This window comes from Haliotis rubra, unplaced genomic scaffold (genome assembly GCF_003918875.1).
Source record: "Haliotis rubra isolate DU_JTF1 unplaced genomic scaffold, ASM391887v1 Scf223, whole genome shotgun sequence".
Taxonomy (NCBI): Eukaryota; Metazoa; Mollusca; class Gastropoda; order Lepetellida; family Haliotidae; genus Haliotis; species Haliotis rubra.
Genome location: NW_025766259.1, coordinates 1,133,763 through 1,198,334, shown reverse-complemented (window position 1 = coordinate 1,198,334; position 64,572 = coordinate 1,133,763). Strand labels below are relative to the sequence as shown.

Sequence of the window (64,572 nt, the reverse complement as noted above, 5' to 3'; positions counted from 1 at the left end):
TCCCTGTAGAGAAGAAGTATTCGATCTGTAAGTAATCGAGTCTGGACAAGACACTCCAGTGATCAACAGCATGAGCATCGATCTGCACAATTTGGAACCGATGACATGTGTCAACCAAGTCTGCGAGCCTGACCACCCGATCCCGTTAATCGCCTGTTAACAAGCATGGGTTACTGAAGGTCAATTCTAACCCGGACCTTCACAATCCACTTACATGAACATATCAGCAGTGTAGGACTGTAATCATCATAAGAATATCCGACTCGACATAAGCAAATTCCCAGACAATGTGTCATTTGTTAAATGTGTATTCAGCTTTTTTACCTATGTCTGTAGGTACATCTAATTAGATACAATCACATTTTTTTCTTAAAGAAAATAAATTATTCATCAACCAAATAACCAAGTAAAATAACTAATTAAGGATCTCTAATATTTTAGGAATGTTCTTTTGGAAGGTACGACTAAAGAGATAATTTCATAAAATTATCCGAAAGAGGTTCTAACCCTTGTTCAGTATGTTAACCCTGGTATGTTGATTTCACAGGACATAAGATGTTCATGCCTTTATCATGAACTGTATTTTATCCCGGTCTCTCTGAATCGTCTGGAAAAAGCGCATTCAATCAGCCAACGCTTCATTGTCTAAATACACCCTTGTGCTCTTATATATAACTTCTCGTTTTGTAACTGATAAAGAATATGAATTTGATGTATTTGCACCATGAGCTGCGTTAGATGTTTACATAACAAAATGACACACTGTTAATTTCCTAGGGTATAAAGAGGCGGTGGGGTAGCCTAGTGGTTAAAGCGTTCGCTCGTCACACCAAAGACCCGGGTTCGATTCCCCGCATAGGTGCAATGTGTGAATCACATTTCTAGTGTCCCCCGCTGTGATATTGCTGGAATAGTGCTAGAAGCGACGTAAAACTTTATTCATTCATACTGTCTCACGCAGGGTATTATGCAAGGGTTGTTGGTTTTGCTCTCCTTCAAGGTTCTTTCAATTGTCGTTCACTTCAGATTTGATGTGGAGTATCATATTTCATCGATGATGATGATGATGAAGATGATGATGATGATGATAGGGCATGGAATACACAACAATGGAGGCACCGCATATTAAACTGCATGACAACTTATGTTTGTAAATTCAGTGGGAGAAATGTTGATGGATTTATAAATGGAAGGGCAGCAGAGGGAACTGATAAAAGGCATACCTTCATCGTATCATACTGACACCGTAGGCGACTTGCATCTGCTGTATGAAGTTGCTGGGTATAATAATATGACCTGAAATAAACCGGACTTTCCAGCTAAGGTAGCGAACAATTTGATACACAGTGTTTGAGGGAACTGCGCATTATTTCTGAAAGCTGCAAACAAATTCAATGTATCCTGCTGTGCAGCGGTTTTCTTAACATTAGGTCTTATAGTTCTGCATATGCGTTTTTAATAAATTCCTGACCCTTTAGCACCTCCTAGCACACCCATAATTGCGTGGTGTGCTATCTGATTATCTGATATGTATCTGACAATGGCATCCAATGCAAATGATTATATGTATTTACAGCAAACATTCGCATACTTTCGTCAGTGAAGCAAACTGTGACTGGTTTGACGTCTACGCACTTGTTGCGCTTTTTGAATACACATGCATGGAGAAAGGCATTGTAACAGCATGCTTACCATATAACACCACACTGTGCATTTAAAACTAAACTGTGGGTGTGTTTTGTATTCATGATGATGACATGAATTCGTTGAATGCAGATTATTACTGACATTTTCAAGGTTGTGCTGATAAAACCGGGTTATTTTCGGTCTTATAGATCCAACCTGGTCCTTCCAGCTCATGCTGATTACGCCTGTGCCTTCTCGGTCTCTCTGAACACATCCAGCCCTTCTCGATCCTACAACATAATCCTGTTACTACACTTTCCTACGCGGCCCTCTCAATCAAACATGGTCCTATTCGATCCTATCGCTCAAAAATGGGGCTATTTGACCCTCTCGGTAAAACATAGTCTTCTTAAGCCCTCTCGATCAAATGATGCTCTTCGGCCTTTTCGATCAAACAGGTTCCTATTCGGCCCTTTCGATCAAACATGGTCCTGTTTATAACTCTCTCGATCAAATATAGTCTTTTTCGGCCCTCTCGATCAAACATGGTCCTATTTGATCCTCTCGATCAACATAGTTTTCTCGATCAAACCGGTTCCTATTCGGCCCTTTGGATCAAACAGGTTCCTATTCGAACCTTTCTATCAAACATGGTCATCTTAACTCTGTCAGACAAATAATGTCTGGTTCATGTTCATTATATATTTGATTATGTATAGAGTTATAGTTGACTATTCAGTAATTTCTGAATGTCACTAATACTGCTGCTGCCATTGCTCCTCCTGAAGCCAAGAAGATCCGAGTTCGTATTGGTCTTCTGGAAACCATGCTGTCGTAAGAGGTGACTAACAGGATCGGGTGGTCAGGCTCGCTGAGTTGGGTGACACATGTCATCGTATCTTAATAACGTGGTTCGACGCTCACTATGTAACTCATTGGGTTGCCTGGTCCAGACGCGATGATGTACTTTTCGCTGTCAAACAGGTGTAAAATTACTCATCGCAGCGTAAAACAAACAGCAGCAGAAGCAGTAATATCTACACCCCCTCAGTAACAGTAGTAGCAGCAGCAACAGTAGTAATAGAAGCAGAAATAGTAGTGGCAGCAGCAATAACAGCAGCAATAACTGTAGCAGTAGTAGTAGTAGTAGTAGTAGTAATAGTAGTAGTAGTAGTAGTAGTAGCATCAGTAATATCAACACCAACAGCAGTAACAGTAGCAGTAGCTGTAGTAGTAGTAGTAGTAATAGTAGTAGTAGTAATAGTAGTAGTAGTAGTAGCAGTAGTAATAGTAGTAGTAGTAGTAGTAGTAGTAGTAGTAGTAGTAGTAGTAGTAGTAGTAGTAATAGTAGTAGTAATAGTAGCAGTAGTAGTGGTAGTAGTAGTAGTAGTAGTAGTAGTAGTAGTAGTAGTAGTAGTAGTAGTAGTAGTAGTAGTAGTAGTAGTAGTAGTAGTAGTAGTAGTAGTAGTAGTAGTAGTAATAGTAGTAGTAGTAGTAGTAGTAGTAGTAGTAGTAGTAGTAGTAGTAGTAGTAGTAGTAGTAGTAGTAGTAGTAGTAGTAGACACAGTCGCCAGGTAAAACCACATGCCTCAGCACCACATCCCCAACAAGGATGTGAGACACTAACGGTCGACATTTCCATCATCAATCTCGTGTGAAAAAAGGAGGAAAATATCCCATCCCATATAAACATATCACTGATGCAACCCGAAGCTTAAAATGACATTTTAGTGGCTGTTATGGGCTTCAGAGGCACGATCCCAGTCATAAACCTGCCTGATAACGGCTAGAGAAAGATAACATCACACACTATTTGTGCAGAAGCATTCTGTTTTCATTTTTTTAAAAAGAACCAAGATAATGATTGTGCAGCAGCTCTCATTAGTTTGGCTGGAAAGACATACAATGTAATCGTCGACAATTAGCTTCCATGGCCACGCAGATGAGGATGTTGAAGATACCGATTTTATTTATAGGCAAATCTGGCAGTTAAGACACCTGTGATTTTAGGGCGTTGTTGTCATTCAGAGCCCGCATGTGCATTTTATGGACCTTTACCTTTACTGTCAAAATATAGTATCTGGGTAGGTTACACTTTAGCAACACGTTCCCCTTACATGGGTCATTTACTCTGAAGAACGTGAACTTGGAACAAATTATCTGCCTGTTCAAGCAAAAAACAATGGCCAATAAAATATGATCGTAACATGAGTCCATTGCCTCTGAGAAAGAAATTCGTTCGGTTGTCTTCTGTCAACAATTATTTTCCTGAATGTCGAAATCAAATCCTACTTGGTGTTACAGTTTCAAGATGACTGAGTTCCACCCCACGGGCGCGTTACGGGTGTACACCATGACATGCGGGTATCAGTAACCTACATTGAAATCCACCCTACTGTTTATCCTACTGTTATCCCAGAGAAGGTGAATACTGAGACTTGCAACAGTTTTCCTTCTGTGTACAACAGTGTAGGAACGCCCTGTGTCTACAATGAATTAAGTCGCAACCTTTGACAAGACAAAGACGTCAAGATAGTTAAACAATAATTCCTATGAAAAATAACTGTTGAAAATACATTTTTATGGATTATCTCTTCGTGTACCCTTTCTACATACACTAAACGGTTATTGATGCGGTATCTGGAAGTATTTGAAATGTTTCTCCAATGACAGTAACGGGTTTTCTGTATCTTTCATCACTCTCTACACACACACCCAGACCGGCTTCTGTTCAATATTGAATGCTCAATATCTCTTTGCCTTTAGTTAACATAACGCTAACATGAATGTTGATGATTCAAAAATAACACACGTCCCTTTCAGTTGGGTCTATAGGATTTATATTTGGCCGCCTTTTGAAATGTTGTAGTAACTTTCCCGTGAATGCTGGGGCAAAATGCCCAGCGTTATCGAGGCTTCTATTATTACAGTCCGAAACCCCTCTTCTTCCCTTGGAGTTGTATAAAAGAGGGCGTGCAACAATTCACAAAAGATGTGAACATGTTCTGTCACTTTCTCTGATGCAGAACCTACACTGGTTATTCACAAAAGAAAAACGGGACCTTTTGAGGAAAGTTTTGTTACTGCGAGAGTACCGAGCCATGGAAGATGACTAAAGGGAAGTTGTCTCTTGTCCTTTCATTGGCTGCAATGAAGCGGCAAGCTCGGGCGAGGCGTATGTTGAAGCAACAGGGTCGCGCTTAGACTAATGCTTAGTCTCTGAATATACATAATTTTTATAGTAACCAAAAAGCCCTTTTATATTGAAAAGGAGCCCCAGGGAGACCAGAGATTGAACCTGAGGAAATCTAGACTTGCTTTATTTAGGGCTTTAGCACTGCAGAGAGGGCTTGGCAGTAGGGAAAATAATGTGGTTCAGGGACTGTGAGACAGACTAGGTCGCGCTCATTATTTGTCGTAAATCTACCTTGCCTCTAATAGCTTCCTTGTCGTCGAGTCGGGTGTTTAGATAAGGCTTATTGACAGACTTTCAAATTTTATCTCGTTTTGACATATTTGTATGTTTGTGAAGGATTATCTGCATTTTGAATGTTATCTTTGATTGCTTTTTCAACAGAAATAGTTAATGGCGTATTGAAATAACTGTAGATTTGGTTTGCGTAAGGTTTGTGGTGACAGCTCGGTTAGAACATGAGTAAACAAGATATTGATATTTCCCATGTTATGTAAATATGTTTTTAAGTATGTCCGCTGCTTTTGGTAAAGAGGAAGGGTTCATATTTTTCACAAGTTGCTATTGTGCATCCCCAAATATTAAGTCAAAAGGACTATTAATAATTTATCATTTTACAGATTAAAATAGATAATTGCAGCATTGGGGGTTCTGGTGATGCTGGCTGGTCAGACTCTACATCCGCACAGAGCCCCATCCGTGAAGATCCAGGTTTGAATTGATCTTCAGTAACCCATGCTTGTCATATGACGCATGTCATCGGTTCCCAATTGCGTAGATCGATGCTCATGTTGTTGATCATTGGATTCCAGACTTGATTATATACAGACCGCCGCCATATAGCTGAAATATTACTGAGAGCGGCGTTAAACGAAAAAAACAACAACCCCAAACAAACAAACCAGGGTACCAGGAACAGTAGGGAGTACAAATTCTCTACTGGAGACATTCCGAAAGCGTGGTCCGCATATTTGTTTTGGATCCATTAGTGCCAAAAGGACAGCAAATCTTAATGTGTGCATTACACTTTTCAATAACGACAAGGTCATGTTTGTTGGCCTGATGCGTCTGTGGCTCTATACGGGCCTATTCCAAAGCTGTGTATGTTAATATTATCATTTTCATATTTATCATGAATATTGATGTCGCTAACAGATAGTAAATTCATAAAACGACTGGTACAATATTAAGCAAACTTAGATCGTTTACACTGAAGATCAATATTGTCCTGTGATAGTTTGTTATCTCTCAGATAAAAACATTAAGAATAGCTACATCACATCAACGTTGGGAGTCATGTTAATTTTTTACACACCTGCTCTAAAATTGCAATTTGATGTACGTCTCAAAAGAGACGCCGACATAATAACACTATGCTGAATCACAGTGATGCCATGAATAAACTGGCATTCATTCACCGAGTAAAATGTTTTCTTATGTTATACTTCATGATTCATACAGAAAGATGCTGTCGCGAAGATAATATATTACGAGGTTGAATAGATTCTAAATGTTGACACTCTTTCTATGCAACAATTTTAATGCAAATTTTCGAAGGATTGGAATCTTAAATTTGTCACATTGTTATGTTGATGCACAGTTTAAAAGGTTAAGTGAACGTGCATGCGCTCTATGTATGCGGGTATATATATGCACATCACGCCCCCGTATTGAATGGAAGCTCGTATTATGCAATATGTTATACGGTGTATTAATTGAACTATTAAATACGGTTATTTAAATTTGTCAAAAATATTCAAGATATTTATGACTGGTTTACATGAATTCACTGCGCATGATTCACTGGACCCATCGCTTCAGGGATCTTGGCTTGAGCTTGGCCCCCAGCAAACTGTGCGTGTCGTAAAGAGCGACTGAACTAGGTTTGAAGGCTCGTTGATTTGACCAATTGCTTATCATCGTACACCGCGATAACGCTTGGGGTTCTCATACTATCAACCACTGGTTCAGGCACGGTTAATGCACATAGTGGTTCGAACACCAATGAAACCTTAAAGACCAGCATCATTCAAGACTTTTCCCCAAACTAAGCTGAGACGATAACGTCATTTCTGAAACAAAAGCTATGTTGGTTTGAAGGTCCAATGTATTTTATCCTAACAGTGAGTGAGTGAGTGAGTTTAGTTTTACGCCGGTTTCAGCAATATTCCAGCGATATCACGGCGGGGGACACCAGAAATGGGGTTCATACTGTTATCCTAACAAACTACACAGAATAATCGAGGATGTAAGGTTAAAAACAACCCACTGAAATCAGTATCACCATGTTTCTGCAATTAAAGCTGCATCTCGAAATATATTTTTATTCAATGCCTGAAGTGTTTCGCAGATAACACAAAAACTGTACACACTTCGCACCTCACGCCGAAGACCCGGGTTCGATTCCCCACATGGGTACAATGTATGAAGCCCATTTCTGGTGTCACCCGCCGCCATGTTGCTGAAATATTGCTAAAAGCGGCGTAAAACTAAACTCAGTCAGTCAGTTAACATTTTCGCACAAGTGAAATGTGGTTTAAAATATTAAGACATCCACATGCGCGCGCGTGCGTTCATGCGTGCGTGTGTCTGTGTGTTTGTGTGTGCGTGTGCGCGCGCACTTCGGCTAACACAGACTAATTCCGACAGTAATAGATCCAACCCATGGAGATGCCATGATCCAGTTTTACATGTTCTTTTTATTTCAAGCTGAGCAGTGCTTTTTTTATTCCCCTAATGCTGAGCGGCATGCGGGTAAATAGCAAGTACCAAGAATTACCATCATTCAACGTATTTTGTATGACGGGGCTCTCCATTCAGACGCTCTTTATCCTAGACTGACTGAATTTGGTTTTTCGCTGCTTTTAGCAATATTCCAGCAACATCATGGCGGGGGACACCAGAAATGGGCTTCACAAATTGTACCCATGTGGGGATTCGAACCCGGGTCTTCGGCGTGACGGGCCAACGCTTTAACCACTGGGCTACCCCACCGCCCCCTTTATCCTAGAACACTGAAGTGGTCTTCTCTTCATCAAAGATGTTAACACCGCCACTGACAAGATGATTATGTAATCCATATTGATCTAACCCACTGAGGTACAATATGTTTAAACCTTTGGAAGTACAGTTTCCTCCGAGCAAACCGGTTCTTGTTTTCTTCCCGAAATGCCGGTCACCAGGCTGGGTAACAACAAGTGCCAACTTTCTAATGTCATTTGGTATGACATTGTCAGGGGATCGAACCACCCACATTTTATCCCCGAACAGACGCTTTATCCTCTGGACCAGACCCGTGAAGATCCGGGGTAAAATAGGTCTTCACCAACCCATGCTTGCCACAAAGACGACTATGCTTGTCGAAAGAGGCGACTAACGGGATCGGGTGGCCAGGCTCGCTGACTTGGTTGACGCATGTCATCGGGTCCCAATTGCGTAGAACGATGCTCATGATGTTGATCACTGGATTGTCTGGTCCAGACTCTATTATTTACAGACCGCCGCTATATAACTGGAATATTGCTGAGTGCGGCGTAAAACTAAACTCACCCACTCACTTTCAACATATAAAGAAATGCTACTGACATTTGATCGTCCTTTTCACCCCCAGAAACGTTATCAACACGAACAGTGAACTGGTCCAGAATCACCGAACCCTGAAAAGGTATAAATCCTTTCTAGGCGAGGTAATTGGAGTCCCAGGTAAAGTGTATGGCTCTATTATGTCAGATGAAATAAATGTGAGGTAGCTCTTGGCCTGCTTGTACTTAAACGACAATGTACAAGATATGTGAATACAAACTAATAGGTAATCAGCAGACAAGCCTATACGGGGCAATCACTCTGCCTTTATGGTAACATAAGCACTTGATGTGGCCATGCCTGTCACCTGGATCGTCTTTACCCATCCCTCTTCCAACACTATCTACAGGCAGCTTCAGTGTTTTGTATCCTCTCAGAGTTAGTGATCCGTGGTGAAGTGAGTTCCCTCCCTACTTCCCAAACTACGGTGCCTGCCTGACAGATACTACCTTTATCTGTCAACATCGCAATGATATGTTTATACAAAAGCAGACAATTTGTCTACCCTCTTCGTGATGAGGACATGATTAATGTTATGTCCCTGAGTGTTCTTTCTGTGTAACGTGGTCACTGTAACACACCATTGAGCTGCTGTAAAGGGCACCTCCCTTTGGGATTCATAATGCTTCATTTATCACGGTATTCAATTGCCGCCATCTTTAAATACCAAGCACCTGTTCGGGGTTTGGGTATAGTTGTAAAAAGTTATTGGATCATGAATTTTGTGTGTTAATGAAATATAGTAGGATTATATGTCAGAGTTTGTGTCCACTCGATCACGCCACGTTAATTTTGTTGTGATGCAGTATGGCATCGGAAAATGTACATTAGGGTATACGATGTCAGATAGACGTTAGGTATAAAGCAATGTCAACCTTGTCATAATCAAAACATATCATTTTGACATTTCTCAAGGCAACCGTCCTCCATACAGAACACATTTGCATTCCCCGATGAGTATGGTGTCATGTTGAAAAAAAAGGGTATTCTGTTTGAGATTTATCACATACTAAAAAACAATTAGCTGTACAGGTCATGTGCCCTGAAAAATATATAAAATGTCCATATGGACAAACTGTATGGATGACAACTTCTTTATGTCGTAAGTGCGACGTTTCGATACAGATTCTTGTACTGCTTAACAACGGTACACGATCTAGAATCTGCATCGAAACGTCGCACTCACGATATACAGAAATTATCCATACAGTTTTTTCCATATTGACGTTTTATATAGTTTTTGAGGGCATAAGTTGTTATCCATAAAATTTGTCCATAATGTACTTCACAACTTCTAAATTGCCTAGGTAATTGTTAGGAAAGGGTCGTGTTTCCTTGTTAGGTAAAGGCAAATATAATTTGTGATTGAATTAAAATGCAATGCTTTAACAATTTACAGTGGTCCTGGCCAGATGTGATATGTCTTAAAAGTAGCTAAAATCATCCTACATCAGAGGCATAGACAGGAAAACCTCGCTGTACCAAGCAATAACCCCATGACGTAAATCTGATATTTTAGAGGAGGAAGCTGGATTGCTCACTTGCACAAAAATTATTTTTTTAAATGGTAATTGGATATGCTGGACGTCCTGGGTAATTAAAGCGATTCTTTGGCTACTGTTTTCAAAGCAAAATCCTGTATGTCCAGGTCTTAAATTTAAGCTATATAACTCAAATTATTAAAGATGTAAAAAAATATACGACATATGCTTACAGTTTATTATATGAACATTCAATCATATGAAAATTGGTTACAGCAAAGAAACATTTCACATGAAAATCCGTGATAGTATAGAAGCATATCACATGAAAATCCACGATTGTATAGAAGCATTTCACATGAAAATCCACGATTGTATAGAAGCATTTCACATTAATATCCACGATTGTATAGAAGCATTTCACATGAAAATGCACGATTGTATAGAAGCATTTCACACGAAAATCCGTGATAGTATAGAAGCATTTCATATGACATTCGGCTACAATAGGTCACATTATAGAAACATTTCACATGAAAATCCATGATAGTATTGAAGCATTTCATATGGCATTCAGTAACAATAGGTCACATTATAAAAACATTTCACATGAAGATACATGATAGTATTGAAGCATTTCATATGGCATTCAGCATTAATAGGTCACATTATAGAAACATTTCACATGAAGATACATGATAGTATTGAAGCATTTCATATGGCATTCAGTAACATTAGGTCACATTATAGAAACATTTCACATGAAGATACATGACAGTTTTAAGCATTTTACATGAAAATCCATGACAGTTTTAAGCATTTCACACGACATTCGGTTACAAAAGCTTACATTATAGATATTGTACATGAAAATCCATGACAGTATAGAAGCATTTCACATGACATTTGACTACAAAAGGTCACATTAGAGGAACGTTCACATGAAAAGCCATTTAAGTATAGAAGCATTTCACATGAACGTCCAATACAGAATAGAAACGTTCACATGTAAATCCATGACAGTATAGGAGCACTTCACATGAACATTCAATACAGAATAGAAACGTTCACATGTAAATCCATGACAGTATAGGAGCATTTCACATGTAAATCCATGACAGGATAGGAGCACTTCACATGTAAATCCATGACAGGATAGGAGCACTTCACATGTAAATCCATCACAATAAACAAAGACACACGAGTATATACATTCAGTACATAAGATTAGTCTCAGTATAGATACATTATATATGCTCAACCAGAGTATAATCAGCTGCAGTATATACGATTATCAGTTACAGTGGGGATGCGGTGACCCATCAGTATATATGATCAATCTCAGTATAAATACAGTATATATGATCAATTACAATGTAATCAGCTACAGTGTTAATAGATAAGTTACAGCAAGGATACGATATGCATTCAGTATATAAGATTAGTCTCAGTACAGATACATCATGTATTATCAACTACAGTATATTCAACTACAGTATACATGAATATAGAAGATCCGTTACAGTGAGAATACATTGTATATGATAATTTGCAACAAAGATAATATAATATGCCTACAAATACATCATAGATATGCAATATATATGATAACCTGTATTACGGATACATCAAATTAAACAGGTATAGTACAGATACATAAATATCCCATCGGCTAGGTAAACATACATTTCCCACAATTTGCTGCAACATAAACACTTCATGTACGACAATGTCCCAAGCTCCATTACAGGAAAGGGTTACATTGAAATACAATATCACCAATGTCGCGTCCACCATAGAGTCGTAAATATGATGCATTACAAATTTATGACAGGACCGTTATCAGCCATACTTGTATGAGTCAAGCCGATATTTATTCACAACCTGCGTGGAACATAACTCGGGACAAAACAGTTGTGGAGATATTCGACTTCCTTGTCTCACGCACTATTCAGCTTCTATTGACAACAATTTTAGACACGGTTATACTCTCTGATTCTCGACAGAGAGCGCCCAGTGAATTGAAACACATGTGTATGCCCATGTTCATCTATTGTACCCGTACACTATGCATAGCAGTAAAAATTCGAACTGGAGTGCTGTGAAAAGTATGCTCCTATTTACGAGGTAGTTAAGAATTCCAACCGCGCCATGGTATTTTACGCGTGTACACCCTGCGCTATTTAATCTCAACTAGGGTCCGCCCATTTAATATTCTAGAGACGCTGAAGGCTGGAATGAGGTGGAGAGAGGAAGGGCGTGGACAACAATAGTGTTTCACTTCAATGCCTCAAGACAAGATAAACTTACTCTCACAGAAATTAAACTTTTTCTTTCACATTTAAGCTGCCAATGCAACAAGTATGTATTTTTAAACATGGGGCCAAATATACTTTTACAGAATTTGTCAGCGTTTTCTGCAGGGCCTTATGTCCGACAGCTTTCCATCCTCAATAAGTAAGAGTATTATTTCCATATTAAAATATAGGGCCTACACATTCTGATCAGGACCCACAACCTTTATGGTTTTGGTCCTTAGGGCCTGCAGCTTTCCAGGGTTAAAGGAGAATACGAGTGAATTGCAATAATTTGCTGGGTAAAATATAAAATCATCAGAAACATATTCCAAAATTTTCAATTAAAAAATATGTATAATTATGTTTTAATCGCGAAAACAGGTTCTGTAAATCTCAGCTTCGGCCATTATGCATATTTCGCTGGAACCCACGTGACCTTTCCGCTCGTGACGTCAAATGTGCCTGGAGTCCGCCATATTGCCAAAGACCAAGCGCTACATAGTAGTACAAATCGTGTCGTTTCTGAATTTTTTGTAAATGGTACGATGGTGTATTCTGTTGCCTGGGGATGCACGGAATCATCGAACAATGGAAAGCCACCATTTCTTCCGTTTTCCAAGTAAAGAGACAGACTTAGGCAGGGGAAATGGTCGGATCATTCCGAGTCGGAGGCATATGAAAGAGACAAGCACACATGGGGCATACAAATCCCAAAGCTAGGCTGAAGAAGGAAGAATTACCACGAGATACATAGTATCAAAGTTGACAAAAACTATGCATTTACGGCATATATTTAATCATTTTAAATAAATTTGACCAAATTAGAATGAATGACCAAATTTGCTGGGGCATTTTGTAGCTGGGGCAATTCCACATGAGCTTGAAAATGTTTCGCTATGACGTTCTTTTCGGTTTGGAGCCCTAAATGCTGCAGACTATCCGAAACATTGCCGAATACAACGGCAAATCAGGAAGTACTTGTTGCTTTCATTGTTTTCCATTTTATCCAATTGCGCACGTCGGCATCAGACTCGCTATTTGTCAGTAGTGTGTGCCGTGAAAGTTGTTCTGTGTTCACATTGGCTGACAAGATGCCATTCTAAGGCTATGGCCGAGTACCATAAATATTTCCATAACCAAACACTGTCCTTACAAGTATATTATAATACACCAGTTTTCTGGGAATAACCTATCTGCGTCGCGAATATTATCTCCGCTCGATCAGGCTGGGATTTTGTGTGGAGGCTTGCTACGTTATTAATGAGAACTAGGATCCTAATTTTTTTTCAACAAAATAACTCCAGTATAATTTTTGTAGCAGATAATTTCTATTTTCCCCTGTCTGAAGCATAATTAGTGTGTTTTTAAATCCCACACACCCTACAGTCACCCATTTGACACAAAAGGAACTGCAATCACATTGCAAAAAATTCTTAGGGACTGGTCATATACTTATAGGGGTGGGTTTGCTGGTTGGAACTGTATCACATTTTGCTGTCAAGTAGTATTCTTGTTAAATGATATGGTATATTTTAAATTTATTTTGAACTCAAGCGGTGCCTCCGTTTCGTTTGATTCTTCTTCATCATCTTCACTGGAAGATTGTCTTGCAAGATGTACAATCGGATCGTATTGATACGGTCTAACATCCATTTCAGAAATGACATCAGGAACACCTTTTACTGCTTCAGAATCCATGGACACTGTTAAGTTGCGAGGTGAAATCAAAGAGGCAGCCATTAGCAACAGGCACATATGACGTCATGTCACGTGATACCCCCTCTGCTCATTAACTGTCGGGTGTTTCCGTAAAAGGCGGAAATACGAGTACGTTTTTGGTGTTTTTATTGCTATTTTACAAACTTTTTGTTCAATTTTAATCACGGAAGTTGACTTTTAGAAAATCCTTTACAATATATCAAAAGTTTTGTTTTCGTTCGGATTCTCCTTTAAGGGCAACACTCCAGCATTCCCGTCTTTAACATTGGGCCATTGTTCGATCAGCTGAAAATAAGCATCTGTGTTTGACGTAGTGTTTGATTGTTCTTAGATGGTCCTTTTAACACAGCCCTTAAAATCAGTGGTTCTCCAGATTTGATTTGCGAGTAGCAAATTGTTGTAAAGGTAAACACAATTTTAAGCGACACTTCCCATTTTCTGTTCAGCGATTGACTTTTAACCTTCATGTCACTTTCGTATGGGCAAACAGGTCTTGCCACTCATTTATCAGAGGCGTATCAGCGCTTGTAACAACAACTAATCACCTTTTGTAAACAGCTTTGCCTTACCTTATAAATGTTTATTTTTCATGATAAGAATACCTGTTACATTTTAAGTGCTAAACATTTCGTTGCGCACTTAATTTTATCCTTGAAGTCTTTAAGTCTTTAATAATGAGTATCTGAGCTTTTGATATTACTTTTTCTAAAAGATGCTTTGCTAAAAGATCAAAGGCGCCGACGTTTTGCATGACGTCACACTGTATTGACGTCATTCGTACGTTAACTATAATAGTTGAGGGCAAAGGTGTACTTTATAACACTATACATGGTGGTAGAGCGGACTGTATTTCTTAAATATATAGTTTGTTGAAACGTTGAGTCGTATACTACTAACAATTCTGTTTTAGACTACTACTATTCTATTATTTTAGACCATGATTTCTCCTGCATCCATAGTGCTGCGCAAAAACTGACAAAACTGACAAATTTGTTCATATATGTCGTGAATTGTATTTTTATGTGATTTATTTACATGTTCATTCACGATGTAGCCAAAACTGCCCTCTTTAGTTTCATTTTCAGCCGTCAAATATTATGGGTGAACGCCTTCTTATTCTCGACTGTTTAATAAATTTCAATCGGAATTTCAATAATTCTCAACAAGAAAACCGTATATTTTCGACATGTTTTCATTTTTATGCACACCTTCTAAATTATTCAGGTGTGTATGCAGTTAAATTCAATAGTATAGCGTTGTCACGGCGTTATTAAATCGCAAACAAAGCTAATACTCTACGCATAAGTGAACTTAATAAGATATTATTTATAGTACCAGGACAATATGGCTTATTATCCTAACAGTATCTGGGCGTGCTGTTAAACACTATATGTCATTTTTTACTGTTATTGTTTGATGTCAAAATTAATTAAACATTTACTGAGAAAAGAGGAAAAATAGTCATGTTCGTGGAGGCGGTACATGGGCTGTATAATTAAGGAGCATGTACGTGCAGGGATATTGTAGATCTTTTCATTCTGTTCATGTAATCACCTGTCTTGTAGGAAAGAACTGGACTTTGATGTCACGTGATCCGTTGTTTTAAGCATATTCGGTTCCCCTCTGTGAAGATGGTGATTAAATGTTTCATGAAATTAGTCATGCTTATTGCTGAATTCCTTACTGTAGAGGTTTTTTTCTAATCACTGAATTAAATACATACCAGTTGTTACGGAACGTTAATTCTAAACAATCTGTGTATAAGGAACAACAATAGCAACAACAACAACAATAAAACAACGACATATTACCAATGGAAATGCTATTAAGTGACTGCTATTATTTGCCATTAAGTGACTGGTTCGTATATGGTTCGCTCAGCAGTTAAAGCGTTCCCTCGTCACGCCCAAGGCCCGGGTTCGATTCCCCACATGCGTGAAGCCAATTTGTGGTTTCTCCCGCCGTGATATTGCTGGAATATTGCTAAAAGCGGCGTAAATGAAGTAGAAATGACCGCCAAACTGTGATCAATGTTCTCTCAGCTGTATCAATTGGCTCTGAGGCCTCCTGTATAGGTAAAATAATTTTTATGGTTGGATAATTGTTGCTACCACCGAGATCTTCACCCAAGGCGGCTCCACTCAGGCTCGCGGACCAAACCTCCACACGACACACACTCCCCAACCTATCCACCACATGGAAGGACTAAAGTTACATTGCGACAAATTGAATGTTCATGGTGTTATTGTTAGCCCGGTCACATGGTGTTATTGTTAGGCCGGTCACATGGTGTTATTGTTAGCCCGGTCACATGGTGTTATTGTTAGCCCGGTCACATGGTGTTATTGTTAGGCCGGTCACATGGTGTTATTGTTAGCCCGGTCACATGGTGTTATTGTTAGCCCGGTCACATGGTGTTATTGTTAGCCCGGTCACATGGTGTTATTGTTAGCCCGGTCACATGGTGTTATTGTTAGCCCGGTCACATGGTGTTATTGTTAGGCCGGTCACATGGTGTTATTGTTAGCCCCGTCACATGGTGTTATTACAGCACATAGTGTTAGCCCGGTCACATGGTGTTATTGTTAGCCCGGTCACATGGTGTTATTGTTAGCCCGGTCACATGGTGTTATTGTTAGCCCGGTCACATGGTGTTATTGTTAGCCCGGTCACATGGTGTTATTGTTAGGCCGGTCACATGGTGTTATTGTTAGCCCGGTCATATGGTGTTATTGTTAGCCCGGTCACATGGTGTTATTGTTAGCCCGGTCAATGAATTAGTAACCACTTTGTTTTCATTCTCAGCTCCCCGAGGATCATACAAGCGAAGCTGCCAATGAGGAGTCACGATACTAGCCCGTCACACCAGGCATAGCGTGTTACCTTTATTGGACATTACAACCACCTCACTATAAGTTGGTGACACTGTTAAATAAGCTTTGTTTGTTAGTTTAACGCCGCTCTCAGTTATATTCTAGTTATATGGCGGGGTCTGTAAATAATCGAGTCTGGGTCAGGCAATCCAGTGATCAATAGTATGAGCATTAATCTTCACAACTGGGATACGATGACATGTGTCAACCATGTCATCGAGCCTGACCACCCGATCCCGTTAGTCGCCTCTTACGACAACCATGGGTTGCTGAAGACCAATTCTAACCCGGATCTTCACGGTAGCAAGCTTGCACAACCACAGCAACTCCACATACACCATACCGTTATTTAAAATAATTTTCTTCTGTGAAATAATCAAATGTTTCAAGCAATATGTTTGCACTTATCCAGGTCACTCGAAGCAATTGATGCTGGGCTTGGCGGGGTCAACATTTGTGACACGCTAATGCTTGACTGATTTACTCAACACAACTGTCTACGGACGGGTTACCCGACTCGGGCCAGATTAACACAACGGGTTCCTGACATTATATCAGTGACGCCTGCCAGGTCGGGTGGGATGCAGGGTAGATAGGCAGGGTGTGGGGTGAGTTTGTAGCAAGGAAGTGAGGTGAAATTGGGCTTAACTTCGTGCTGGAGAATATTTCGCTCATATGACGACGTGCATGCGTGTGTATGCGCGGCTGCTTGTACTAGCCCAGACTTAAGCTGCTTTTATAGTGCTAAGTCACTGACATAGCATGCCGCAGTGAAGCATGAATACCCCACTCAGACACATTATACTGAGTCCGAGTCGACCAGTCCTTGTTGTAGCCATTATTGCCGAGCGCCAGGCAGGGACCAACAAGTACCATATTTTAACGTCTTTTGGTATGACTCGGTCGGGGATCGAGCCCACGACCTTCCGCTCTCCGGGCAGACGCTCTAACCCGGTGGCACTACACCGCGGAGGCGGTCTGTAGCAAAGAAAGATAGGGATAGGTTTAGGGTGTTAAATGGTGGTTGTGGGTGTGCGATGATGAATTAACTGCTGCAAATGCAGCCAAGATAAGAAATCCGGAGTGAGTGCATCCGTGCGTGTGTGAGTGCGTACGTGAGTGCGTACATACGTGAGCTTAACGCCGCTTAGTATTCTGGCTATATAAGGGCGTGCCAGCTTAATGTAGGAATAAAGCATTGACTGATGCCGATAGGGTATTAGAGAGATACTGGATACAGGTCAGAGGGTGAGGCTAGGTGGCTCAGGGGGGAGATTGGTTTATATGGCATGGGAGTAGGGATAGGTCCTGTATGGAGGTAGAGAGTGTGCGATGTCGGATTAACTGTCAAGGGGAGGGAAGGGAAGGCTGACTGAGAGACAAATAGGTTTATGTTGAGGGAAGCGTAGATCCGACACGGTGGTTAAGAGTTGAACCCAAGGGCGTGCCGGAGTAAGGGTATTAAAAGAATGTGGATTCGGGAGAGGGGGAGATCCGAGGGATGGTAGTGAGGAGAAATAAACCTACCTGAGGCTGAGAATTATCAGAATAATTTTGCATTTTTTAGCTTCTTGTTTAACGCTGCACGCAGCAATATTCCTCTATATGACAGTTATATATAATCGCGTTTTCACCAGCCAGTCCATCAACCATCAACCATCAACCTATCAACCTTCCGTGTGACCACTTCTACAGTCGTCAACCATCAACCTTCTGTGTGACCACTTCTACAGTCGTCAACCATCAACCTTCTGTGTGACCACTTCTACAGTCGTCAATCATCAACCTTCTGTGTGACCACTTCTACAGTCGTCAATCATCAACCTTCTGTGTGACCACTTCTACAGTCGTCAATCATCAACCTTCTGTGTGACCACTTCTACAGTCGTCAACCATCAACCTTCCGTGTGACCACTTCTACAGTCGTCAACCATCAACCTTTCGTGTGACCACTTCTACAGTCGTCAACCATCAACCTTCCGTGTGACCACTTCTACAGTCGTCAACCATCAACCTTCCGTGTGACCACTTCTACAGTCGTCAACCATCAACCTTCCATCTCATCGCTTCTACAGTCGTCAACCTTCAACCCTCCATGTCATCGTTTCTACAATCGTCAACCATCAACAGACAGACAGACAGACAGACAGACAGACAGATTTTATTCAGTAATATTGGCCAACTGGCCCATGTTACAATTGTTGTATTCAGTTACAACACTTTTGTTGTCACGTCGTAAGAAAATAGAAAAGCTATATTTAAACACTGTTTCAAACATTTTTGGAGAATACACATTTCAGAAATGTTGCTATTGCTTTAACGGTATGTCTATTTTGTGAATTAAATATATTTATCATTTGGGATTTACATACATATTTGCCATCGAGAAATCTTAAATACTTTATTCTCAAATCATTAAATTCTGGACATTGTAGTAAAATATGAAATTCATCCTGGACCTGTCCGCTGTTACAATGGTTACATAAAGTGTGCTGTCTTTCAGCATCCTTATTTCGTCTGGTTGCATTTACATTCAAATTATGTAGAGAAATTCGGAATTTACAAAATACCTTCAGTAACGTCTTATCATGAAACAGGTATGTAATATACGCTTCAGGGTAAAATCCTAATTTTACAAGACTATAATTTCTCAAAAAATGCGAAGCTTGTACATTTCCTCTCCAATTTTGGACATAAATATCAACTTATCTTTGCTTGAACACACACAAGAACAATTTTTCATCTCCAACATTTTGGTATAACCATACGTGTAAATACCCACAGGCAAGCAGTAAGAGACGGATATCTGAAACCCAGTCCCTTTTACCTCTGTCATCCAGTTCTTTCAACATGTTATAACATTGATGTGGATATCTGTTTACACCCATTCTAACCAATTTAATCCAATATTTAACAGCTCTGTGTCTACTTAAAACAAACATATTGGTACAACCAATTTCGCCTAATATTGCCATATTCGATGCGAATTTCCCAACACACAAGAAAAGTTTGAAATAGGATGTTTGCACCTTTTCAATACAGTCATGATATTTAAGGCCCCATATTTCCGATGCATACAACAAAATAGGTGCAATTTTACCATCGAAGATATTACATGCTGTCGAAAAAGACAAGAACTTGTTGTTATGGAACAGTCTGTATACAGGGGAAACAGTTTTAGAAGCCTGCAATGCAAGTGTACGACACGCTGTTGACCAAATCAGCCTGGATGAGAAAATGATGCCTAAATATTTATAATAGGATACAATTTTTAATTTTACACTACCAAATGTCCATTGTTCATTTTTGGCAACTATTCCCCCGTTTCTGAATACGACTACATTTGTCTTATCCAAATTTCATTGAAGTCCCCATTTTAAACAAAATGAATGCAGGACATTTAATTGCCTTTGCAAATTTACAACAGTATAGGAGAATAGAATAACATCATTGGCAAACAGAAGCAGCATAATATCAATTTTATCCTGAGATACAAATATACCTTGGGAACATTTTTCATACAGTTCATGTACTAATTCATTTATAAAGAAAATGAAAAGAATGGGGCTGAGGATACAGCCTTGACGAACACCAGTGGAGGTAGAAAATGACTGTGTTTGGCAAGTTCCAATCTTGAAAGAAGCTTTAACAGATGTATACATATTTTCCAAAATCCGTAACATTTTGCCATGGCAACCTTTACTTAATAACAAGTACAATAACTTTTCCCTGTCCACATAATCAAATGCTTTCTTGAAATCTACATAAGCACAGTAAAAACGATCTTTCGGTTTAGACAAATATTTGGTACATCAAGCCTGCAAAATAAAAATATTATCAACTGTAGCATAATTCGGTCGGAATCCAGCTTGTGCTTCTGGTAGTAAATTATTTATATCTATCCATGTCCTTAAACGCCGTTCTAGAATCGAAGTAAAAAGTTTCCCAATACTGTCCAGTAGTGAAATACCTCTGTAATTTGATGGGTTGCTTCTTGATCCATTCTTATATCAGGGAATACACCACTATCAAATATTTTATTAAAAAGTAGGGTTAAATATGGAGAAAGGGTTTCTGATGAAATCTTGTATAATTCTGCAGGTATGCCGTCTTCTCCAGGGGACTTTCCTTTCTTAAGATTTTTAATTTCTTCCTTTATTTCTTCCTCAGTGATATTTTTACTGAGCATATCATTCGTCCAGGGAGCAGAGGTACAAGTGTCACAAGAATGGCGTTGTATAAACTGTCTAACTGTATGATCAAATTCTGTTTCTTCTCGTTCCAACGCAGGAATTAGCAGTGCTTTAAAATAAGAAAACCATTCACCAGGTGTAATATCATCTTGATTGCTCTTGGGGTTCAATGCTTGTTTAACAGTACTCCAAAAAGATTTACAGTCACCATATTTAGACACAAATTAAATGCAGTTTTCTTCTGGTCACAACACTTCTTGAATTTTGACTTGGCAGATATATACTGTTGAAGTTTATAATCAGTCTTGTACTTTCTAAAACGAGTTAGCATTTTATATTTCTCGTTCTTCATTCTTCTGCACTCAGAGTCAAACCATGGTGGCTGTTCCCTTTGCCGTGGTACGTTTCCTCTAGTTATATCAGTTACATTGCAATCTACAATCACCAACCATCAATCTTCCATGTCATCGTTTCTACAATCGTCAACCATCAACCTTCCATGTCATCGTTTCTACAATCGTCAACCATCAACCTTCCATGTCATCGCTTCTCCAGTCGCCAACCATTAACCTTCCATGCTATCGCCTCTACAATCACCAACCATCAACCTTCCATGACATCGTTTCTACAATCGTCAACCATCAGCCTTCCATGTCACCGCTTCTACAATCGTCAACCATCAACCTTCCATTTTATGGCTTCTACAATCGTCAACCATCAACCTTCCATGTCATCGTTTCTACAATCGTCAACCATCAACCTTCCATTTTATGGCTTCTAAAATCGTCAACCATCAACCTTCCATGTCATCGTTTCTACAATCGTCAACCATCGTTTCTACAATCGTCAACCATCAACCTTCCATTTTATGGCTTCTAAAATCGTCAACCATCAACCTTCCATGTCATCGTTTCTACAATCGTCAACCATCAACCTTCCATTTTATGGCTTCTAAAATCGTCAACCATCAACCTTCCATGTCATCGTTTCTACAATCGTCAACCATCAACCTTCCATTTTATGGCTTCTACAATCGCCAACAACCTCAACCATCCACCTTCCATGTCATCGTTTCTACAATCGTCAACCATCAACCTTCCATTTTATCGCTTCTACAATCACCAACCATCAACCTTCCATGTCACCGCTTCTAAAATCACCAACCATCCACCTTCCATGTCATCGTTTCTACAATCACCAACCATCAACCTTCCATTTTATTGCTTCTACAATCGTCAACCATCAACCTTCCATGTCACCGCTTCTAAAATCACCAACCATCAACCTTCCATGTCATCGTTTCTACAATCGTCAACCATCAACCTTCCATTTTATGGCTTCTACAATCGTCAACCATCAACCTTCCATGTCATCGTTTCTAAAATCACCAACCATCAACCTTCCATGTCATCGTTTCTACAATCGTCAACCATCAACCTTCCACCATCAACCTTCAATTTTATTGCTTCTACAATCGTCAACCATCAACCTTCCATGTCATCGCTTCTAAAATCACCAACCATCAACCTTCCATGTCATCGTTTCTACAATCGTCAACCATCAACCTTCCATGTCATCGTTTCTACAATCGTCAACCATCAACCTTCCATGACATCCCTTCTACAATCACCAACCATCCACCTTCCATTTTATGGCTTCTACAATCGTCAACCATCAACCTTCCATGTCATCGTTTCTACAATCGTCAACCATCAACCTTCCATGTCATCGCTTCTAAAATCACCATCAACCTTCCATGTCATCGTTTCTACAATCGTCAACCATCAACGTTCAATTTTATGGCTTCTACAATAGTCAACCATCAACCTTCCATGTCATCGCTTCTACAACCGTCAAAGATCAACCTACAAACGTTCAAATGGACACGGGAGGTCCTATCGCATAAGGCGCCGCAATTAGTCAGGATACTATGCATGTGTCCGCATCTGCAAACCTGGCTACCCGATTCCGTTAGTTGTTGAAGATCAATTCTAACGAGGATCTTTACATGGCTTTCTGTCATTTAGAACTAGAATACTGCTCAAAGAGCGTCGAACTAACTCACTCACTCCGAACTCATTACGTTTCATTCACCCAAAGTGAACCCTTTATTCATAAATCTTCGATCACGCAATTGTCGACCACGCCAAATCACCAACCCATTCCCATCCGACATCAACCCGTCCATCCAATCTACGATACCAGCGACTAGTCTTAACGATGATATTAACACTCACCCATATCTACCCCCTCATCCTCCCACCAATCCATCAACCATTCCACTGTCACCTGTCCCTCCCATAGACCATCTAACGCTGCCCTCATCCCCCCGAGCATCTCCGGTCCAGTCTCATCCAGTGTTTCCCGGAGGTGTCGTGGTGTCCGATGTTGGCATGATAATTCCACTTGATAGGTTTATAACGCGCAGCACAACCACCACATACCCGCAGTTCCCGTTCACCAAATTGAATGTGTCGGAACTGGTTAAGAGTGATAGGTCGGGGGGCCAGGTAACAAATTCCAAAATAAATCCAAATAAACATGCCATGCAAGCGCCAAACCATTTTTCTGACCAAAAGAATGCCCTGATCCCCCATTTGAAGGATTATGTCGTGTTCATTTACGGTGGCAGTGTGGACACTGGCTCCCGCCTCGGGCGCTGATACTCTATACATTAAAGGTACAGACTGTCACAGATATCCCACTGTTGTATGAGCGGGGGTGGAGCCACGTTTATTCGCATTTACACAGTATGTAACACTTATATAAATGCAAATGTTCAAATCCATCTTCTGTCAGCACTTCCCAGAAATAATCATGATCCTGCCATTCTTCATTATCCTAGTCTTTTTGTCAGACCTTAAAGTGGAAATTTAAAAATTAATTCAACTTTTGACGAGAATGATTTGGAACGTCTAGCCTTCCTCAGCGCTAATACTAAAATTAAGCATTAATTATCCATTTAGGAGATAAACATCATGTGTTGGCCAGTTTCCGGGTGTTATCGAGTATTTGAAGCGCGGGAATTCATTTGAAGCACGGGAATATTTCATTTGAAATATGACGCCGTCGGTTCCAAATGAATTCCCGTGCTTCAAATACTCAATAACACCCGGAAATTGGCCAACACATGATGTTTATCGACATTGTAAACACAAAAGTAAACCAAAAGGTCCACACACGTTTTTGTGTCTGCTCTCATTGACATCGAGTACGGGTACAGCAGTGAAATATCATCAGCCGGACGTTTCGGCTGCCTCCCATGGTAGCATCTGGAACTGCTCATTTGTGACGTCATTCGGATTTTACGTCACAATATGATTTAATGACGTCATCACAGCTGACGATGTAACATTCTAAGATGCCTAGCGGTTAGAACAATCGAAAAAAAAATACATTATCAGACAATAAAGGTATAGTTTTTTGATGACGTAACAATTGAATGACGTTTTCCCGTTTTCCCATTCTAGTGTGCCCCCTCGTAATCGAACCATTTTACATTACGTCACAATGTAAGCGACGTCACGATGCATGTCAGTTGTCATCGCCTCGTACGGCCTCCTACAGTAAACTACACCGTTGCATCCAGTTTCTTGGTTTGCTGTTGCTTCACGCAGCTAACATCACTGGTGGAAACATTACGTTTATGTTTTACGACGGTTAAAATGTGTCATTTCGACTCACAAGTTTTCAGCGACACGGTAACGTTCGTAATGTTTACATTCCCACAATGCAATTGTGGAATGTCGCATGACTACTCAACTTCCTCTGGATGTACTGATCTAAACTTACGCTGGTAGTAGAAATGCAACGTTCATATTGCCCCATATGGTTTACGTTAATGACAGATGTAATTAAAATAATTCAGAGAAGATATTTAATCCGAACGTAAACCGTCATCAAACTGTTATCATTTGTTTTTTTCTGGTAACGTTCGTCTTAATGTAGGGGGCATACACATCAATAGAACAGCGCGCCAGTTAGCCCTGTGCGAGGATTCTTAATTTAGGTCACCGACACCGTCGTTTGTTTTCTGCCTTAAATTAATCGTAATTATCTTTAGAAAGTATTAAATTTGGCATCTTAGAAAAGAAATACACTTCGCTCTACCACCATGTATAGTGTAATAAAACACACACACTTTGCCCTGAACTACTATAATAGTTAAAAGCACGAGGACGCTTGCGTCCGAGTGCTTTAACGTTATAATAGTTCAGGGCAAAAGTGTGTTTTATTACACTATACATGGTGGTAGGGCGAAGTGTATTTCTTAAATACAATATGGTGTGAGCGATGTTTGTATGTAATAATACGCAGCGAATTTCTGGGAATCGAATACCATTTGATCACGTTTTTCAACCAATCAAATTAAAGAACACAGTGACTTTTGGTTTACAATGGGATATAAATGGCCTCCATACATTGTGCACATATACGGAATCGAATTCTGATTTCCGGTTTGAAAGAAAGCACTTTAACCGTCCGAGATATTAACAAATACGAACAGACAACATGGCAGACAGGATATGGACGCATCATGAAATCCTGGTGTCGCTGTTGTTATTCTGCTTGTTCTGGTGATATGTTATGTCAATTACTATGTACAATTACTATGTTTAGTATCAATTACTATACTGTTTCGATGCTCATGCTATTGATCACTGGACTCGATTATTTACAGACCGCCTCCATATAGCTGGAATATTGCTGAGTGTGGCGTTAAACAACAAACCAACCAACTATACTGCTTAGGGTAATTATTAAAATATTATGTACATACATTATTTAAATTAAGTCCTGAGACTGATCCATTCCAGAATTCGGCCATTTGGACTCAATTGCGCCTAGATCCAAACTGCAAGGTCCGTGAGTTCAACACCGCTTTGAACGGTTTTAATATAATATCATTTTCAACTGTATACATATAAACGTATTTCTGCTCATGCTCTGCTCAAAAAGAAACGAAAGAAAGTTAACACTTGGAATTTACAAAGCATTACCTACGTGACTGGTCTAAAAACACTCACGGTAAGCAATAAAGAGAGAAGAGTTTTATTCAGTATTATGGCCACATGACCAAGAGTACAATTCAATAAACAAAATATAGCACATGGACAGATGAGAAATTTACAATATATACAGGTAAATATAATTAAAGATAAATTGCAATATTTTTTAGAAGTTTTAATAAATATCATACCCATAATAAACATATCGTCATAGAATAAACGTTTATTGTGTGCTGCATTCTAACCACTGTCAAACACGGTTCAATGCTTTCTCTCCCCCGGGCCTTCATGAACGTATGTCCTTCAGGGCTTACTTAAAACGATATCAAAAATATATTTTACATATCCACCACACTTAGTTCTGTAGATTGATATGTCGTGTAGTTTACACATAGCAAGTTAACGTTACACGTTTATGACAGTGAGTGCTTTAGCAAAGCTATCCGAAGATTTTTTTGTCACGAGTGATCATCACATTGAAGGTGTCTGTTAAAAGCTGTCTCTGTGATGTATTGTTCGCCTAACAAAGAAAACGGAGATAAAACTCTGTCATCGCAAAAGCATAAAAACTATTTCCCATGAATGTATATCAACCACAATCTACGGCTAGAATAACTTTTTCAATAAGCACTGTTAAGTTAATGCCAAACGTTTTATCGTGTAAGTACCAACGAAGAATCACCGCATCAAGCCAGGCTAAGGTCTTCGTTGAAATCTGATCTTTATGATCATAATGGCTGTATTTTTGCACAATTTGGCTGAAAAATCAAGGAGGGTGACTATGTGAGCCCGTGCCCCCGGGTAGCGCTGGGGGTAGCCATGCAGGGAAAACAGTACTGTTATGTTATCTCGTTCTATAGCGACAGGAAACCGCCTATTGTTAACCTACCCACCCGTTTTCCACCCGTTACCCTGTAAATCCAAGCATTATTTTCTATTTTGTTTCTCCTCATTGTTTGTGTTAGTGACAATAACCCAGGGTAAGTCGGGTGGAGGGGGTAGCTTAATGCGTGATCCCCCGCAACATTGGAGGAGAGCATCACGTTGCGTTATTATTCAAGCTTTGGTTCAACTGTTTGTCTGTTAGGAGACATCAGTGTTGTTTTCGAGCTTTGAAACACAACCTCTGCAGCTCGTATTGGAGATACGCTCTGTCTGGCTATCAAACTGCAAACCGAGATTGTTTATAATAGCCCTTACTATGATTCAACCAGACCATGGTTTGCCATTTCACCCAACAGTGCCGTGGATTAAGTAAATCACAGCGTTTATCCGTCATAAAATGCCTAAGCTTACTTACGCCTGGTAAATATGGGTCGGTTTCATTGGCAAAAGCTTCAAGATGGGTACTTTGCGAGAAAAGGTCAAGCAAAATGGCAGAGGTTACGTGAAGAATATTCTTTCAATTACTTAAAAAAAGCAAAGGGGGTGCCTATGGCGTTACAATACTCGGTGGGACAAAGGACCACCTCTGTGACGGGTTGTTGGGGGCGCCCCCAAGGAGATAATCCACTGGCACCGATATCTTACACGATCAGCAAGAGACGGGCTACGCTTCTCATATCCTTTCAAAGTCATATAGATTACTGAGATTCCATGTTAACTCCCGTCATAGAAATTAGAATTCAGGATCTTAGCTGGTAATAGTCGAGCTTAGAAGGCTGTCTGCTGGGTGTTCCTTCTGGAACAATTACACTACGCCTTTCAGCCAAGTTTCAATTCATTTTATCCCTTCCAGTCCATAAAGATTTGACTGTCGTCACCTCTGATGAGGTATTATTTTATCATCATATCATTTTTACAATAATAATGATAAATAAACCTATCCTTTTAGTTTTCTAGTACGATACTGACTGTTATTGAATAGTTTTTAGTTTGTTGTTTAATAAGGATAGCAAGGAAATTCATATCGTTATGACAACCTAATGTAAGTTATAAATTTATATAAAAATATAAGATGGGATAACATTTCATTTTAAATATCAAATGGCTTTATCACCCCATAAAGTCTGTGATGAAATTCAAACATAATTGTATGAAAATAATTCAGAAGGAGATGTCTGTGCAAGCGTCACGAATAACAGGTGCACATATATACCTGTATATGTGTTCTTGGATGATGTGATAATCACTATGAGCTTGCCGTTTAAAATGGCATGTGCTTATCATCATAGATATATATACCTTTGAATGATTAAATTAAGCCATATACGACATAATATTTATATTACATTATTGTTGATGTTTTAGCTATATAGATTTCTCTTCGAAAATAATGCCTTATGTGTATGTGATCAGGTCAGCTTGCACCTTTTGAGGTACTGTTTAGAAAAAAACGGACCTTTACATGCGAGACTAATATGTTATGTAGACGTTGGCAAGATTAAATGTTATGAAATTATAGACATGCTTCGGCGGCATTGTAGTTGATCAAGGTTGCGATGAGTGAACATGTAGATGGCGGAGAGTAAGTCCCCCCCCCCCCACACACACCACCATCACCACCACAACAGAGGCAGGTTTCGTGGAAACATGTTTAGAAAGTGCTAGTGTACGGCGTGATAGATGGGTGTTTGTAAGGGCTGAAAGTGTGCGTTAATGAATTAGTGTTGGTTGCTGTGATTTGTTTGCGGCAAGACCACTTTCTACAAAATAAAATGCTACTCGTGCTCGGTTCATGATCCGGGAATTACTGTCAAGTGTTACAGGACATATCCAGTCCCCACCTACTATTGATGGAAAACCAAGTTATATGGATAGTCAACTTTTTTATTACAATGTGTGCGACGTTTCGGTGTAGGTACTAGATAATACATCACTTGCTTGATAACGGTGTTAGTACCTACACCGAAACGTCGCACTCATTGCAATAAAGAATTTGACTATCCATACAACTTTTTTTTTCTTTCATCTATACAACTTCTAAAATGCCTCTCAAAGAACCCACCTACTATTGCATTCCTAACACAAACGCACGCATGCACTTTTGTACTATGTCACTCACTCACTCTCACAGACATTCACACTCATTTACACACACACACACACACTCTCTCTCTCTCTCACCCCCACCCCCAAGCAAACACACAGGCACACCTCCAACCCCACCCCACCCGCACGCCACCCCCACATTCATCCATCCACTCGACCCCCAATAACACACTCAGACGCTCACTCTCACCACCATATCCTCACATACCCTCACTCCTCCAACCAACCCCCACCCCCACCCCCACCCACACACACATTCATCCATCCACTCGACCCCCAATAACACACTCAGACGCTCACTCTCACCACCATATTTTCACATACCCTCACTCCTCCAACTAACCACCCACCCCCACCCAACACACACATCATCCATCCACTCGACCCCAATAACACACTCAGACGCTCACTCTCGCCACCATATTCTCACATACACTCACTCCTCCAACCAACCCCCAACCCCACCCCACCCCCACACACATTCATCCATCCACTCGACCCCCCAAAACACACTCAGACGCTCACTCTCACGCACTCTCACGCACTCGGTCAAACATTCTCAGACACCATCACGCTCATGACAACCCTCCCACTTCCAGTCTACCCAAAAAGCCTCCCCCACACCCCCACCCCAACCCCCACCCTCAACTCAAATCCTTCCTCACCTCCCATTCTCCCAACATATCCCAAGCTTCAGTAGTGCATAACGACCTGGACACTCTCCGTTAACCAGGAAAAAATACCCTCCCTACAGAAAAGTCGCACTGAAGCCTTTAGTTTGTGGCCCTCAAATGAATTACCCCCTGTTCAGGGACAACAAGGCGACCACAGCAGCGTGCTGGGCCCACTAGGGTGCGCAGCGATTGCCATACTTTCCTAGTCAATGGTGCAAGCTGAAAGATGAGACCTCACAGTTATTTAAACTGCTTTTATAGAAATCTTCCTTTAGTTAACATAACCCCTTATTAGGATCTAGGATTAACGGCTGCTTATGGGGCTTAGGCGACTCGGTACAGTTTAACCATCTTAATCTTCGTCGATTTAATTTTAGCGGTTTATTTACCAATTAAGTATTGTTAGAAAGTAGTTTATCAACTTTTATCATCTCATATGCATATTAAGACGACATATGATCCATAATTTGAAAACGTAATATATTGCCATCTATTTATCAGAATCTAATCCAGATGTCACGTTCGATATACATTTTGACAGCGTTGCGTTCATAGAAGATCCGTTAAGGGGACGTCTTTGTCGAAGACATTAGGGAGCAAAACAGGGTCAAAGAATGTTATCAATGAGTAATATTAGCCAGCTCAATCAAGAATTCAAGGCTCAGCGGCAGCTATGTTGAAGGACCGTTAGAGATGAAGATGCTCGGTGGGATCACACAATCATTACGTCTAGTGGAGGATTAACTGTTATTCTGTTGAAAGGCGGAGGAGACACGCTGACGTGGGGTAGACCTTGGTAACCCGTTACAGCGTCTCTGTGTTGTCAGTGGATTTGTGTAACTTCATAAATCAAATTAAAAAATAATTTAAAAATCGCTTTCCGTCCCCATAAGGGATACTCCAGTAATGTGTTTACATGCTTGTTTGTTTGCGCTTTAGGACCGTATTCAGAAATATTTAAGCTATACGACGGCGGTCTGTAAATAAACGAATCTGGAGGAGGCAAGCCTGTGGTTAAGATCATAAATTGATTAATTGATTTTGGTTTTACGCCGCTTTCGGCAATATAACGGTGTCGGACATCAAGAATGGGCTTCACACTTTGTATCCATGTGGGGAATCGAACCCGGGTCTTCAGTGTGACGAGCGGACGCTTTAACCACTAGGCCACCCCACCTAGTGAGCATCGATAGGCGTAAGTGGGATACGATGGTATGCATGAACCAAGTCCCCGATACTAGCCTCTCCTACAATATTGGTTTGATAGGCTGGTTTGCTGTTTAACGCCGCACGCAGCAATATTCCAGCTATATGGAAGCGGTTTGAAAATAATCGAGTCTGGAACCGACAATCCAGTGATCAACAGCATGAGCCTCGATCTACGTAATTGGGATACGGTGACATGTGTCAACCAAGTCAGCAAACCTGACCACCCGATCCCGTTAGTTGCTGAAGATCAATTCTAACCCGGGTCAATCGGGTACGTAATACTCAATATACTGGTGACAGATTGCAGTCATCCGGTTTTGCTCGGACCTAACAGTTAGGACTGTGTGACAGGGAGTTTTATCTTATAGATAGAGACTATGATAAGCGACCGCCTCCATGGTCCAGTGGATGGAAAGTCTACTGGGAGGACAGCGGGTCTGTGGTTCGATCCCCGGCGTAGTTCTAAAGGTCAGGGTCCCGTTCCTCAAAGCGATCGTAGCGCTACGACTGTCGTAAGTCTATGTTAAAGTATGGGAGTTACGATCACCTTGGCGCTACGATCGCTTTCAGGAACGGGGCCCAGGGTGTCGTTGTACAAAGCGATCTTAGCGCAAAGGTGATCGTAACTCCCATACCATAACATAGACTTACGCCTGTCTAAGTTTGCTTTCTACAACGGCGCCCTGGTCGGCCCGGAGTCTGTTTGGCTGTGTCTGGGTAACCACGTTAGACAACGAAAGGGTACCGTTGTGGGCAGTCCAATAAAACCGGTATTAGACAGGTACACACAGGCACACAATCACACATACGCACGTACGTACGCACAGACTCGGAACTTTTGGGCTTCTCTGTGCCTAAAGCGTTAGCTTGTCACGCCGAAGACCAGGGTTCGATTCCCCACATAGGTACAATGTGTGAAGCCCATTTCTGGTCTAGCACGCCGTGATATTGCTGGAGTATTGCTAAAAGCGGCGTAAAACCAAACTTACTCACTCACTCTCTCATCAACAACACTTAGAAGCAATGTCCTTATCCCGCCTCTAGTCACTCAGGATGTGACCGCCTCCGTGGTGTATTGGTTAGAGCGTCTGCCCGGAGAGCGGAAGGTCGCGGGTTCGATCCCCGGCCGCGTCATGCCAAAAGTTGTTAAAATATGGTACTTGTTGGTCCCTGCCTGGCGCTCGGCATTAATGGGTACAACAAGGACTGGTCGGCTCGGAGTGAGTATAATGTGTCTGAGTGGGGTATTCATGCTTCACTGCGGCATGGTATCTCAGTGGGCTAGCACTATAAAACCAGCTTAAGTCTGGGCTAGTACAAGCAGCCGCACCTACACATACACACGCATGCACGTCGTCATATGAGCGAAATATTCTCCAGCGCGCCGTTAAGCCCAATTTCACCTCACCTCACCTCACCTCACCTCACCTCACTCAGGATGTGAGGATGGCCAATTCGCGTAAGGCCGCAGTTCGCTCCCCTATTCGCACCAGAATCCTATGATCGCGGGGTTCAAATTTCGGATTGTCTCTGGTTATGATATGGATGACAGTCATAAACGTCTCGCATAAATAAATCACTGCCAGCATTCGTTGAAACGTGATATGAGGCAACAAAAAATGGAGTATATTTTGGAAACAGTTAACACAAGATTTGTTCTGACACACAGGGGCCGGTGGGGTAGCCTAGTGGTTAAGGCGTTCGCTCGTCACACCGAAGATCCGGTTTCGATTTCCCACATGGGTATAATGTGTGAAGCCCATTTCTGGTGTCCCCGCCGTGATATTGCTGGAATATTGCTAAAAGCGGCGTAAGACCTAAACTAAGGCTTGGTCCCTGAATATTATAATTTTGATAGTAACAAATAAACCCATTTAAATTGAAAAGAAGCCCCAGTGAGATGGGAGATTCGGGTTAAGATTTGCTTCATTTAGGTCTTTACCATTGCAGGAAGGGCTTGGAATTAGGGAAAATAATGTGATTCAGAGACTGTGAGACAGACTAAGTAAGAGCCAACTCACTCACTCACGCTGACACACAGCCGCTGCATGCGCCTTGATGGATAATATTTTCAGCAAAATACGTATATCACGAATACGGTTATGACGATTTGTTTCCCTTTCACTTATTGTATAACCTAGTCGAAATGTGTATAACGAACTACAAGTATATAACGTACTAGCGTTTCCTTTGAGGTCGTTATTGTTCAGACAAATACATACTCGAAAACATAATCACTCAAAATATTTCCCATTTTCACTGTCCATGCCTATGCTAAGTGATAGTTTCAATGTAAGTCATCTTAAACATTTAGCAACTTTCATTAAAGATGCCATGAATATCCGATCTTTACAACTGTAGTTTTTGCTGTAGCACTCTTTTTCAAATGCTCTCATTGTATTAGATGTACGTGAGCCTGAGGTTTAATACTGTAATACAACGATGATGACAAGACATACTATCAAATTTCAGTTCAGAAAATCAGCTTTAAAGTCGTAAAGTCGTATCCGAGCATGTTTCGTCACGCAGTTCTACGGGCATATCCTTGAAGACTGTAAACCCAAGCAATCAGATAAGTGGTCTGTTGAACAGGTGCGCGTTTGAATGCACTTCCTCGTTTCATAACGCTATGTTAGTTTCGTGTCCTGTCTAAACTTGAGGTGGCATGTCGTATAGTCTTATCATGATTTGCATCGATCAACATTGCGCAGTCATTTACAGCATCACGGGTATCCGTGCGCCAGTCAGGGCTTATTTTCGGCGAACTTAATTACGATGATTTTTTATTACGAACAGTTTTCCTCATATGTGTGTGTGTGTGTGGTGTATATGTGTATGCGTGCGTGCGTGTGTGTGGTGTATATGTGTGCGTGCGTGCGTGCGTGTGTGTGGTGTGTGTGTGTGTGCGTGCGTGCGTGTGCGTGTGTGTGTGTGTGTGTGTGAGAGCTTGTTCCAGCTTGAAACCTATTGAGATACCATACCACAGTTTAAGAAACGTACGCATCTCAGTACGGAATACTGTAAAGGACATTCTCTAACTAAATCGGCCAAGGGTGCGGTACTGCGAAATCGCGAGAGTTGGCCGTAATCGCGAGAGTTGGCCGTAATCGCGAGATGTCCTTTAGTACAGTACTCCATTCATACAGCTGTTACTAATAGCGACAAAACCAATATATGTACACAATTAATTAAATGTAACTGCAATCTCAAGGTTCTTAAGCACGGACAATGCACATATATATTATTTTATTTGTCGTTTTTGTGTATACACTTATTGTGTATTTTGTTTATATGATATATGTATTGGATGAGGTATTAATAAAAGAAAAGTTTGGCTTGGTTACCACACCAGATGCTTTTGGGAATAAAAATAAAAAAACAAGACCGATTCCACATCCAAAGAAAATCTTTGCTAAGAGTAGAATCGATTTTATGATTTCGACTACATCCTCATCATGTGTTTATGAATGAGTATCAAATCACTATCAGTGAAACCCGTCATAAACACACGGGAAGGCTAGTCAATCATTCACCCGAAAATAACACGAGAACGTCAGGTACAAGTCAAAATAGGGAATTGCATCGGACAATACTTTGGCCGATGGCATAATTTGGAAATGGCCTCCACATGTCTACTATAAACCTTTATTAATGCTTTACTGATTGGTGCCTAAATGGTGTAACCTTGATGAAACAACTAGAGTCATATGACGATCTTTGAAATCTCGGTTTAACGTTCCGAAATGTAATCACCAAAGGCAGTAACTGCAGGAATATTGCTCGACATAAAGGGGAAGTCGACGACTGGGAGTTTAAGTCGTCCCTCTTGCCATACATATCATTTATTCTGTATTACAGCCTATATATATGTCCTGTATTTTACAAGTGAGGTGGACCGCCTCCGTGGTGTAGTGGTTAGAGCGTCCTCCCGGAGAGCGGAAGGTCGCGGGTTCGATCCCCGGCCGCGTCATACCAAAAGTTGTTAAAATATGGTACTTGTTGGTCCTGCCTGGCGCTCGGCATTAATGGGTACAACAAGGACTGGTCGGCTCGGAGTCAGTATAATGTGTCTGAGTGGGGTATTCCTGCTTCACTGGTATCTCAGTGGGCTAGCACTATAAAACCAGCTTAAGTCTGGGCTAGTACAAGCAGCCGCATATACACATACACACGCATGCACGTCGTCATATGAGCGAAATATTCTCAAGCACGACGTTAAACCCAATTTCACCTCACTTCACAAGTGAGGTGAGACTCAAATAAATAATCTGTCTGTCTATATTTGTTGCTCTGAATCTTTACGCATCTATGTAAATATGAAAATAAGTTGTTTGGCTATGTGATGGTTATTGAACGATATCAGACGAACAATATGCCTGGAACGTCTTGGTAACTTACCTTGTTTAGATTGTAGCAGAAAAACCATTGAGATATGATTATTTAAAAAGAGTAAAGTTAAGTCACAACCTACCCCATAAACAAATTGCTTAGATCGGTGGGGATTCGATAATCAAACTTGCAAATTACATGCAAGGCCTGTCCCTCGTCAACGTGTAAGATTGGTATCTGCTGTAAGTTTTCATCAAAGGTATTCATTTGAAATTCAAATCGAACTTTATTTGTGCCTCACCTAAATAGTTAAACTGTAACCATAGCATACGGTAGGCCTGAGTTACAGAGGAGCTCCCGTCACGTCTCACTGTCTACATACGAGAGTAATTACCCTTATGCAAGACCACAGTGAGCGCGCAATATCGCAGATTAATTTTTCATGGTAAGGTAATTTGAAAGTTTGCTACTAAACGTTACTTTAAAGGGGAGTCATATAGTTGAACTATGCTTCGATGAATTACATTATGTAAGTCACTTTGTCTGCTCGTCCGTGACACAGTTTTGTACCCCAAATGATACGGTCATTGTTGGCAGCACTGTTTCGGTAAAACGAGCCCTCGTAAAAAAATACCTTCTTCGTAAACTGTTGCTCTCCGTTGTCCTCCTGCTGTTTTATTACTCAGAACAAACAAAAGATCTCCAAATTCATCATTGAAATTTAATCAACTTGATCACTTAACCTCGTCCTCTATTGTCAAGATACGGTCTGAAAAACTTAACTTCGTCCTCTATCTCAAGATATTGTCTGAAAAACCCCCAAAGCGATCCCTATTAAATTATACTAGAACCAAATGTAATGTTAAAACTATTGATATCAACAATAGTGAGATTAAACAAATTGATGCCAAGACAATGGGGAGTTTGACAACAGTGTACGTGGGATGCAAGCCAGATATTTCCAGGAGAGGTCGGCATATTTACCATGCGTTTCCTGGATTTTCGCCCCTCACATAGTTGTCAAATGAGACAGAAAACTAATAAAATAAATATTTTGTATCGGCTTTAACAAAAAAGGACAAGATTGGATTTGTTGACAGGCACTTGTCAGAGGCTGTATAAAAGAGCCTATTCCAAAGAGGTTTATAAGTATCATTTTCCGAGCCGCTCTGGCTCCGATTTCTTAACACTAACTCAAGTTTTCACTTAAATTACAAACTGGGTTTGAGATTTTGACACAGCTGAGGTTCTTGCTCAGTTGCGTGTCTCCAAACAAGCCATGTGTAGACCTCGGGGTCATAGCCATGTGTAGACCTCGGGGTCATAGCCATGTGAATGGCGATGACGGTAAATGACGGTTATCATTACAGAGGCTTATTGCAGCAGAGTGGGGAGGGTCATCCTGGCACGGTTAACTCACCTCAGGAGCCTAGCCAAAGCATGCATAGTCTCTGGATATATATAATTTGATAGTAACATTTAAATTGAAAAGGAGCCACAGTGAGATGGGAAATTCATCCTGAACCTTAGGAAATCTAGACTTGCCTCATTTAGGGCTTTAGCATTGCCGGGAGAGCTTATCAGTGGTTCAGGGGCGGTGAGACTATTCAGGACCCTTGCACAGACCCACACAGACAGGTAATGAACTCACCAAGAACTTTTCGGAGGGTCAGAAGGGCCCTGTTCCTGCAGCAAAGGTCCCAGGTACTCTCCCAAAGTCAATCAAGAGATTGGGAAGTACCAAATGTGAGGAACCATACATGCATGCATGCATCCATCCATCCATCCATCCATCCATCCATCCATCCATCCATCCATCCATCCATCCATCCATCCATCCATCCATCCATCCATCCATCCATCCATCCATCCTACAGACACAGACACACACACATCCATCCATCCACAGACACACACACACACATCCATCCATCCATCCATCCATCCATCCATCCATCCATCCTACATGCATACATATATACATACATACAAACATACATCCTACATCCATCCATACATATATACATCCATCCGTCCGTCCGTCCATCATACATCCATCCATCCATCTATCCATACACACACACACACACATACATACATACATACATACATACATACATACATCCTACATACATACATACATACATACGTCCATCCGTCCATCCATCCGTCCGTCCGTCCGTCCGTCCGTCCATCCATCATCCATCCATCCATACATACATACATACATACATACATACATACATACATACATACATACATACATACATACATACATACATACATACATACATACATACATACATACATACATACATACATACATACATACATACATACATACATACATACATACATACATACACATTGCGCACTTGTTCCCACCCAATGAACTTATTTTCTGTAACTATTGTGGGCTACCTAAATAGTAGACCATGCCCAACCTTGTCTGGTGTCGTCACCTATTTCTGTGACCCTTTCCTACTTTTATCATCACAGTTTTACCTGTTACACCCCATACAATCTGTTTCGGAAGACAATAAAACTTGAGGATTTTCAGGCATTTGCATTGATGCTGACGTTTTGTATTGGTATGAATGTACTGTGTGAAGACATTGGCTTCAGTAAGGTCTATATTAACTGATTTCCTTTGGACGCAGCAGCTATTGAAGCCGTTTTCATTATAGTGCCCAGCACCTTTCATCTTTATCAAGTATGTACAGAAGACGTTTTTGAATTTAATGCATAAAACATGACTAAAAGACGCCAACTGATTTCTAACGGATGCAAGCAGGTGGTGTGAAAACGTGACTTCATATTCGTAAGTCGATCGAGGGCTGTGGCCATGATAAGCGCTCGCACGCACATGCGCTCACACACATGCACAAACACGCTCACACATATACAGACACACAAAAATACCAGAGGGAACCAAAATACACACAATAAGCACTTAACATATTCCAATGCACGTCATTCCACAAATGAAATGTAACTCGACTTTAAACCTCTTCCACCACATGAAGCGCACTTAAATGTAACCTATGAAGCTATCCCTGCCCAAACCGACACCCACCCCAACCCCCCTCGCGCAAAATCGGTTATGCGTGGCCACAGTTGCATCTGTGATGTGCTCCCGATTGTCAAGATAAATCATCTGCCGACGATCACGGAAGCACAAATTGAATCTGCTGTCATCTGTGAAGAGCACACGAGACCATTGACGTTGATTCCAGCGGCCATGATGTCTACTCCATCTCAAACGCGCCTGGTGGACGAACTGCAGGTCGCCTTCAGCGGAGTCAGGCTGCCCTTAAACGTCGACGAACGGTGCTTCCTGGATGTCCTTACATTGTTGACAATGAAGTGTTCTGTCTGAATATCTGCTGCGTTAAGGAATCTGTTAAGTAACGCGGTGTTAATGTGCCTATCATCTCGGTCTGTTGTGACCTGGTCGACGTGCATATTCCACGGACCCATTGGCTTCAAATCTCTGCCACAGCCTACCAATAACACTCTGACTCACATTAAAGCGTACAGCAACCTGACCTGAGTTTGACCAGATTCCAAAAGGCCTATAGCCTAATGCATGTGTATTGTCCTCCACTTTCCATGGATAGAGCGACTTGCACGTGCAAATCATTGACATTACAGTCCCTTTCTCTGCACTCCTCCCACGTAACAAATAGTGAACTGTGTCAAAATTGTAATGATAGTTTCTTAAAGAACTTTTTGGTGGAGTCCAGAAAATTTTCAAATATAAGAAAGCTGTTGGGTATTAGTAAATGATAAACATGTGTACTATTTATAGTTATGTGGCAATTTTGTACAATGATCAAATTTGCATTTCATCGGTCCGTTTCTGACTCAAACGGACTGTAAGTGGCAGGTGGATTTCCATGTTGCAAATGTGAATAAAAACGAGGTAGACTGTATCGGACGTTAAAGAACGTAATACTTTTAACGGCCTAATTAAGAAAGTTTGCAAAACATTCAGTTGTCTTTCAAAGAGAAACGAAAATTTTTAAAAAATAGTGTTACCAATAGCTTGACCCTTCATTAATGACGCCAAGTATACATCGGGGTCTAACAGTGTTATTACTGACAGGGACTCTTCGTCAACTTGTAACCTGGTGCCCTATATCTGATATCGCTCGAAACTCGATCATTTTCAGTCCTGTTTGATACTTTTCATTTGTGGTTACGGAGGCGGAAAACAACACTCCCTCACTCACTAAATACACCCTTTCATTAAATTTGAATACCATTTCGATGCACATAATGCTTGTCATGTGTATGTCTCCGAGAAAAACCCAAATGAATGACGACATATGGAGCTATGAAAGATGAAATAGCTGGCTCCAAGGCCTAATCTGCCGTCACCATAAAACGTTTTATTTAATACCTTAAGGAACAAATATAAGTGGCTTCATATTTAATGGTTTCCGTTTATCTGCCTAGTATGTCACGCCCTCTTGGTTATGTATAGATGTGCCCGACAAGAAACAGAGTCTATCCGTTTGAACTACCTTTTGTAAGCTGGCTATGACGACAAACTTAATGACCGTGCACCTATATAGCAAAATGGTTTTTTCACACGATGGCAGTGGAGAAAAGTGTACTCTGTTTACCTATAACCAGCAGAAATACTAACAACTACCAACCACCACTGTCTCTACCTCTACTACAACAACTGCGACAGCAACCACAGCATCCACTACTACAATTACAACAGCAATCACCACATCCACTACCACAATTACAGCAACAACCGCATCTTCTGCTACAATTACAACAGCAACCACCACATCCACTGCTACAATTACAACAGCAACAACCACATCCACTGCTACAATTACAACAGCAGCAACAACATTCACTACTACAATTACAACAACAACCACCACATCCACTACCACAATTACAGCAACAACCACATCCACTACCACAATTACAGCAACAACCACATCCACTACTACAATTACAACAGCAACAACCACATCCACTACTACAATTACAGCAACAACCACATCCACTACTACAATTACAGCAACAACCACATCCACTACTACAATTACAGCAACAACCACATCCACTACCACAATTACAGCAACAACCACATCCACTACTACAATTACAGCAACTACATCCACTACTACAATTACAACAGCAGCCACCACATCCACTGCTACAATTACAACAGCAACCACCACATCCACTGCTACAATTACAACTGCAGCAACATTCACTACTACAATTACAACAACCACCACCACATCCACTACCACAATTACAACAGCAACAACATCCACTACCACAATTACAACAGCAGCCACATCCACAGCTACAATTACAACAACAGCAACCACCACCACTGCACTACAATTACACATCCACTGCGACAATTACAACAGCAACAACATCTACTGCCACAATTGCAACAGCAACAACATCCACTACCACAATTACAACAGCATCAACATCCACTAACACAAGTACAACAGAAACAACATCCACTGCGACAATTACAATTACAACAGAAACCACCACATCCACTGCTACAATTACAACAGCAACAACATCCACTACCACAATTACAACAGCAACCACCACATCCACTACTACAATTACAACAACCACCACATCCACTACAACAATTACAACAACCACCACATCCACTACCACAATTACAAGAGCATCCACTTCAACAATTACAAGAACCACCACATCCACTGCTACAATTACAACAGCAACAACATCCACTACCACAATTACAACAGCAACCACCACATCCACTACTACATCCACATCCACTGCTGCAATTTACACAATTACACACAGCAACCACCACATCCACTCCACTTACAACACAACTACCACACAACAACCACCACATCCACTACCACTACCACAATTACAGCGGCTACCACCACAGCCACTACCACAATTACAGCGGCTACCACTGCCACTACCACAATTACAGCGGTTACCACTATCGCTACCACAATTACAGAGGCTACCGCTATCACTACCACAATTACAGCGGCTACCGCTATCGCTACCACAATTACAGAGGCTACCGCTATCGCTACCACAATTACAGCGGCTACCGCTATCACTACCACAATTACAGCGGCTACCGCTATCGCTACCACAATTACAGCGGCTACCGCTACCACTACCACAATTACAGCGGCTACCGCTATCACTACCAAAATTACAGCGGCTACCGCTATCGCTAACACAATTACAGCGGCTACCGCTATCGCTAACACAATTACAGTGGCTACCGCTATCACTACCACAATTACAGCGGCTACCGCTATCACTACCACTACCATTACAACAATAACTTCTACCACGGCAACGAGCACGGCAATGACCACTACAACGAGAGTTACTGCTTTCACTACTATAACCAGCACTACCACAACGACTACCGCTTTCACTAGCACTACCACAACCATAACCGCCACCATTACCACCACGACTCACTATCCCTTCACCAGCACTATCGCTATCGCTACCACAATCACAACAGCTACCTCTATCACTATCATAGCCAGTACCGTAAATGTCATCAATATCGCTACCAACACCACTACCGAAAACACTACCACTACCACAACTATTATCACTAGCACTACCACCATCACTAGCGCTATCACTTCTACAAACACAACCTCTACCAACAACGACTACCGCTATCACTAGCACTACCACAACCACTATCATTACCACAGCTGCTACCCACATGACTTCCACACAGTGTGCGAAATAGCTTCCACATTTTGCTAGCCAGTCGCGCTAGCTATGCCTGCAAGTTACTAGCCGACAAAATAATTTACTGGTCGACATTTGAATGTAGACACGGGTTTCATCATTAAGCTGCTATTATGCTAAACATTTTTATCAGGCCATAATTTTGCATGAATTTAAAAGTGTGTTATAACTTAACAAGTCGGAGAGAGTGATATATACTGAGGGAAAAAAATAAGGGATCACATGAAAGCACAATTGTTCCTTTATTTTTTTCCAGGTTTCTTCACAAGCTGTGCGATGCAAAGCTTGTGAAGAAAACTTGGAAAAAAATAAAGGAACACTTGTGCTTTCATGTGAACCCTTATTTTTTCCCTCAGTATATGTACAAATTGACCCAACGAAAAATGACCAGCCAGTCGGGCCAGTGACTGTGGAGATTTACTGGACCGCCTGGATTTTTACTAGCCACGGCCTAGCGATCAAGTGGCTATTTCGCACACTGCTTCCACAACCATAGCTACTACCACAACGACTATCGCTCTGACTTCCGCTACCACTGTCACTCCCATTGGTATGTATCAGCGCTGACATCCGTAACAGCCACTGATCCATGTGGTGGTGTATTAGGGGTCATGTGGTGGTGTATTAGGGTTCAACGTTGCGTACTTGCTCATTGCACTGAAAAAATATTGACAAGACTTTTAAAGGTACCCCTAAGTAGGGTGTACTTCACGCTATACTTCATATGGGCGTAAGCCGTAGCTAATCTCTTTGTCAGAATCAAGACCACGTTTTTATGTCATAGGTAGGAGTTCATTTCCCGACTTAATTTGACCCCGCCGCTTTATATACATGTAGTAATCCGGTACATAACTTCTAATAATAGCACAGTAATACAGTTATAGCCTGTTAATCGGGGTTCGAGAAAGGGGGGCAGAAGACGCCCTATAAACTGCTAAAGTTCAACAGCAACCCCCACATCCACTACCACAATTACAGCAGAAACCATATCCACTACAACAATTACAACCACCACATCCACTACAGCAATTACAGCAACCACCACATCCACTACCACAATTACAGCAGCCACCACATCCACTACCACAATTACAGCAACCACATCCACTACAACAATTACAGCAACCACCACATCCACTACCACAATTACAACCACCACATCCACTACAACAATTACAGCAGCCACCACATCCACTACAACAATTACAACAACCACATCCACTACAACAATAAGAGCAACCACCACATCCACTACAACAATTACAACCACATCCACTACAACAATAAGAGCAACCACCACATCCACTACAACAATTACAGCAACCACCACATCCACTACAACAATTACAATAACCACCACATCCACTACAACAATTACAGCAACCACCACATCCACTACAACAATTACAGCAACCACCACATCCACTACCACAATTACAACAACACATCCACTACCACAATTACAACAACCACCACATCCACTACCACATTTACAACAACCACATCCACTACAAAAATTACAGCAACCACCACATCCACTACCACAATTACAACATCAATCACCACATCCACTACCACAATTACAACAGCAACCATCACAGCCACTACCACAATTACAACAGCAACCACCACATCCACTACCACAATTACAACAGCAACCACCACATCCACTACCACAATTACAACAACCACCACATCCACTACCACAATTACAACAGCAACCACATCCACTACCACAATTACAACCACCACATCCACTACCACAATTACAACAGCAACAACCACATCCACTACCACAATTACAACAACCATCACCACATCCACTACGAGTGGAACAACAAATTTAATGAACTGATCATTTTAGCCAGTAGATGAGAACCCACTCGAAGTAATTTAAGAGTGAAAAGTAACATTCCTAACACTTAAATGTCAAAAAATGTCAGAATCAAATCCTTGAGAAGTTTCTTCATATTTGGGAACATGGATGCCATCTTTGCTCTGGGCGGAGATTTCTCTCAAAACATCTTCATCTGATAGCATGTGTCCTGTTATGATTTTGTGGCTTCTCATGGTCTTGCCAAAAGGGCACCACATGCATGTGCCTTATCCTAAATATAGGCGTGAAGCAACTCTAGCCAATTTAGGGGAGGTAACTCACGCTCATATAGTAATACTTGACCTTGGAAACCACTAAATATCTTTATCTGGAAAAAGCATGTTGACACCTGACGTCACGTCAGCAAGACAACCACATTCGGCTGACCCATCTAAGGAATCGATTCCAGACTGACAGCTTTACTGCTCGAACTATTCCTAGCGTACGTCCAATCAGTTCCAGGACTCTACGTACGTAACCGACTGAGGGAGCACAACATCCCGCCACCGACAGGCGCACCTTGCCTGGTGCAGACAGCATCTACGGTACAGGAGATAAGATTGGGATGATATTTTGTTCACTGACGAGTCGAGATTTCATCTGGACAGCTCAGATGGCAGGGCAAGGGTGTGCGGACGGCGAGGTGAACGGTATGATGACGCGTGAACGGTATGCTGACGTTGTTCAGCGTGGAGGAGGACATCACATATCATGGTGGGACACAACTTGTCATTGTCAACGGCAACCTGACAGGTCTGCGATACAGGGATGAGATCATTGGGCCTTATATGCAGCCGTTCATTCAAGGACAGAGACGTAACTTCACGATTCAGCAAGATAATGCCCGTCCACGTGTCGCTGAAGTTTTGACAGATACCGGTACTCCCTTGGCCAGCTGTTTCCCCGGACATGTCCCTTATTCTCGAAACGTTCGTAGCCCTAAGAATTCTTAACTTTGATCGTAGCCAATATGTTAAGAATGGGCTTAAGAAGTTCGGGCTACAAACGTTTCGAGAATAGCTAGCCTGTCCCTTATCGAACACGCTTGGGATGAAATGGAGAGACGTTTACGTCAAGTCCAGATTCGGCCATTGACATTGGGACAAGCGTTGGTTCAGACATGGAACAACATTCCCCAAGCTTTCTTCAATCGCTTAGTGTCGCCTATGCGTCGTCATGGGCAAGCCTGCATCAACGCCAATGTTGACACACACGATACTGAATTTGTGAACTGAGGTTTGACACCACATCTCTTAACGGGCGTGTCACGATGCCTTGTGTCAAATCATACAGATTTCGATATTATCCTGTCACCAGTTAAACAGGGATTAACGAAAACACCACAAATCATGTTATTGTCTTTTTGCATTAAAAAATGGCATAACATGAAATAATCCACAGTTACTTTATTCCAGAAGAGTATATTTGCCACAACGCGACATGCAACAATGTCCCTACCAGGTTTCCATACTTTGACATTTTCATGAAACACATCAGTACGAATTTGATCAAAGATGCGGCCAGTGCCCTTGGGTTGGTCACACTAAACCAGTCACCAAAAGCTTCATCCACATTCTTCGTCACCAGAACACTTAGACAGTGGTTACCTCTTCGTTACAATCTTTAAAAAGTAAGATTATGATGTTTTATGGATGCAAATGAACGATGATGATCTGAGTAGGGTTGGTCTCCAGATACCCATGGTTGTCGTCAGAGGCAACTAACGGGATCAGGTGGTTTCCCTGACTTGGTTGACACGTCATCGCATCCCAAATACGTCTATCGATGCTCATGCTGTTGACCACTTGTCTGGTCCAGACTCGATTATTTTACAGACCGATACCATATGGCTGTAGGAATTTTGAGTGCGGCGTTGAACAAACGAAGTAATTATCTTTGTATACATTCACATCATCACTAGACAGAGCCAGTTTAGTTGGGATTAGAACTTCTCACTGTTAATCATCACATACTTCCAAATATGCAAATTTTTCAAAAACGTACCGGCATTTGTTTCCTCGCGAAACACATTTATGTCTGTTCATGCTCGTATTAAATACAGTCGAGCACCGTTGTGTCGAACTCTCACAACTCCTGAATCCGAAACTGATAACGTTAATACATTTTCTGAAACCACTACATGACGATGTTTATTAACACACCGTTTTTGGAGAATCTCTGCTTCTATCGTTGTATATGAACCAGTGCTACTATTTATTCGTAATATAGAACACGAAACGAGTTTCCGTTTTATAAAATGGGGGTATTTGAAAAATCATTTGACTAAAGCGTTTTGAAATATGCGAGCTGTATTAAAAACGACAACGGTACTAGGCTAGTATTGTATATAATTACTCACTTGAATTTTCACATTATCGAAATTCAAAATGAAAATCAGACATCGATGGCGTAAGAATAATATATGAATATAACATTCACAGCCAGTGATTCGACAGAACAGTTCTGGATGCAACTTTGAAAACAAATGGGCCGGTGGGGTAGCCTAGTGGTTAAAGCGTTGGCTCGTCACACCGAAGACCCGGGTTCGATTCCCCACATGGGTATAATCTGTGAAGCGCGCCTTGATATTGCAGAAATTGTGCTAAAAGCGGCGTAAAGCTAAACTCCCTCACGATAAAAATACATTTATTTCTCTGAGATCGGTTTAAGAGAGGAAGAAAAGTGATAAGAAAATCGTGTTCATGATAACATGTATACGCATATAACGAAGTTCTATACTTATAAATTTTATGGCCACTTTGAACTCGACTGCCCATTTCTGGTGTCCCCCGCCGCGATATTACTGAAATATTGCCTAAAGGGGCGTAAAACCACATTCACTCACTCACTCTGACTCAGTGTTGGTGAGCGTGAGGGAACTAGGCGAGACGGTCAACGTTTCGAGTTATCATGGCGGGCTGGCTATGTGATTTCATGAAGGTCAGCAGATGTATTTGTTATGAAACTGTTTGCGATAACCGTTGGCGACACCATCTGTTCTGTTTCGTACAAAACTACAAAAAGTTCATGACACAAGGTTACATCTGTGGACAGGAGGGCGACATTACGAGCCACAACTCACATTACCCAAGGGACGCTTACTCTCATTTGCAACACAAAGTTCAAGGTCACAAGTTGGCGATGAATGTTTAGATGATCTTGTGATATAATGATTTGTTGAAAAGTGATGCTCTGAAAAAAACGGTGCTTGCATCACTACACTACAACATGAGAGTCAATATACTACAGGATTTTGCTGGGACCGAGATGTTATATCGAGACAAGCGAGATATCGAGTTATCAGAGTTCGACACAACGGTGCTCGACTGAACTTCTGTTTTGTTCGTGAGTCCTGCAAGAACTGCAACGACTCACTATAGAAATTTGCCGCTTCCGCACGTGATGCCATTGCACACTGTTTAATGTAGATGTCATGTTATTAAAAAGATTCTCTTTTCCTGGTGTCGATCTTTGGATTGTCTGGTTCACACTCGACTATGTACACCGACTCTCACTCACATTTTGTTAAATGCATTCGTTCGTCCCCCCCCCCTCTCTATTCCTCCCCTATCTCCTTCTCCCCTCTCTCTCATATTCTCTCCCCCCTCTCTTTCTATCTCTCTCGTTCCCTACCTACCTACCTACCTACCTCTCTCTTTCTCTCTCCCCTTCTCTTACTATCTTACTCTCCTCTCCCCTCCTCCCCCTCTCTGTCTTTCTCTCTGCTCTTTCCCGCCCTCTCTTTCTCATCTCTCAGTCTCCCTCCCTCCCTCTCTCTCTCTCCCTGTCTGTCTCCCCTTCTTTCTCTCTCTCTCTCTCTCTCTCTCTCTCTCTCTCTCTCTCTCTCTCTCTCTCTCTCTCTCTCTCTCTCTCTCTCTCTCTCTCTCTCTCTCTCTCTCTCTCTCTCTCTCTCTCTCCTCTCTCCATTTCTTGTTCGTTTACATTTCAACATATGGGTGTATACGTTATTTTGGCCGTCGCCAGTTCAGTACAACAGTCCTGATGAATAGATGGGTACTAGAATAACCTCCACACATCAACGTAATGGATCTGCAGATAAGCCGTGTACGTGAACTGCTAGGTTCGAACTAATTACTGAGTAGTCATAAATAATATTGAGTACATGTGTATCGCAAATAAGTACGTATGTCCCTACAACAGAGTGGGTGGTTGAAGGTTGTAGGGTTCGCAGTCGTGAGACTGGGCGTGACTGTTCGGCGAGACTGTTCGGCAAAAATATCCACATGTATGTCGTTTCTAATGATTATTGATATGTGTATCTAAAACAATGCATCAACACCCACTCACATGTTTGTGTAGATCTATAAGCCGACAAACTGGCCTCAAGGGGTAGATCTTACCACTCGCATTCAGTTTTACTCCGTCATATTGTTCACACATACAGGCGCACTCACAGTCACACACACACACACACACACACACACACACACACACACACACACACACAGAGGGACACACACACACACACACAGACACACACACAGAGGGACACTCACACACACAGAGAGAGAGAGGGACACTCACACGCAGGTACACTCACACAGGGACACATACACACTAACACAAACACAGGGACACATACACACTAACACAAACACACGGACACATACAGACTAACACAAACACACGGACACATACACACGCAGGCACACTAACACAAACACAGGGACACATACACACTAACACAAACACAGGGACACATACACACTAACACAAACACAGGGACACATACAGACTAACACAAACACAGGGACACATACACACGCAGGCACACTAACACATACACAGGGACACATACACACTAACACAAACACAGGGAGAGAGAGGGACACTCACACGCAGTTACACTCACACGCAGGCACGCTAACACAAACACAGGGACACATACACACTCTAACACAAACACAGGGACACATACACACTAACACAAACACAGGGACACATACACACTAACACAAACACAGGAACACTCACACGCAGGCACACTAACACAAACACATAGATACACACACTCACACACAGTACACTACAGAGAGGGACACTCACACGCAGTTACACTCACACGCAGGCACGCTAACACAAACACAGGGACACATACACACTAACACAAACACAGGGACACATACAGACTAACACAAACACAGGGACACATACACAAGCAGGCACACTAACACAAACACAGGGACACATACACACTAACACAAACACAGGGACACATACACACTAACACAAACACAGGAACACTCACACGCAGGCACACTAACACAAACACATGGACACAGATACACACATACACTCACACACAGTACACTACAGAGAGGGACACTCACACGCAGTTACACTCACACGCAGGCACGCTAACACAAACACAGGGACACATACACACTAACACAAACACAGGGACACATACAGACTAACACAAACACAGGGACACAGACACACACATACAGACTAACACAAACACAGGGACACATACACACTAACACAAACACAGGGACAAATACACACTAACACAAACACAGGGACACATACAGACTAACACAAACACAGGGACACATACATACACACTAACACAAACACAGGGACACATACACACACATACACACTAACACAAACACAGGGACACATACACACACATACAGACTAACACAAACACAGGGACACATACACACAAACACAGGGACACATACACACTAACACAAACACAGGGACACATACACACACAACACAAACACAGGGAAACACATACACACACTAACACAAACACAGAGACACATACACACACACTAACACAAACACAGGGACACAGACACACACATACAGACTAACACAAACACAGGGACACATACACACTAACACAAACACAGGGACACATACACTCACACAAACACAGGGACACATACACACTAACACAAACACACGGACACATACACACACACAGGGACACTAACACAAACACAGGGACACATACACACACATACACACTAACACAAACACAGGGACACATACACACTAACACAAACACAGGGACACATACATACATACTAACACAAACACAGGGACACATACACACACATACAGACTAACACAAACACAGGGACACATACACACACATACAGACTAACACAAACACAGGGACACATACACACACATACACACTAACACAAACACAGGGACACATACACACACATACACACTAACACAAACACAGGGACACATACACACTAACACAAACACAGAGACACATACACACTAACACAAACACAGGGACACAGACACACACATACAGACTAACACAAACACAGGGACACATACACACATAACACAAACACAGGGACACATACACACTAACACAAACACAGGGACACATACACACTAACACAAACACACGGACACATACACACTAACACAAACACACGGACACATACACACTAACACAAACACAGGGACACACACACACTAACACAAACACATAGATACACACACTCACACACAGTACACTCACACACATACATGCACACTCACACATACAGTCACAATCACACATAGTCACACACACACCAACACACGGATTCACACACACAGACACGCTTTCACGTACGCACTCGCACATTCATTCAAACAACAGGCACACGCGCGCGCACACACACACACACACGTGAACTTGCGATTATAGATGGTGCTTAAGTAACGTTATGCTGACTTTTCTAAATAGCATACTGTCGGACAAAAGAAAGCAGACTTTTGGATTTGAAAATATCGTATCAAATCATTATCTGGATGTAAAGTGTCCCCGAAACCCTGCAAATAGAACGTCCACACACAAAAGCATGATAACTGTATCAAACACATCAATAGGTCAAACTATTTCTTGTTCGTTTTAGCCCCCATCAAACATGTCAGTCAGTTTTAGCTGATCACTGGATTGTCTGGTCTCGATTATTTACAGACTGCCGCCATACAGCTGGAATATTGCTGAGTGTGACGTCAAACAACCAACCATAAGTCAGTTTAGTACAACAGTCCTGCTGAGTGGATGGGTACTAGAATGACCTCCAGACATCAACGATGCCAAGATGTAGATCATTACTACTGATAATAATGGTAATTTCGAGTACATGGGTATCGCTTCTGCGTACATGTGTCCCTACAACAGTCTGGTCGGGTTAAGGTAGTGGGGGGGACACAAGGCGTGAGGGTGGGCGGGACAAAACTGTTGGACAAAACATACACGTGTATGTCGTTTTAAATAATTAATGAGAGGTGTATCTAGAAAAATGCACAAACACCTACTCAAGGTTTTGTATAAATCTTGTCGACAAGCTGTCATGGATGGGTAGAACGTGATTATCCCCTAAGTTACAAGGTAAAACATTTGCGATCACGCCTACAATATAGTTTCTACCACAGCGTAAGGTTTTACGTCGACCTTTTGGCAACCGGCAACCTTTGTTCGTATAATACACTTACAATCTCATTTCTAGTAAATAATTATAGACGTTCCAGCTGAAGCTCGGTACATTTGCGAATACATCGTGTGCGCGGATGCGTGGATTTAAGGTGACATCACCGTTTTCCTTCCTCTGAAGCGGATTTCCCAGGCACTAGTGTGACCATCGTTATGCTTGTCTTTCTGGAGACATAAATTGAATGTTTCCTCAATATATCTATGCTTGAGTGAAAATGATAAATCTCACGCTATGTACGTTCAGAGATATCAAAAGATCGTAACAATTATGTGTCATTAACTGTGTTTTCTTAAGCCTTTTTCTCAAGCGTCAAAGGTTTGAGATCCACAATCCCGTTGAATGTATACAATTAACGCATTCCATGCAGTATCCGAAGATAAAAATCAAATAAGAAACGTTATACTTAAATAGTTATAGAGACTATCTCGGGAAAGCCTTTTGATATCAAACATGTCTACACGAGACATTTGAAGTTTAAATCTCCGAGTTTTAAACTTTTTGACTAGTGGCGATACGTTTTAAAACAAAGAACGCGACATGGAGATTCAATTTATCTTCAAAATCATTCGCTGAACTTTTACATTTTGTGAAGAGTGAAATGACTTGAAGTGACTGTGAAAAGTAGACTTGTACTTACTCACCAATCTATGGAATCCTAGAAGTGACATTGTCTCACTGGCACGCTTTGGCTAATTTTGGTAATGTTTGCTTGTTTTTGTAAGAGCGACAGTGCGACAATGTCCCCTCCAAGATTCCATACGAAATGACTACAGAGAAAATGGATGTTGATGAAATAGCGCCACGGAAATCAACTCATTTTGGTTTGCTTTGTGCACTAGATATTATCCATTCCTTTGACAAAAACTCTATAAATAGACACATCAAGGCCACAACGAAATAATCTAAGTTATCAATTGAAAGTTTAAGATTAAGATTGCGAGAACGGTGACACCCTCAAAGGATGGCCAATGCGTTTGTGTGATAATAGGAGCTTTAATGTATAATTACCACGCAACCAGTTACAATAACAACATGGTTTCTGAAGACACCATATCAAATATAAGTGTTTTATTCAGAAGTGTACTGTTATTGTCTACATCTATAATGCATGACACAAAAATAACTTGGTCGTAATTTTTAGGGCGGTGGTTTAAGCGTCCGCTCGTCGCGCTGAAGACCCGGGTTCGATTCCCCACATGGGTACAATGTGTGAAGCCCATTTCCGGTTTCCCCCGCCGTGATATTGCTGGAATATTGCTAAAAGCGGCGTAAAACTGAACTCACTCACTCACGTAAATTTTGATCACTAAAACCCCTTGAGTCGTCAGTAACATGGCAAGGATTTCATTGGGCGTAACGGACAAACGAGTGACACATTACATACATGGATCAGTGAAAGTCAGTGATGGGACGGGGTTGTTAAAGGAAAGCATAGATATTTCGGACTCATCTCGTTTCACCACGATAACACTGGATGCTAGTCAGTAGTGCTATTAAATACTAGGGGGCGGTGGGGTAGCCTAGTGGTTAAAGCGTTGGCTCGTCACGCCGAAGACCCGGGTTCGAATCCCCACATGGGTACAATGTGTGAAAAACATTTCTGGTGTCCCCCGCCGTGATGTTGCTGGAATATTGCTAAAAGCGGCGTAAAACCAATGGTTAGCTGGTTGGTCGATGGGGTGAAATGAGGAGGGTGGTTTGGTTGTTTCTTTCGTTAGTTGGTTGGTTGGTTGGCTGGTTGGTTGGTTGGTTGGTTGGTTGGTTGGCTGGCTGGCTGGTTGGTTGGCTGGTTTGCTGACTGGCTGACTGGTTGGCTGGCTGGCTGGCTGGCTGGCTGGTTGGTTGGTTGGTTGGTTGGTTGGTTGGTTGGTTGGATGGCTGGCTCGCTGGCTGGTTGGTTGACTGATTGGTTGGTTGGCAGGTTGGTTTCCGTCATCAGGATCAACCTCGCTCACTTGGTTGACACATGTCATCGCATCCCAATAGCGTAGATCGATGCTCATAATGTTGATCACTTGATTGTCTGGACCAGACTCGATTATTTACAGACCGCCGACATATAGAGGCATTAAACATCAACAAACCAAACCAATTCCGTCAGCGGAACATTGGGAACGGTTTCTCTGTACTTGATCTTGGCTATCTCAGGAGATCAGACTACAGACACACACAGCTACAAGTTATAAGTGAAAGTACCGTACCACACAAAATAACCAGCCGTTTGGATAATTGCTCCTAATCATAGCCATTAGCTCCAAGCTGTGAGGTGCACCCGAATCGGTGACCTGTTGAAATCCGTGAGAAGTATTCACCAAAGGCTGGGATAACAATCCCACATGCACCGAATTTCCTTATACCTGTACTCATGTTCCGCGCGATGACAATGAAGTGACAGTGTCAATATAGTACGATTAGTGTATGCTATACCATGCCCTGGTTTTATAACATTGACCTTACATACATACAGTGTGTCGTTCGACGATTGAAAGCATTAACGTAACACCGTGAATGGTACAACTGAGGAGACAGCTGATTGTCTGTGTTAAAGTTGTTTCAGCCTATAGGACCGAAACCGAGCGAGGGGCGATGGTTCATCTTTTTGCTTAAAACACCACTTTGCTATTTCAAATGAGTCATATCAAATCATGAGTTGGCGAAACATCTGTTAATGGCACGTGTTTTTGCATATACCGTGAGGATCAACGGGTGCAGTGCAATAGCTGCACTGTCCCCATATGCTTCTTGAATGTATTATCTGTCTCGTCAATACATCATCTTCGCTGCAAATGGCATAGGGACTCTACATTCTTGTTATATTTTCACTGGAAACAATAGCATGAGAAGGCATTTAAACAGTACTGACACAGTGGTCATCTAAACATTGCTCATATTGACACAACCCGTGTAGAACTGTTTGAGATGCAGTTGCAAGTAATAAGAATGACACGGGTTTGTCATTCCTAACCCGTGGAGATCTGGAGTTGTCAAAACGGCATCACCCTAACCTTATGTCACCACTAGTGACTAAAAATTTAAATGGCCGTGTATATTCATCGATACATCAGTCCATCTGACCCGTGAAGATCCGGGATAGAATTGGTCTTCATCAACCCATGCTTGTCGAAAGAGGCGTCTAACTGGATCGGGTGATCAGGCTTGTTGACTTGGCATGCCATCGTATCCCAATTGCGTAGATCGATGTTCATGGTGTTGATCACTGGATTATTTATAGACCGGTATGTAGCTGGAATATTGCTGCGTGCGACGTTAAACAGCAACCACAAGAACGAAACCAAAAGTTCTGAGCTACCAGAGGGGTCGTCGAACCACTGTTCATAGTGACGCAACAGCACAAAAAGACAACCAACTGTTCTGAGCTCCTACAGTGCTCATCTAACCATTGTTTCTGGGGACACAACAGCACACGAAGACAACCAGCAGAACAGATCTACTAAAGCGGTCATCTAAACATTGTGACACATACCACACGAAGACAACCAACAGATCTATTCTATACTACCCATCAAAAGTTTAGACTCTCTTAAAGCACTCATTATATATATATATATGTGTATATATATATGAGTGAGTGTGTGTGTACTACACACACACACACACACACACACACACACACACATCACACACACACACACGCACACACACACACACACACACACACACACATATGTGGTTCCCCCAAGTTACATTTCCCACTAACTTGGGGAACCAACTGCAAACCTTATGCAGATGAATTGCACGAGGATCATGCATCAAATTGCTGAAAAGCATGTGCAAATATCTTGCATGTGAACAGCTGCGTTTTTGAGTTTCATCATCTATTGAACTCATGACAATAATCTTTTCAACGTCACGGATTTGTTTTACAATACATCAGTTCATGTGTAAACAATACCTTTAAACAGTGTGGAATATTTTGCAAAATGTAGTTCAGAACAGTTGACTGAAGTAAGTGGCTACATTTACACTAGTGAGTCTAAACTTTTGATGGGTAGTATACTACAATGGTCATCAAACCATCATAAATCACTATTGCTTATTTTGGAATCGCCGATGTACCTGTTTGTCAATGCCTGTTCTCATCACCTGTTTGAACGACTAACTTTTACTGTCTATAAATATTTATCCTGTATGAAAACAGCCACGCCAAGGACCCCTGTGGAGAGGGGACGGCTGCTGGCATGCCCCTGATAGACTTTGAGTGGTCACTATTGTGCTATTAGCGGACAACGGGTCAGCGGTCACCACTCACCTGTACAGGTAGATAAAAGGGACGCTGATGCATACATCTCTGCAGGTGAAGTGGAAATAACCATAACCTCGGTGTCTGCTATATACTCGCTTACATTTTTATGTTTTTTTCCGTCATAGTAGTTTCCAATTACTACCAAGCGGAATGGCTGAATTTCTGAAAGTTTTTCTCACAACCGAGAGAGAATGGTGTATCTTGTGATCCATGATAGGTGTCCAAAATGGTAATGAGCTATGCATTCTTGTTACATGCCTCCCTTGCCCTCCAAGAACACATTAGATGTTTGTTGTTCGGCGGCATTATTAACATCTAGGTTAAGTATTTGATGGATATTATGAATATCGGATAGATCAACAAGTTGACAGTTCAACATAGCATGAATTTTAGGATTAATGGACTGTGGTAATAGAGGCAGAAGGTGTGGTAACTGCTGAGGTTTGTTTGTTGTATAATGCCGCACTAGGCGGTAGTCCAGCTGTACGGCGGTGGGTCTGGATACTGTCAAGTCTTGACCAAAACAATGAGCATGGTTATTTCTTGTTTTAACCAAGTCGGCGAACCTAAATAGTGTTAGAGGTAGTGTTAGTGTTGTATTGTCACACTGTAGTGTAAGTGTGGTTTTGAGTTTTCACAGTGCCGTGTTGTTTTTCATATTGCAGTCTAAGTGTAGTGTTAGTGTTTTCACAGTGCACTGCTGTATTTTCATAGTGCAGTCTAAGTGTAGTGTTAGTGTTTTCACAGTGCACTGCTGTATTTTCATAGTGCAGTCTAAGTGTAGTGTTAGTGTTTTCACAGTGCACTGCTGTATTTTCATAGTGCAGTCTAAGTGTAGTGTTAGTGTTTTCACAGTACACTGCTGTACTTTCATAGTGCAGTCTAAGTGTAGTGTTAGTGTTTTCACAGTACACTGCTGTACTTTCATAGTACAGTCTAAGTGTAGTGTCAGTACGTTCACGGTGTAGTACAGTGCAAGCTGTATTGGCTCCACTCACACGTGTTGCAGGTAGTATATTTTAGCCTGGTGTATACTCGACTACCAATAGTAGTTTTCTCCACCACACAAGCAGCAACAACAATGAAGAGGGTCGTACAGGTACGATCTTATGATATCAATATTTCTGTTATCAGATACCCAATTGATCCTTACCCTTACATTAACCTGAATATATCATCGCCCAGTGATGCCCCAGTGGGCTTCTCGCTGGGTGGGCGCCCAGTACAGGTGATTCTCTCAGCACACCGCTGTGGGAATACGGCAGATGAAAGGTACTCCTGATCATCAATGACATGATATACAGTCACCTCCGACATGATGTACGGACAAGTGTGGTATGATATACAGGCAAGTGTGGTATGATATACAGACATTAATGCTATGATGTACAGACAACACGATTGTGATATGCAAACAACACGATTATAATATACGGACTACTGTGGTATGATATACAGACAACACGGGTATGATATACAGGCAAGTGTGGTATGATATACAGACATCGATGGTATGCTATACAGACATTAATGCTATGATGTACAGACAACACGATTGTGATATGCAAACAGAACGATTATAATATACGGACTACTGTGGTATGATGTGCAGACATTAATGCTATGATGTGCAGACAACACGGGTATGATACACAGACAAGTGTGGTATGATATACAGACATTAATGCTATGATGTACAGACAACGCTGGTGTGATATACAGACAAGTGTGGTATGATATACAGACATTAATGCTATGATGTACAGACAACGCTGGTGTGATATACAGACAAGTGTGGTATGATATACAGACATTAATGCTATGATGTACAGACAACGCTGGTGTGATATACAGACAAGTGTGCTATGATATACAGACATTAATGCTATGATGTACAGACAACGCTGGTGTGATATACAGACAAGTGTGGTATGATATACAGACATTAATGCTATGATGTACAGACAACGCTGGTGTGATATACAGACAAGTAAGGTATGATATACAGACATTAATGCTATGATGTACAGACAACGCTGGTGTGATATACAGACAAGTGTGGTATGATATACAGACATTAATGGTATGATATACAGACAACGCTGGTGTGATATACAGACAACGCTGGTATGATATACAGACATTAATGCTATGATGTACAGACAACGCTGGTATGATATACAGACAACGCTGTTATGATATACAGACAACGCTGGTATGCTATACAGACAACGCTGGTATAAGACAACGGTGAGATTTGGCTGTTCCTAAATGTCGCACCTCAATTCTCCAAAAGTCATTTATTTATGATTCTGCAAGTTTATGGAATGCTCTCTCCTCTACAACAAAATGTACAAATTCATTATCATCGTTTAAATCAAAGGTACCTGGAAAAAATTACAAGGTTCCAAAATATTTTCTATTTGGTGAAAGAAAGACAAATATACTAGACACGTAGATAAGACATTCGTGTAGTTCATTACATACAGATCTGTTTCGTGTTAATCTATCAGAGAGTAGGGCTTGCAGTTGTGGTGCTCCGGTGGAAGATGCTAACCATTTCTTTTTAAAATGTCCAAAATTTGTCAGTTGCCGTTTTGATCTGAAGCAAGACTTTGAACTATCAAAAGTTCACTTAGACATTGATACCATTCTTTACGGCAACCCTGCTCTGCCAAATACTATTACTGAAAATATCTTTAGACATGTGCATAAATACATTGTACGAAGTAAGCGCTTCGATTAATCAATAATATGTCTTAATATTATTATGTCCATTCATAACGTCCATTCATTATTGTTCATGTTTCTGATGGGAGCGGGCGGTAATGACGCTGATATACATACAACTGGCTAATGAGGGACACCGTATCGATACACTCAGGCACAACAAAACGAAAACCAAATGAGATCATGTTGTAATAATTATACTTAATTATATAGGTAATATGATATTAATGTGACATAACACAGCATCACATCACGTCGAAGACACCAGAAATAAACCTCACATACCTTTCACATTTATGGAATAGAACCCCTTCCCTCATCGTGACGAACGAATGATTTAACCGCTTGCCTACCCTACAGACCCCTCACATAAAATCATATATCATAATAGCTTTTCAGGTTGCTGAGAAGTTTGTTGTTGATTACATACACAGACGAAAGTACGTTCAAAAGACCTTTTAAAATTTTACAATAATGTGCACGAGCAGTAATTGCAGGAAAATTAATTAAAATAGGTAAAAAGGTAATTATGGTTTTCATCTTCAGCTAGTGAAACCACCTGTACACTTCAAACTTCAAAGGCAAGAGAGGGGCAATGATCATCCTGTGAGTGAGTGAGTGAGTGTTACGCCACTTACAACAGCAATTTAGTTATAACGGGACGTCTTAGCTTAAAGCGGCTACAAATTCCGAAGCGATGTAAGCGTTATACTTAACCTTTTTGGGGCGATGGAGTAGCCTAATGGTTAAACCGTTCGCTCGTCACGCCGAAGACCCGGGTTCGATTCCCAACATGGTACAATGTGTGAAGCCAATTGCTTGTGTCCCCCGTCGCGATATTGCTGGAATATTGCTAAAAGCGGCATAAAACCATACTCGCTCACTCCCTCACTTAACCCTTTTGGTAAAAGCAACGGATACATGTATGGATCTGCCTGACCCCAAAACGTAATCAGATAGATTATGGGATTCGAAAACATGTTTCTGTTCGCCCAAGGGACGCTACACTGCACTGGGACCCCCCGCGGTTTAGACAACTGTGCCTCCCGTGCCTATAAGCTTATCACACTATGATGTAGCAGAAATATAGCACATACATCAGTGGTTTGTTAAGTAATAACCTGATTTGCTTCGAATGTGTTCAGGGCATTAAGTTTACCTGACAATCTACATTATATTGCAGTTTGGCGAGAGAAATTCACAAGTCTTTCATACTAGATAGAGCTTATACAAACCGTTTTTCTTACCCCTAACTGCGTTACGGTATTTCAAACACATGGATCTTAAACGTACTTACAACCACATTAAACCACGCGGCCAGGCATTGCGCTGACAGGCATCAGTGCGTCTTATACACCTTTTGAAGTGTTGGGGAAAAGGCTTGTGTGTCTTGTACAATAATGTTTGGTATATTTTACGTTCGAGTTCGATTACTGGGTTAATTTGTCACTATGCGCAAACAGAATTCCTGAGTCGAGTGTAGATGTACCGACTTGTAGATTCGTCATAAGCGTCTGAGAGAAGTTTCGAGAGTGAGTGAGTGAGTTTAGTTTTACGCCGCTTTTAGCGATATTCCAGCAATATCATGGCGGGGGGCACCAGAAATGGGCTTAACACATTCTACCCATGTGGGTAAGAAGTTTGGAGAGAACTCTCATTCTGGGATTCGTATTGATTTGAGAATATTATTCATATAACTGCACCCAGATTTAGAAGGCCATCATAAAGAAAGCTTTATTTTTTAGAAAATATCATATGGACTTGATGAATGTTCGAAATGGAATAGAATATACTGGCGAGTAAAAGTAAGTATGCTTGAAGGTGCCTGAGTGAGTGAGTGAGTGAGTGAGTGAGTGAGTTTAGTTTACGTCGCACTCAGCAATATTCCAGCTATATGGCAGCGGTCTGTAAATAATCGAGTCTGGACCAGACAATCCAGTGATCAACAGCTGAATCAATCTACGCAACGGGGATACGATGACATGTGTCAACCAAGACAGCGAGCCTGACCACCCGATCCCGTTAGTCGCCTCTTACGACAAGCATGGGTTACTGAAGATCAATTCTAACCCGGATCTTCATGGGTCAGTATTGTATAGGTTAATAAAGAGGAAAGTACGTTCATCATATCAATGAGAATCTTAACTCAAACATTCACATGTGTGAGAGAGCATGCTGAAAACATGCACGTGTGAGACTATAGATCGTGTCATCCACCTGTGTGAAAGATCATGTTGAACATACACGTGTTTAAGAGAGTTTGATTAAGTACACGTGCATGAGAGGGTATATTTAGTATGCTAGAGAGTGTTAGAGAGTATTCTGAACCCTGCACCTGTGTAAATGGGAATAGTGAAACATACGCCTGTGTTAGAGATAATGAAATGTACAAGTGTGCATGAGGTAATGCTGACACATACACTGTGTTTGAAAGTGTGCTGAAACGGAGTGAATAAATATTGCTTCACAAAGCTTCAGCAATCGTACAGCTATTCGCGGTGAGTGTGCTGAAACACACTGTAACGGTGAACAGTGAGACAACCACGTACATAGACGAAGCACATTCGTAAGCGACAGAATGCAGAATCGCTAGAGAAACTGCCCAAATACGCATGTTGGCGAAAGACAATGCTATACCTTCCATGTTCCACTATTTCCATTCCCAGGCGATTGGGGTATCCTAGTGGATAAAGCGTTCGCTCGTCACGCTGAAGACCTGAGTTCGATTCCCCACATGGGTACAATGTGTGAAAAACATTTCTGGTGTCCCCCGCCAGATATTGCTGGAATATTGCTAAAAGCGGCGGTAAACCTCACTCACTCAGTCACCCACTCTTTCCATTCCCGTCTCTGGCGTGTTATTGATGAAAGTGTTCGCTCGTGACACCTTGGTTCGATTCCTCACATGGGTACAATGTGCGAAACCCTTTCTGGTCTTCCTATGATTTTGCTGGAATAATGCTAAAATCGGCATAAAATAGTACTCACTCCTGCCATCCACAGCCACTAGAGTAATACAATCACGCCTACGGCCACGTTACAAGTGACTCACTCAGCCCCGTGCAGCGTTCAACCGCATCCTATTGAAGACCGGCTGATGATTGGGTCAAAATACAGATATATTACGAGCGCTTCTTTCCATCTTCACCCATCGTCAAGCTCACTGAACGCCTCGCTTGCCTGGCAATGACATGACAAGTCTGTTCACAGTGTGAAAGCAATTGCGGCGGTTGGTTGGCATTTTAATTCCATGTAACATGTAAGACACTAGTCTGTTACCTGGCATTATATTGTATGATGGACGGTGGGGTAGCCTAGTGGCTATTACATTCTCACGTCAGTATGTTCGACTCCAAGACGGGTACACCGTGTCTGGTGGTCGATGCTATGATTTTGTCATTCGTGACCCACTCGTGTTATTCCGGGACAAGCCGAATGGCGGTTACGGAAAGAGGCTAGTGGTGACGAATGTGATTTTGTAAGAATATTGGCGGAAAAATTCACTCACTCGCCAACTCATGTCGTATGAATGTTGGAGTTACTCCCCTTATCTTGGTTACCTACCTCGTCGTTGGACCACTGTTAACAACCATTTTCTTCTAAATTTATAATCTATTAAAAACGAATATGGATACAACGATTCATTAGCCGTGCCGGATAACTTTGCATATTAGTTTGACATGATTTTTACGTTTTAGTGCTATATTTAATGTAATCATAATATTTAATCTGATAAATAGCTCAAAGAAATTCCTCCTACAAAATACCCATCACACAAAATAAGGTGTTTTTCAATGAATCAGTGACAGTGTTGCGTCACTGAAATGGGTGCATTCGTCACCACTCGCCCATTTCCGTGTTGTCCCGGAATAACACGAGTTGGTCACGAATGAAACGAGCAGGGGAACGCACGTTCTGGTGGAAGCGTTCGTTAAATGTCGAACTCTTCAATGAGAAGCTGTCCGTGGTTGCGACAGTGTGGAGGGATCCTTTCGATGGTGAAGCAGCTAGGCGACTTTTTGGCAACTTTTAATCGCTCGGTATTAATTAACCACAAGTTCTTTAAGAACGAATTTGGTGTTCCGCTAAAGACTAACCACACGTCTTTCATATGTAGTGGTTAAAAGAGTACAAAAAAACAAAAGTTTATTTGTTCTTTAACATGCGTCGTCTTTTGGATTTGTGTAAGAGAAAGAATATGTGATTTGTCATTGCTTAAAGACCAACTGTGTAAGAAGAGTATTCACAACTAAAAACAACAAATGCTGGTATCGTTTATATTCATTGTAAAACACAAAGAATTATATTTTCAACAAGCACTCGATGCGAACACATATATGAGTGAGTGAATATGGTTTTACGCGGCTTTTAAGAATGTTCCAACATTATCACAACGGGGACACCAGAAATGGGTTTCACACATTCTACCCATGTGGGGAATCGAACCCGGGCCTTCGGCGTGACGAGCGAAAGCTTTAACCACTAGGCTACCCCACCGCCCCAACACATACTTAACGCTAATGTAGATTTGTGGACTTGTGGTAATCGAACCAGGGTTTACTGGGTCCCGAACAGACACTTTAACGACAAAGCTGTCCAACCACTCGACAACTTCCCACTGATCGGGTGGTCAGTCAAATACATGACAAATGTTCATGGCACTGGATTGTAGATTATTTACAGACCGTGTGGGATATTGTGGTTTGAACTCACCACTCACAGACCTAACATTATGAGGTGAGTTAAATCACAGCGTGACAGCTTGTGATGGACAGTTCCACTACCGTTAAATGCATAACCCTGTAATATATGACAGTGAGGCGTTGCTAGGTATATGCTCATCCTTCTGTCTATCGTCAGTTTACATCCTAAGGTTTAAAAAAATATCGTTTGGCAATCTCAAAATATACTCATCGTAATACTCGCCACATGACGTCACACATGGCAACGCAGACCGCGATAGCCGTAACTAAGGTCAGGCAGCATTAACAACACATCCCCACACAGATAAGTTGTTTTTTCATCTATCTCTCATTTCACGAAACACAACAAAAACACCACAACAATCAGAGATAATTACAGTCGCGATCTCAAGTGGGCAATTATTCTGTCATACGCAGCTCTCCCCGCAATATAACACCCCGTTGCATCAGCGATGGGGGAGGAAGGTGGGATGTTGCGTTCTTCCCAGGTAGGAGGTATCAGCGTTCAAACCGACCGTGTCATCACCTGCCTTCTATATTTATCCCCCCATCCCCTTACAGTTAACACTCTCAGGTGTACGTAATTTCCCGCCAAAATCGCTGCGGAAGCGAGAGGTGCTACAGCAGGAACCCACGTATTTGGTCATTGAAGGTTAAAAATAAACAGGCCTTAATTGCCTTTGTTAAAGGCATATCCGCGTCTGGTATATTATTTAAGGGTGTTATTGTACTGTTTTTACCTTTTCATCTCCTTTAGGCCCTAAATCAACAGCCGGCACCAATATTTCAAATGTTGATTCATATTCACCCATGTGTCAGCCGAACTATTTACCACCCCGCTTCTAAGAAAGTTCTATACCTTGAAAAAAAAATCTTTCCGGGGGAAATTTCAGGGAAAGGAAGTTACTTTGCTGTAGTTTTGTGTTTTTCGTCTTTGGTTCTATCTATTTTAATCTCTTAACGCCATCCAGCGAACCTTGCATTATGAATAGAACACAATAAGGAAGCCGTTGTTATATGAACGCATGCACATTTGGTGAAGATATGCATTACATTTTTTAAAATCTTGAACACATGTAACACATGTCTGACAGCAGACGATATGGGAACTGTATTCGGAGTCTTTTCTTCTTCTTTTCTTCAGATCAATGACACTCGCCAAAAGGTGAGCATGGAGATGAGAAATCACAAAGTGAGGCTGATCTTAGACTAATGCTTAGTCTCTGAATATATATAATTTTGATAGTAACAAACAATCCCATATAAATTGAAAAGGAGTCCCAGGGAGACCAGAGATTCAGAACCTGAGGAAATCTAGACTTGCTTGATTGAGGGCTTTGGCACTGCAGAGAGGCTTGGCAGTAGGGAAAATAATGTGGTTCAGGGACTGTGAGACAGACTAGGCTGATCTGTGTAGTCGTGATAACGGACATATACTGCTGAAAAGAAGTTCAGGAACACCCGATTTATGATTATTATGACTATAGTTAATCTTATCATCTCATGACGTAACAGATTAACTGTTGTCATATGAACACGTGGGGATGTCT

General features: G+C 41.4%; 1 protein-coding gene and 1 long non-coding RNA gene across 2 annotated transcripts; one reads left to right on the top strand and one right to left on the bottom strand.

Annotated features, from left to right (window-relative positions):
• Positions 1 to 10,099: 10,099 nt before the first annotated feature.
• On the bottom strand, positions 10,100 to 12,016 carry LOC124277551. Its single transcript, XR_006898854.1, has 2 exons — positions 10,948 to 12,016; positions 10,100 to 10,915 (listed from the first exon to the last, which is right to left on the bottom strand). It is a non-coding gene; the product is annotated as an uncharacterized LOC124277551 (long non-coding RNA).
• Positions 12,017 to 28,430: 16,414 nt separating this feature from the next.
• LOC124277543 (GATA zinc finger domain-containing protein 14-like) lies at positions 28,431 to 64,235 on the top strand. Its single transcript, XM_046713253.1, has 5 exons — positions 28,431 to 28,440; positions 39,821 to 40,414; positions 40,780 to 41,016; positions 43,139 to 43,248; positions 64,167 to 64,235. The coding sequence occupies exons 1-5, from the start codon at positions 28,431 to 28,433 to the stop codon at positions 64,233 to 64,235; spliced, it is 1,020 nt and encodes a 339-aa protein (XP_046569209.1).
• Positions 64,236 to 64,572: the final 337 nt, after the last annotated feature.

Bases quoted from the DNA above. Each gene is read 5' to 3' on its own strand.
- LOC124277543 (XM_046713253.1), top strand. The intron at 40,415-40,779 runs GCAACATTCACT...CAATTACAACAG, and splicing joins CTGCTACAATTACAACTGCA to CAACCACCACATCCACTACT. The intron at 41,017-43,138 runs GCAACCACCACA...CAACAATTACAG, and splicing joins AATTTACACAATTACACACA to CAGCCACCACATCCACTACA.